General features: G+C 40.6%; 2 protein-coding genes and 1 pseudogene across 2 annotated transcripts; all 3 read right to left on the minus strand.

The window, feature by feature from the left end:
- Nucleotides 1-9,221: 9,221 nt before the first annotated feature.
- On the minus strand, nt 9,222-17,064 carry Ncr1 (natural cytotoxicity triggering receptor 1). The gene is made up of 8 exons (NM_057199.2): nt 16,997-17,064; nt 16,883-16,918; nt 16,412-16,696; nt 13,812-14,090; nt 13,558-13,608; nt 11,479-11,526; nt 11,074-11,369; nt 9,222-9,450 (listed from the first exon to the last, which is right to left on the minus strand). Exons 1-7 carry the CDS (start codon nt 17,028-17,030, stop codon nt 11,125-11,127), a joined length of 978 nt encoding a protein of 325 aa, NP_476547.1. The 5' UTR covers nt 17,031-17,064; the 3' UTR covers nt 9,222-9,450; nt 11,074-11,124.
- A 3,863-nt stretch (nt 17,065-20,927) lies between these two features.
- Fcar (Fc alpha receptor) lies at nt 20,928-55,032 on the minus strand. The gene is made up of 5 exons (NM_201992.1): nt 54,965-55,032; nt 54,262-54,297; nt 42,612-42,893; nt 24,541-24,828; nt 20,928-21,995 (listed from the first exon to the last, which is right to left on the minus strand). Exons 1-5 carry the CDS (start codon nt 54,996-54,998, stop codon nt 21,793-21,795), a joined length of 843 nt encoding a protein of 280 aa, NP_973721.1. The 5' UTR covers nt 54,999-55,032; the 3' UTR covers nt 20,928-21,792.
- LOC148007221 (thioredoxin domain-containing protein 11 pseudogene) lies at nt 38,294-42,365 on the minus strand (annotated as a pseudogene).
- Nucleotides 55,033-72,089: the final 17,057 nt, after the last annotated feature.

Here is a 72,089-nt window from a genome sequence, read left to right on the forward strand (position 1 = left end):
TAAAGCCCAACATAAGGAGGCAAGCTATACCCTAGAAGAAGCAAGAAACTAATCGTCTTGGCAACAAAACAAAGAGAATGAAAGCACACAAACATAACCTCACATCCAAATATGAATATAACGGGAAGCAATAATCACTATTCCTTAATATCTCTCAATATCAATGGCCTCAACTCCCCAATAAAAAGACATAGATTAACAAACTGGATACGCAACGAGGACCCTGCATTCTGCTGCCTACAGGAAACACACCTCAGAGACAAAGACAGACACTACCTCAGAGTGAAAGGCTGGAAAACAACTTTCCAAGCAAATGGTCAGAAGAAGCAAGCTGGAGTAGCCATTCTAATATCAAATAAAATCAATTTCCAACTAAAAGTCATCAAAAAAGATAAGGAAGGACACTTCATATTCATCAAAGGAAAAATCCACCAAGATGAACTCTCAATCCTAAATATCTATGCCCCAAATACAAGGGCACCTACATACGTAAAAGAAACCTTACTAAAGCTCAAAGCACACATTGCACCTCACACAATAATAGTGGGAGATTTCAACACACCACTCTCATCAATGGACAGATCATGGAAACAGAAATTAAACAGTGATGTCGACAGACTAAGAGAAGTCATGATCCAAATGGACTTAACGGATATTTATAGAACATTCTATCCTAAAGCAAAAGGATATACCTTCTTCTCAGCTCCTCATGGTACTTTCTCCAAAATTGACCATATAATTGGTCAAAAAACGGGCCTCAACAGGTACAGAAAGATAGAAATAATCCCATGCGTGCTATCGGACCACCACGGCCTAAAACTGGTCTTCAATAACAATAAGGGAAGAATGCCCAGATATACATGGAAATTGAACAATGCTCTACTCAATGATAACCTAGTCAAGGAAGAAATAAAGAAAGAAATTAAAAACTTTTTAGAATTTAATGAAAATGAAGATACAACATACCCAAACTTATGGGACACAATGAAAGCTGTGCTAAGAGGAAAACTCATAGCTCTGAGTGCCTGCAGAAAGAAACAGGAGAGAGCATATGTCACCAGCTTGACAGCACACCTAAAAGGTGAAAAATAAAAAGAAGAGAATACACCGAGGAGGGGTAGAAGGCAGGAAATAATCAAACTCAGAGCTGAAATCATCCAAGTAGAAACAAAAAGGACTATACAAAGAATCAACAGAACCAAAAGTTGGTTCTTTGAGAAAATCAACAAGATAGATAACCCTTAGCAAGACTAACAACAGGACAGAGAGAGTGTGTCCAAAATAACAAAATCAAAAATGAAAAGGGAGAAATAATTACAGAATCAGAGGAAATGCAAAAAATCATCAGATCTTACTACAAAAGCCTATATTGAACAAAACTTGAAAATCTGGAGGAAATGGACAATTTCCTAGACAGATACCAGGTATCGAAGTTAAATCAGGAACAGATAAACCAGTTAAACAACCCCATAACTCCTAAGGAAATAGAAGCAGTCATTAAAGGTCTCCCAACCAAAAAGAGCCCAGGTCCAGACGGGTTTAGTGCAGAATTCTATCAGACCTTCATAGAAGACCTCATACCAATATTATCCAAACTATTCCACAAAATTGAAACAGATGGAGCACTACCGAATTCCTTCTATGAAGCCACAATTACTCTTATACCTAAACCACACAAAGACACAACAAAGAAAGAGAACTTCAGACCAATTTCCCTTATGAATATCGATGCAAAACTACTCAATAAAATTCTGGCAAACAGAATTCAAGAGCACATCAAAACAATCATCCACCATGATCAAGTAGGCTTCATCCCAGGCATGCAGGGATGGTTTAATACAGGGAAAACCATCAACGTGATCCATTATATAAACAAACTGAAAGAACAGAACCACATGATCATTTCATTAGATGCTGAGAAAGCATTTGACAAAATTCAACACCCCTTCATGATAAAAGTCCTGGAAAGAATAGGAATTCAAGGCCCATACCTGAACATAGTAAAAGCCATATACAGCTTACCAGTTGCTAACATTAAACTAAATGGAGAGAAACTTGAAGCAATCCCACTAAAATCAGGGACTAGGAAAGGCTGCCCACTCTCTCCCTACTTATTCAATATAGTTCTTGAAGTTCTAGCCAGAGCAATCAGACAACAAAAGGAGATCAAGGGGATACAGTTCAGAAAAGAAGAGGTCAAAATATCACTATTTGCAGATGACATGATAGTATATTTAAGTGATCCCAAAAGTTCCACCAGAGAACTACTAAAGCTGATAAACAACTTCAGCAAAGTGGCTGGGTATAAAATTAACTCAAATAAATCAGTAGCCTTCCTCTACACAAAAGAGAAACAAGCCGAGAAAGAAATTAGGGAAACGACACCCTTCATTATAGACCCAAATAATATAAAGTACCTCGGGGTGACTTTAACCAAGCAAGTAAAAGATCTGTACAATAAGAACTTCAAGCCTCTGAAGAAAGAAATTGAAGAAGACCTCAGAAGATGGAAAGATCTCCCATGCTCATGGATTGGCAGGATTAATATAGTAAAAATGGCCATTTTACCAAAAGCAATCTACAGATTCAATGCAATCCCCATCAAAATACCAATCCAATTCTTCAAAGAGTTAGACAGAACAATTTGCAAATTCATCTGGAATAACAAAAAACCCAGGATAGCTAAAGCTATCCTCAACAATAAAAGGACTTCAGGGGGAATCACTATCCCTGAACTCAAGCAGTATTACAGAGCAATAGTGATAAAAACTGCATGGTATTGGTACAGAGACAGACAGATAGATCAATGGAATAGAATTGAAGACCCAGAAATGAACCCACACACCTATGGTCACTTGATTTTTGACAAAGGAGCCAAAACCATCCAATGGAAAAAAGATAGCATTTTCAGCAAATGGTGCTGGTTCAACTGGAGGGCAACATGTAGAAGAATGCAGATCGATCCATCCTTATCACCCTGTACAAAGCTTAAGTCCAAGTGGATCAAGGACCTCCACATCAAACCAGACACACTCAAACTAATAGAAGAAAAACTAGGGAAGCATCTGGAACACATGGGCACTGGAAAAAATTTTCTGAACAAAACACCAATGGCTTATGCTCTAAGATCAAGAATCGACAAATGGGATCTCATAAAACTGCAAAGCTTCTGTAAGGCAAAGGACACTGTGGTTAGGACAAAACGGCAACCAACAGATTGGGAAAAGATCTTTACCAATCCTACAACAGATAGAGGCCTTATATCCAAAATATACAAAGAACTCAAGAAGTTAGACCGCAGGGAAACAAATAACCCTATTAAAAATGGGGTTCAGAGCTAAACAAAGAATTCACAGCTGAGGAATGCCGAATGGCTGAGAAACACCTAAAGAAATGTTCAACATCTTTAGTCATAAGGGAAATGCAAATCAAAACAACCCTGAGATTTCACCTCACACCAGTGAGAATGGCTAAGATCAAAAACTCAGGGGACAGCAGATGCTGGCGAGGATGTGGAGAAAGAGGAACACTCCTCCATTGTTGGTGGGATTGCAGACTGGTAAAACCATTTTGGAAATCAGTCTGGAACTTCCTCAGAAAATTGGATATTGAACTGCCTGAGGATCCAGCTATACCTCTCTTGGGCATATACCCAAAAGATGCCTCAACATATAAAAGAGATACGTGCTCCACTATGTTCATCGCAGCCTTATTTATAATAGCCAGAAACTGGAAAGAACCCAGATGCCCCTCAACAGAGGAATGGATACAGAAAATGTGGTACATCTACACAATGGAATATTACTCAGCTATCAAAAACAACGAGTTTATGAAATTCGTAGGCAAATGGTTGGAACTGGAAAATATCATCCTGAGTGAGCTAACCCTATCACAGAAAGACATACATGGTATGCACTCATTGATAAGTGGCTATTAGCCCAAATGCTTGAATTACCCTAGATCCCTAGAACAAACGAAACTCAAGACGGATGATCAAAATGTGAATGCTTCACTCCTTCTTTAAATGAGGAAAAAGAATACCCTTGGCAGGGAAGGGAGAGGCAAAGATTTAAACAGAGACTGAAGGAACACCCATTCAGAGCCTGCCCCACATGTGGCCCATACATATACAGCCACCCAATTAGACAAGATGGATGAAGGAAAGAAGTGCAGACTGACAGGAGCCGGATGTAGATCGCTCCTGAGAGACACAGCCAGAATACAGCAAATACAGAGGCGAATGCCAGCAGCAAACCACTGAACTGAGAATAGGACCCCCGTTGAAGGAATCAGAGAAAGAACTAGAAGAGCTTGAAGGGGCTCGAGACCCCATATGTACAACAATGTCAAGCATCCAGAGCTTCCAGGGACTAACCACTACCTAAAGACTATACATGGACTGACCCTGGACTCTGACCTCATAGGTAGCAATGAATATCCTAGTAAGAGCACCAGTGGAAGGGGAAGCCCTGGGTCCTGCTAAGACTGAACCCCCAGTGAACTAGACTGTGGGGGGGAGGGCGGCAATGGGGGGAGGGTTGGGAGAGGAACACCCATAAGGAAGGGGAGGGGGAGGGGCATGTTTGCCCGGAAACCGGGAAAGGGAATAACACTCGAAATGTATATTAGAAATACTCAAGTTAATAAAAAAAAAAGGGGAAAAAAACAACAAAAAAAAATCTACCACTTGATAAAGGTGAGATGTGGTGCTTGCTTTTATCTAGAGTTTTATGTGGAGTTCAATAATGAAAAATGCCACTTCCCACTTTTGTAATAATACCAAGCAATAAAATTCTCCAGGTATGAATTTATGCCAAAAGTTTAACGTGAAGGCCCTAAGCTACAGCATAAGAAAGAGTCAACTTCCTAGAAGTGATATGATAATCCAAATTGCTTACCACAGGCAAAAGAAGGGAGGCATTGTCCCATGGCTTCAGACATATCAATTGTGCTTAATTTCTACAAAGTCTAGAATGAAGTATTTCATTTTCTTTGCTCCGTTGTATCAGTTGTTATACATGTCTGTGAATTGATCAACATGAAGGCTGTCATACTGTGTTCATTGGATTACCTACACCATTTTTTTAAATATAAGAATTAACCTTGAAAAAAACATGAAAGAACTATGAAAATCAAAGGGAACTTAAGAGGGGGAGAGATAAAAGATGGTGATGGTGGCAAAGAAAGACAATTATTGTGTTTCTCTCATATAGGAACCAAATATATGTATAGTGTGTGTATCAGGGTAATGGGGCTTCTGTCATGCTGCTCACAGGTGGAGGCCAGGCATCAACCTGTGGGAGCAGTTATCTCCCTTTGTCATGTGGGTCCTGGGGATGGGGGATTGAACTCAGGTTGTCAGGTTGAGGGCAAACATCTTTACCTGCTGACCCATCTCACTGGTCATGGAATGTAGATTTAAATGAATACACACACTTATACACACGTCTTTAAGACAAACTTCTGGTTGGGTATGGCACCACTCACCTGTAATTTCAAAATTTCTTAAGCTGATTTAAAGTTTAAGGTCAACTGGGCTACAATATGAGACCCTATTTAAAAAAATCAGTCTTGACTTTCCTAGTGTGTGTGTGTGTGTGTGTGTGTGTGTGTGTGTGTGTGTGTGTGTGTGTGTGTGTTAGCGAGGAGGGACTAAGAGGGTGGGAGGGAGGTAGAGGGGGGGAGAGATTAAGGAATGGAATTCAGGGTTTCACACATGCTAAGCAAGCATTCTATTATTGAGTCATTTATATATTCATTTATTTATCAAGCTACTGAATTTTGTTTGGGAATTCTGAGAAATTACTTATAGCCAGAATCTGGAGCACATGACTCAGTCCATCATTAAAGAAGAAATTTTGTAAAAAAAAAATGAACTATTACTCTTCTATGATCCAGACTTTGCTTATTCTGATCATTCTGAGATTTGTTTCTGAGACAGGCTCTCACTATGCAGCCCCATTGTCCTAGAATCTCAGTATGTAGGCCAGGCTGATCTCAAGCACACAGAGATTTGCCTGCTGATGTTTCCTGAGTGCTGGGATTAAACACGTGCACCACCATGCCCAAACCTGAGATTTCCTTTTGACAAGGCCTCACTTTGTACTCTAAGCTCATTTGAGCACACACTGTAGCTCAGGGTAGTCTCCAATTCATGCCAATCTTCTTGCCTCAGCCTCCTGAGTGCAAAGTATACTTGATTCGTCATGCCAGCTGAGTTTTGAGACTTTTGTTCAGTTGTGCAACACTTTTGAACTTAAACTTTTCAATGATTCAGTTGAAACACTGTCGGTTTTCCAGATGCATTTTTCTAAAGATCATACCCTTTGCTCTTGTGTTGGCAATCAATCCTTATACATTGCAGGCAGGTGTGCTACCTCTGAGTCACATCCCAGGCCTTAGGTGATCCCTGTCATGGAAGAATTAAGGAAGAGGGAACCTTATTACTCTATCAAACCACTTTGGGCCCTTCCAGATTTTTCTTCTCTCCTGAGTTCTGAGGTTTTACAAAGTCAGGTGAACAATTTGATTTCATCATATCATACCCTTGGTATCTTAGCATGCATGACTACTGTATTTTGCTTTTTGCCTGGCTTGTTGGAATCCATGATGAGTCTTATGATTTTTATTTAACAGTTTATTATTATTGTATAGGTCTATACACGAAGCCACATTTATGCAAGCCTACAATGTTCTTGGTGCATACCTCACATACGTGACTGCCATCCCATTTATCTCCAGGCAATTTTACTTCTCATTTCATGTCACTAGCACATACATAAGCTTATATAGTTATAAAGGGTCCACAAGTGAGAAAAATTTCCATTAATTTTCTTTATAAGGTTGACTAAATTATGTGCTATTCTTTGCTAATATTTTATTTCAAATGGAAATACAGAAAATTTTGGCAAAACAGAGAAGCTGTGTTATCTGCCTCACTTCGGTACTGATTACTTGTCTCCAGTTGCAATCTATATTTCTAACTGTCTATAATTTGGAGGGTTTTACAATACCATTCTGTGCTCAGTGTAGTTAAGTTTGCTACATTGACTCAGGTGAACACATCAGTGTGCATTTGCCCACTGATTACAGTGTTCTGACAGACACAGCTAACAACCAGAGGAAGGCCAGTATGACATTCACCAGGCTCCCAGCCAAATTCTCTGGCTATCAAGGAGTTGGGACACTATTTTCTTGGTATGTTTACAAACAGGAAAATCCCTCCAGCCCCATACTTTGGGGTGGGGTCTTGTGAAGACATCTTTAGGTCGGCATGGGTGAGTATAACACTGACCACCAGTGATCTACTTGAGTGCCAGCTTTTTTTCCTCCTCTGGAGGTCGAGTGGAAATGGGACTGAAAATTCCCAAACTCTCAAATATGGTTGGTTCCTGTGGCAATGTGCCCTTCAGTATTGTGCTTGACTCGACCTATTTCAAACTGACCTTAAGTCAAGTTGAAATGTAGTTGGATTTGCCTTATCTATGTCATATACCCCAAGAGGTTTCAGGAACCAAGGCCACGTATTTATTTATTTATTTATTTATTTATTTATTTATTTACCTATCTATCTTTTATTTATTCACTTTACATCCCAATCACTACTTCCACTCCTGTCATCCCCTCCCATGATTCCTCTCCCTCCCTGTCTCCTCTGAGAGGGTGGGATCCCCCCCTGGTTTCCCCCCACCCCAACCCTGGCATATTGAGTCTCTTCAGGGCTAGTTGTATCCTCTCCCACTGAGGCTAGCCCAAGCTTAGAAGAACATGTCTCACAGACAGAGAACAGCTTTTGGGATAGGATAGCCCCTGATCCAGTTGTTCAGGATCCACATGAAGACAGAACTGCACATCTGCTACATATAGGGGGTGCCTAGGTCTAACCTGTGTATGCTCTTTAGATGGTGGTTTAGTTTTTGAGGTTACAGCTTAGTTGACTCTGTTGGTCTGCCTGTGGAGTTCCTATCTCCTTCTGGGTACTCAATCCTTCCCCAACTCTTTCTCCTAAGAGTCCCTAAGCTTCATCCAGTGTTTGGCTGTGGGTGTCTGCATCAGTCTGAGTCAGCTGCTGGATTTGTGGGAGACGACCATGAGAATGAATAGAAATCTGCCACTGGCAGGGATTGGGAGGAAGGGGGCAACTCTAGTATGTGCCAGGGACCTGGGAAAGGGAAGGAACCCAAGAATCAATAAGGGTGACCTTAGCCGAGACTCACAACACTGGTTATATGGAACCCGAAGAGGTTCCTCTTCATAATTTCCTTATTTACCCATGGGAGTCCCATGAGCCCTCTCTCTCCACCTTGCTGTATGGAATGGCTTCATCATATACAGGCAACTACAGCTGCTCTAGGTTCATGAGTGCAGTGATCCAGTCCTGTTGTGTCCAGGGGACAGTGTTTCACTGCAGTCTTCTGGACCTCTAGTGTTTTTTTCCTTCAATTTCTCTGTTCCTTTCCGTGTTCCTAACCCTTGATATGGTGTGTGTGTGTGTGTGTGTGTGTGTGTGTGTGTGTGTGTGTGTGTGTGTGTATGTATAGTTGTACACTTATAAAAAGTTTTATTGAATTTAGTTTATATGCCACAAAACTCCCTCCTGTTAAGTACAGATTGTGGCATGATGCCAGCACCACAGTAGTTCATTCTTAGAACATTTCCACCACACAAAAAGTAAAAGGATTTATTGCTAACTGGCTTTCTAGTAGGCCAGGAGCACCTTGCTTGTCAGGCTAGTTAACTCTTTGTGAACCAAAAAGAAAGTCACACACACACACACACACACACACACACACCAGATGAAGCAGAAAATGGCTATATGACTACATTTGGATGGATGGATGGATGGATGATTGGTGTAGAGACATCCAAGTCACTCCGCCGTCTTTATTTTTCTCTAGCATTTTTATAGACAAAGGTTTTTAGAAAACTGCCTCATAAAGTTTTAGACAAAATTGGAGTTACAAAAGGATGTTGATACTAAGATCAAAGCAGTGTTTCATTTTATATGCTCATTAAAAGTTCAAAGCAACAGTTTTACATGGCCTTGTCTTATCAAAGTGCAAACTTGGGACTTCATCCTTGGGCCTGAATACTTTTCCTTGAACACAGATTTTCCCCAAGCTTATATATCCGTTTAGCCCAATATGAAAACTCATTGTATTTCTTATTATGCAGATTTTATTTACTATTATGAGGAGTGGGCACAGTCTATTCTTTTGATATATTTTTAAAATTTTTATTGGTTATTTTATTTATTTACATTTCAAATGTTATCCCCCTTCCCGGTTTCCCCTCTGAAAACTCCCTGTTCCATCCCCTCCTCCCTGCATCTATGAGGGTGCTCCCCCACCCATCCATCCCTGCCTTACTGCCTTAGCATTCCCCTATGCTGGGGCATCAAGCCTTCACAGGAACAAGGGCCTCCACTCCCATTGATCCAGACTGAGGTACCTGTATAGGAAGGAATGGTGAAGCATATAAATATATTAACAGGACAATCAAATAGTTCAAGGAGGAAAGAGCTGCTGTACCCCACATCCCATATCCAGACCCAGGAGTCTCAAGTTCTGTATTGTATTCATGCACCCATTCATTCAGTATGTTTCCTGATAGTTTATTGGAGAACTGAGAATGTAATCACTGAGCTGACAGGCTCAACTTAAATGGACCCATGGTGCAGATGGGAACACGGACATATGCACATTGACAGAGTTCTGGAGTTGTTATAAGGAAATACCAAGGGCTGTTGTAATGGCTCAAATGGAAAACCCACTTGTCACCAAGACTAATCAATTTAATCCCCAGGACCCACATGGGGAAACCAAGCTCTAGTTGGGACTCACCTATGTCTCTGTACTATTTGTTTATAGTTTGCATTTCTATTGGTTGTGGCTGCAGTGGTTCCTAAAACAATTGGTACATGTCTTAGTTAGGGCTACTAATGCTGTGATAAAATGCCATGACCAAAAGTAACCTGGGGAGAAAAGGATTTATTTTATCTTATAATTTTATAACACAACAAATCACTGAGAGACGTCAGGACAGGAACCTGGAGACAAGAGCTGATGCAGCTTGAGTGTGGTGGTGGTTACTGGCTTATTCCTGATGGCTTGCTCAGCCTTATAGCACCCAGGATCTTCTAGGAATGACACTACCCACAGTAAACTGGGCCTTCCTACTTCACTCATCCATCAAGAAAATGCACTGTAGGTCCTACAGATCAATCCCGTGGAAACCTTTTTTCAACTGAAGTTTCCTTTTCAGAATAACTCTAACATTTATCAAGTTGACATAATATTAGCCAAGGCTGTATATGTATACTTACTAGTATTGCTGTTTGGTACTTATTTTGAATGAAATTCTTGAAGACAAAGGAAAGAAGAAAGAGTGTTTGAAGGGAAAAAAGTGAAAGGCAGGGGAAAGATGTAATTATATTCTCAAAAAATAGAAGAATTGTTAGAAATTAGAAATAGAAAATTGTATTTCCATTGACCTTCATTTAATTGGCATAGCATATATCTCTATCTATCTATCTATCTATCTATCTATCTATCTATCTATCTATCTATCTATCTATCTATATGTGTGTGTGCGTGCATGCATCATACAGACATGTATACACAGTATAAAATATTGAGGGTGGAGCTGGAGACATGGGTTAGTGGTTCAGAGCACTTATTGCTCCTCCAGATAACTTGGGTTCAATTCCCAGCATCCACATGGTAGCTCACAGTTATCTTAACTCAAGTTCTTTGGGATCTGACACCAGCTATACATATAGTGCACAGACACACATGCCCGAAAAACACCATGTACATAAAATAAATAAATAAAATTAGAAAAAGAAACAATGATAAGTCCCAAGGTAGATAGAAAATGTTCCCATGGCCATCACATGGAATGTAGTTATTTCTAGGAAAGACCAGAGTAACCTAAAATATAACTTGCAGTAAATAAGCATCAAAGTACTTAAAGCTTAACAGAGACAGTGAGAATTTGTTCACAGTAGAAATTTAGAGGCTTCCTCTCACCATGTCCTTTAGGATGCTTTGCCTAACTTAGTAACACTCTTACCCCTCCATTCCTGCAAAGACCTCTTTCTTCCTCCAGGGGGTAACATGGAGCTCACATATCCCCAGGAGTTGCCTTCAGTTCCCTCATAGATATTGCATCTCTTTGCTCCTCTTCATGGTAACGATGCATTCTCCGTCTTCCCCTGCATTCCCAACTTGTTAATCTATTGAGCTTCTCATGATCCTTCCTCCTGCTGAGCCAGTCTTCAGCCAAAAGCCATACTAGAGCCATCACGATTATGCATGCCAGGCCAATCCGAATGAGATTCTGGGCTGTGTGATCCCAGAAGGCAGAGTCTGGATTCAGAAGACAGGGAGACTGCTGATAGAGGCTATACCTACCCCATATTCCCCCTTGTTTTTCTTGTACCTTCCCCAGAGACGATGGTTTTAGACTTTCACTTACCCTTCTGCAATCCTGATTCTTTGGTTGAAAGGTCAAACTCCCAATAATCTGAGGATAAAGGATGAAAAGGGGATGAAGAGATGATGGTGTTCAATCTTTCCTTTGAAACCTTTCTTTTATATTTCATGCTATGCATTTCCAGGTTGGTCCCCACCCAGAATTCCAGGCTGTAGGGGCTTAATCTGACAATAGAGTAGACTAGTAAAGAGATGGATGAACTCAAGTATGAATTCATTCACAGTGCTAATTAAAACAGGTGTTTGCATTGCCAGGCAGATCCTCTAAGGAAGCCTCATTTTCCTTATTTATTCAATAAAATTTCTTTCTCCTCACTGAAGACAAATTTGCACATTTTCTTCACTGTCTGACATGAGTTATCTCCAACCCCACTATCACCTCTATGATAGATAGTTTTAAATGAAAATTTGCCACAATATAGAATTTCCTGAAAAGAGAGGTCAAATGAGGAATTGTTTAGATCAAGTTGGCCTATGAGTATGTCTGTGCAGGAGTGCATTGATAATTAATTGGTGTGTGAAGACCCCAGCCTTTTGTGGATGTCACCATTTCCTAGGCAGGAGTGTATGAATGATACAGGTCATAACACCTGATTATAACTGAAACAGGTAACATAAATGTATTTTATTTTCTCTGTGTTCGACTGTGGATATGACTACCTGCTTGAACTGTTATCTTGATTTTCTCACCATGATGGCCTAGAAGTAGAAGCTGAATAAGTCATTTCCCCTTCAGATTTGCTTTTAGCCAGGGTGTTTTATTAGAGCAACAGAAATTATCACTAGAAAAGAAGGTAACTTGAACAAAGGCCAGAGAATAAGACTCTGTGGAATTCTCTGTCCTAAATGGGCTTTATCACATCCTTCCTCCTAAGGATCAGGGATTATTATTCAAGAACGGCTGGAAAGTTTGTAAGAGCCAGAGGTGATGGATGACCACAAGAAACTAATGTCTTGAGACTACAACAGAGCAGTTGCACATATAAACTTTCAGCTGTTATGTTAGCATTCATAAGACCTGTGCAAGCTCAAGATAGACTCACTCCCAACATGGAGAGAGGACATAGGCCCAAAGTTCCAGCCCAGTATGATGAGGAGTCATTGGCATTGTTAGCTGCTGGGGGTTGCCCCTTGCTTGGTTGGCCATGCTCTGGTGGAAGGCTACATACTCAAGAACTATGCAGAGCACAAACTGTATTTGATGAATTAAAAAAAAGACATAAAAGTTGGGTAAAAAGGGGGTAAATTTATGAGTGGAATATGATTGGAACATTATATACAATTCTCAAATAATTAATAAAAGTTTTAAAAATGAAATGAAACTAGCCCATACAAGTGTTTTCAACCTCATTGACCTCACTACTGTTCTATATCACCCAAATCATCTTCCTGCCTGAGGCTGTCTCCACATGGCTATGAATCTCTCTCTCTCTTTGTACCTCCATGTATTTTTTCCAGTTTCCTTTATCTTAGAGACTTCCCTCTGAAAAATCCTCCTTCATTTTGCTATCTTCCATCCCGATCAATTTAAGACATTTTCTTTTCTTGCATCACCACTTCCTCTGTGTGTGATAGAAAACACATTTATTGGTCCTGACTTGACTCTTGGTTTGTTTTTTTATTACTGGGCTATAAGTTTCACAAAGGCTTGAGTGAGCTGAATGAGTGCAGTAGGTGCTATGCACTAAATGGATGTTCTGAGTAAATTATCACATTTTTAGTGTTATTAGGAAGCTTTGATCTTTTCTATGAGTGTGTGTGTGTGTGTGTGTGTGTGTGTGTGTGTGTGTGTTTGTGTGCATGTGGACCAATGATCAAATCCTTTCTACCTTAGTTTGTGAGCTAGGATCCTTCAATAAACCTTGAAATTTAACTAGACTAGCTTAATGTTGAGCCTCAGGGATCCTATCTCTCTCTCTCCCTAGCACCAGGATTACAGGAATAAGACACCATGCCTGAATTGTACATGGGCACTGTGGATTCAACTTAGGTCCTCAAGCTTGTGTGGAAAGCACTTTACCAATTCCACAGCTCCTTTCTGGTAAAATTAGAAGTGACTCACCAAGAGAAGAAACAGGGTCTGTGGGTGCAAGGCTGGTGTTCTCAACCTCTCCTAGAAATGGAAAATACTTTTAAAAAGTGAGAATTTTAGCTCTCTGCTTCTATTCTCTATTCCTTCATCTTTCTCTGCCCCCCTTGTTTTCCAAGTGCCCAAGTGTTGGCTCTCTAACAAGCAGAGAAATTTTGCTATCTTTTTCATTACAATCAAGGATATCCCTAAGGACTGGGATTAAGATACAGGAAAAATGTCTTTACCTGTGATGAGTAGTGTCACAGGCTCACTGGGAAAAGACCATGCATAGTCGTTGTAAGAGCCAAAACATCTGTATGTCCCTCTGTGAGCTCTAGTCACAGGGCCCATGGGGAACTCTGCTTGGATGTTCCCATATTTATGCTGGATATGGTTGGATTCTCTCTCCTTGAGCAGAAAGAATTTGCTTGTTGCAGTCTTCAGATGGCAAGAGAAGGTAACATTCTCCCCCAAGGTTACCTCAGGCCCTGGGTGAACCCAGAGGGTGGGTGTGTCATACAGACCTGTGAGAAAAGTGGGAATGGTATATAGAAAACATTTTCACACCATGACTTCTCCATCTCCTGTCTCTCTGTCCTTATGATCAGATATCACTCGGAATCTGGGCTCCTTATGTTTTCTATACCTTTTGTTGTTTCAGATGGATCCATAATCTGTTGAGATTAAGACACATGGATCACAGCTTCTGCATCTCTGCCCATGTTTCTGAGTTTGGTTTCTAGCACCAAAAACACCAGAATTACCTGGAATCTTTCAGATCACTGCCTCTACCCAGAATCATAGCATTAGAATCCCAGGGATAGGATAGCCTTTTGCACTTTAAAATTTTTTTGTTTTAGAATTTTATAAACAAATCTATATACCCCTCCTTGTTCTCTTTCAAATCTGTGGCCTCTTTTGTTCTACACACACACACACACACACACACACACACACACACACACACACACCCCACACATGCTTAAATGTATGGGTTTATACACATATCTATCTATATCTATATCTATATCTATATCTACATCTATATCTATATCTACATCTATATCTATGAATATGCATATTCCTAAATACACAAGTACAACAACCTATTCAGACTGTTTACTGTTACTTGTTTGTATGTTTTCAGGGTTGACATTTAAGTATGGGCTAACCAATTGGTGTGTTCTGGGTAAGACTTTCTCCTTTTCTCAGCATTCCTTTTTTTTTTCTTTTTTTTTTTTTTTTGGAGCTGGGGACTGAACCCAGGGCCTTGCGCTTCCTAGGTAAGCGCTCTACCACTGAGCTAAATCCCCAGCCCCTTTTCTCAGCATTCCTTACTTGCCTTTAGTTCTGTGTGTAGGTTGAGGCCTTCTGGGCTTTCCCCTGTCCTAAAGAAATAATTTTTTGGAAGCCTGTGGAGGTAACTCAGTTGGTAAAGACATGAATTTGATCCTCAGGTATGGGTTTGATTGCCAATATCAACATAGAAACTGGGGCATGTGATGCATGGCACTGCTGGAGAAGGATAGGCATACTTTTTGGCCAGCTATCCTAGTATATGTACTTGGTGAGCCCAAGATACCAGTGAGAGACCCTCTCAAAAAATAAGGCAAGCAATTCCTGGAAAATAACATGCTCTTAGGCACACACACACACACACACACACACACACACACACACACACACACACACACCACTCTACATGCATGAACACTTGGTTAGTTATTAAACATATGCAACTGCTACAAACCATTAGTATGCTTCACCTCCAGAAATTTTTCTTCTCAAAACCAGAAACTTTTACACCATTAAATAATTCCCTTTCTTTTTCCCATGGTCTGGTAACCACCCTTCTACATTTTATTTTTGTCTTTGTGAATTTGACTATTTCATGTAACTCAGTTAAGTTGCAAACAGATAGTATTTGTTCTCTTGTGACTGGGTTGTCTTCATTAGCATAATGTCCTCAGGGTTCAGCCATGTCATAGGAAGATATAGGAAAATGCTAGCATTTTCTTTGCAAGGTAGAGTAATATTCCACTGTATAGATATAGCACATTTTGTTAATCCAGAGATACCAGTGTTATCAGTACCTTTTAGCTAATTATTTATTTATCTAGTTTCTCTATTTTTTTTCCTCTGTGTATTTGTGTGTGGTATGTGTGGTGTATGGTCCTGTCTGTTTATATGCATGTGCTAAAGGAAGACATTGGGTACCCTGGTCTATACCTCTTCATCTTATTTCTTTAAAATAGGGTCTGAAGGAACCAACAGCAAGGATGGTGTCTATCAAGCCTTAGCAATCTTATGTTGTTCCTTGTCCAGTTCTAGTGTCATAGGAACACCTGGCTTTTTATGTGAGTTCTGTAGATTCGAACTCAGGTTCTCATACTTGAACAGGCAAGGTCTGTTATTCATGAACCATCTAACCTTTTAGCTATTGCGACTAATAATCTCATGAACATGTATGCAAAATAGCTGTTTTCAAGCTTGGTTAAATTTGAGAACTGTGTGTGTGGCTACATTTTCTGACCAAACTCCATCACAGATCAACCTCCTCCCACCCAGCTTTGATTCTCTTAGTCTTACCCTTGCACACAGTGGCCTATTGCAGAATAATTTTTTCTCAGAGATCTTGACCTAAGACACACTTGTTTCTAGGACAGGTATCTTACCACAACTATTGTCCTTGTAGGAAGTAGCTATGATTGGACACATCCCCCGAGTTCCAGCCAAGATATGCAGTGTCAGAGTAGGGTTTAGATAGTTTTCAGCATTCATGTACACAGGCACTCCCTGTGATCATGCCAAGGTGATATTGCATCTAAAAAATCAAGACACTTACCAGTTACCACCAGTTTCAGGGGGTTGCTTGACTCTGACCAGAGCTCTCCACTCTGATAGAAGCAGGTGTAGATCCCTGCAGTATGTGAGGTCATTTGTGAAATGAAGAACTTGACTTTATTCATCGATCTCGATGACTTTGGTCTCTCCAAGGCAAAAAAGCTTCCTTCAAAGTACAGTTGATACTCAGAAGCACTCTGAGCCCCCTGACACCAGATGTTCACCGAGTTTCCTTTTGTGACCATGATACTAGGTTTGGCCCAGATGATGGGTTTTGGGAGAGTCTCTGAAAAGGGACCAGAGGTAGGCATCCCAGGTGAACCATTTACCTATCTATACCATTTTTTCTCAGCCACCAGCTTAAGGCCACCCTAGCAAGGCAGAATGCTTGCCTCTGTCTCTGGAGGTTCTCAGATGGACCTCTAACACATACCCATAAGAATGACCCTAAGACTCCGAGGGAAGGACTTACGTTTTTCAGTGTTGATCCTTTGGCTCAGACATAGACCTAGAAAACAGTGATAATGATATACAGTCTCTCCCCACACCTGCTCTCCATTCCTCTCCCCTTTAGCGAAGGACTCACCAAGGCAGAGTAGGGCAGTGAGTGTTGGCAGCATACCAGTAGCCAGTCCGGTGCTGAATAGTGTATGTGGACTGAATCCTGTGGGTGAGGGAGATGAACAGGATGTGGTGGGTGAGGCCTAACGCTAATCAGCATGCGACTTTCACACATTTTTTTTTAAAAACAGAAAGATTCACAGCTCTCCTTTTACCATTGATCTTGGACTTTAGACAAAGGCTTGGTTTACATAACACATTTAACCACATTTTGGATCTAGAAGGTTACTCTGACCATCAACTGCTCAGTCTGCAATCGATTTCTGGGTTAACCTACAAATCCATTCAAAGGAAGGCATGGAGGAGATTCACAGAGCAAAAGGTCTGAGGATTTCCCAATATGGGGATTTTAATCTTTGCATTCCCATGTGCAACATACATGTGTTTGGATTTGATAATTAGTTTAACAGAAAAGCAACATTAATACAATATTAATAATTTTTCTATTTGTCCCAGTAAAATGCTATTATTCTATTTTTATCTTCATGTGCATGTGTGGCATGCACTTGTATGCATTTTGCATATGTATATAGACACATCTATGTACATGTGTGCGTGTGGAGGCCTGAGGTTGATGTCTTGGATCATCCTTGGTTGCTCCTCCATCTTATTTACCGAGGCAGGGTCTCTCAATCAAACCCAGAGCTCATCAATGGGATGAATCTCCCTAGCCAACTTGTTCTGTGGATTCCTTGTCTCTGCATTCCCAGGCTGGAATTACAAGTGGGCTTCTATGTCCATCTGACATTTTATGTAAGCTCTAGGGAGACAAACTCTTGTCTTTACACTAGCATAGCAAGGATTTTAATCAGTGAACCATCTCCTCAACGCTTATTAGATGTATGTGTATTTGCATACATGTCCATTTATTTATTTTTTTTTGATAAAATGTACCTCAAGAGCCAGGAGCTTGCCAAGTATGCAAGGTTGGCTGACCTACGAGCCCTAGGTAACCACCTATCTCTCTCTTCCAGCACAATTATTATATAATAATTTGCTACCACACTTGGCTCTTATATTTAATGATTCAATTTTTTAATTATGTGTGTTTCTGTGTGGGTATATACACATGAGTGCCCAAAGAGGCCAGAAGAGAGCATAGGATTCCCTAGGGCGGGAATTACAGGTGGTTGTGAGCCTTCTGACATGGGTGCTTTGAACCACTGTGCCACCTTCCTAGCTTCTGCTAGGCTTTATTTTCTTTGAGGCTTTTGAGGACTGAACTGAGAGTCTCCTACTTGTTAGGTAAGCGTTTTACTGAGTTGTTGGTCAGGTTATTTGCTCCTTCCATTCTCCTCTATTAATTTTGTGTTTTGCTGTTTTCCTGTGTTGGACAGCAATTACTCCTTCCTGTCTTATCTTTTTCTCTCATGAAATTTATTATTTCTTGTATCCCTGCAACTGAGAGCATCTTTTTTTCCTTTCTGTGCATGGTATTAGTTTTGTCATCTTCTGGGAGGCTTGTGTGGTGGTCATGACAATCTTTAGTTGGTGTTTACATGGAAAAGTCCTTACTGTCTTGTCAGTTGCATGGCACAATTTTTTTCTGTATAGAGTTAATAATAATAATAATAATAATAATATAGTTAATATAGTTGAGTTAATCAGTTTCAGGTCTTGAAGTACATCATTCCACATTTTTCTGCCTTTTAGAGTTCCTGAGAGACCTGATATTGTACTGATATTTGTGGCTTTATAAGTGAGTTGGTGTCTGTCTCTTACAGTTTTTAATATTCTTTCTTTGTCTCATAGTTTTGATATCTTGATTGTATTATGTCTTTTACTCTGATTATATATCTAGTTGGAGTTCAAGGTAACTTGTATTTGAATATTTATGTCTAGACTTGGGAAGCTTTCTGCTGTAATTTGACTTTATAGATTTTCTAGACCTTCATTTTTTTTCAACATTTTTGTCATCTGGTGGATTTTCAGATTTTTTCTTTTAACCATTGTTCTAGTTTAATTTCTGTTGCTGTGATAAGTTACCCTGAGAAAAGTCACCTTGAGGAGAAATGGTTTATTTGGCTAACAGTTATGTGTTCGTGTCAAGGCAGGAATTCACACCCTATTTTTTTCAAACTCATGATTTCTTATATTTCTGGTTGTGAGCTTAGCATTTAATGGCTGAGCCGTCTCTCTAGCCCTCAAGATTTCTTTTATGATATGAATCTCCAAAATAATTTCCTCATGATTTCCCTAAATTTTATTAGCATGTATTAATCGTGTAAATGAGGCTTTTGGTATGACATTCCATACATGTGTGGAATACATACAGCTTTGTGGTCTTTCCACAAAAGAGCCATTACTTTTAATTACCCTTCCCATTTTGCCATTCCACATCTCTAATAATCCTCATCTTACTTTAAGTCTTCCTCCAACTTCAGATTACACTTAGTATAGAATATATATGTTATTGGTGTTGGTGAGACTGGCATATTCTAACTTTTTGAAACAATCAATTATTGATTCAATAGTTTGAAATGCATTAGTATTGTTATAAGATAGAACTCCAGCATCATTTAAAGTTGCAAGTGAAGATTTTGTGCCTGAAATGAAGTTGCCATTTAATACAGTTTCATATTCTAATATCATTGTGTCCTTTATTTATTCTCATGTTTATGAATTTAATTTACATTTAGACAATACCAATACCTTAAAGTCAAAGGGGGGGCACTTACGATTTTAGCCAGTCTACCAGTCACTTATAATTAGTAGAGACACTTTAAAAACTTCCAAATTCCAGTGTAGATGGGAGAGAGGAGTCACAACGTTGCATCCCTAGCCAAGGAACTCTTTTGGCAATTGATGGCTGCTAGGAGAGGGAGTCAGATTTTTTTCCCTGAGGATGCAGCCATTAAGAGGTTGCCCATGTTCCACTAGATGCCCCTACAGCATGCACATACTGGCAGCACTAACTAGGTTTAACAAATTTTAAAATAGAATATGCAAGGGTGGGGTGGGCATAGTGGGTATATGGATAGGAAAGGAATTGAAGGGGAGGAGATGGGAGTGGATTTCTTCAAAATACATTCATGCATAAAAATTTCAAACAGTAAAAATAAAAATATAAAGAAGAAATACAAAGAATAAAGAAAACATGAGGATTAAAAGGGAGGTTCTGGTCTGATGTTGCAGGCCTGTTATCCTAGCTACCCAACAAACTGATGCTTGAAGATTGTGGTGATTTATAAAAGAAGAAAGACTCTTGGTTTGATTACCCAAGTATGGGCCTGGTTTACTCTAGAGGTAGTAGAGTTTAATAATAATATTCTAATATAAGAAGCAATAGTGAATATAAATGCACACACACACACACTCACTTTTGCATCAGGGCACTAATGTGTCAGAAAGCTGAAATAGGAAATATGGTATAATTGAGACTGTGCATTCAGCTGAGCTTGGAAGAGTTGCTTACATTGGACGTTCAAAGTATAGTATGTTTGATTGTAAGGTTATTCTACATGTCAACTAATTCTGAACAGGCTGAGTATATAGTATGTCAGAAGAATTAGTACATAGCTATAAAGATCTTAAATCACATTATTAAATTGATTACAAGTTGAATGAAAGTTTGGTTTGTAAAGGCAAACTTTAAACATCATTTCTTAGAAAAACCGTTTGCACAGAGGATCACAAGTTTGAGGTGAGACTGTGCCACAAAGTAAGTTCAAGGCCAGCTGGGAAAATGCTATGAAAACTTGTCTTAAAATAAAAAGAGGGCTAGGGATGTAACTCATTTGTAGATAACTCATTTAGCATACATGAGACCTTTTGTTCAATCCACACTACTACAAAAAGGAGAAAAATCAAAATGGTATAAAGAGATGGAAAATTATGATCATTTTTCTTCATTTGCTTTCTATAGTTGTCATAAAATGCCATGACCAAAGCAACTTGTGGAGGAAAAGATTTATTTGGTTTACAGGTTACATTCCATCATCAGGGGAAGCCAGGGTAGAAAGTGAAAGCATACGCATGGAGGCAGGAGCTGAAGGCAGAGTCCACGAAAGAATGCTGCTTACTGGCTTGCTCTCCATGGCTTGCTCAGTTTGCTTTTCCTAAAACCCAGAAACACCTGCCCAGGGAGATGCCACCCACAGTGAGCTGGCCTCCCTGCTCCCACAGCAACCGTTAATCAAGAAAATACCCCACAGGCTTGCTTGAAGGGCAAGCTGACTGAAGTATTTTTTCAATTAAAGTACCCTCTCCCCAGATGCTCCTAGTTTGTTTCAAGTTGACAAAACCTATCCAAGGGAAGAATGAAATTGTGTAATTATATTATAAGCTCACAAATAAAAGAAAAATGTATTAAAACGCCAAAGTTGTGTGCTAACTAATAGAGAAGATATAGCACCAGATCAATCCATGACCATACCATCTGATGTCTCTGTGTATTGGTTAATTTTTTTGCCACCTGACAGGAAGAAAGACGAGACTGATTCTGGCTCATCTTTTCAGAGGGAGTATTCTATCATGGCAGAAAGGAATATCATAGAAGCAGTTCCATGGGAGTGTATGGTGGTAGACATCTAGATGGGAACCTGAAGTGACTATAACCTTCAAAGAGTAGCCTCCAGTGAACTATATATATCACAACTTGAAGGTTCTATACATCTCCCCAAACAGCATCCTCTGCTGGAGAGTAAGTATTCAAACACATGAGCCTGTGGTGGACACTTTTCGCTCAAACCTTGTAGCCTTCAGATAGATCCAAGCTTTTAATGGCTTTTCCTGTTTGCAAGAACCTGTGGTTCCCAGTATTTATCTACAGTCACTAGGTCTGACACCCTGTTTGCTCCATCTCTTTGCAGCCCGTTCCTGACAGCATTCCTTGTGTGAGATCCTGTGGCTGTACCAATCTTCAGATACTATCACCAAGAGTATGACAAGGACCAGCCCAGCCATACCTATCCGGATTGAATTCTCCATCACGTAATCATGCTTCTCGGAGTCTAGAGATGTAACTGAAAGAAAGAGGTGATTGTTGGTCATGGTCCATTCTAGCCTAATTTTATGTCTTTGAATAAGGGGCTCATTCCTATATTGATGTGCCAAAATGTGGTCCTTTTTAATAAACTCCTATATTCACAGACCTCACACTTTTAGGTTGTATGGGACAGAGGGAGGTCACAGGTGAGAAACTGTGGTTCCTGGGAATGAAGGTGATTATGGGGAGGTTGTTCCTTGTCTTTCTCATCTCACTGGGTGGTTTCATTAACCCTGTGTCTGGAGTTGTAAATTTTTTCCTTCATACTTTCCTCACCCTACATGGGAATTTATTAATTGTTGCCTGGGAGATATGTATATGACAAGATTTCAGATAAAAAAATTTCCTTTACTTAAAAACTATTCTTATTATGATGGGGATAGAGCCCATTGCTTTATGCATGCTAGGTAGGCATTCTGTTACTCAATTTCAGTCCAATTTATCATCCCCATTTTTAAAAAATATTTTTATTAGATATATTTCTTTACTTACATTTCAAACGTTATTCTCCTTCCCAGTTTCCTGTCCATAAGCCCCCATTTCCTCTCCTCCTCTTCCCCCATGCAGGTATTCCCTCTATACATCTCCCTTATTGCCCCCCCATATTCCCCTGCACTGGGGGTCCAACCTTGGCAGGACCAAGGACTTCCCCTTCCACTGGTGCCCCAACAAGGCTATTCTCTGCTACATATGCAGTTGGAGCCCTGGGTCAGTCCATGTATATTCTTTTGGTAGTTCATCTCCATTTTTAAAAAGATTTATTCATTTATTATATATAAGTACACTGTAGCTGTCTTCAGATACACCAGAAGAGGTCATCGGATCTCTTTACAGATGGTTGTGAGCCACCATGTTGTTGCTGGGAATTGAACTCAGGACCTCTGGAAGAATAGTCGGGTGCTTTTAACCACTGAGCCATCTCTCCAGCCCTCCCCCCCTTTTAAGGGAGAACTCTTTTAAAATTTTTTTTGACATTTATTTATTTATTATGTATACATCATACAGCTTTCTGTCTGCATGTATGCAACTACAGGCCAGAAGAGGGCACCAGACCTGATTATAGGTGGTTGTGAGCCACCATGTGGTTGCTGGCATTTTTTTTTTAATTTATAAAAGTTTTCTTTTTAAAAATTTATTAATCATTTCATTTGTTTACATTTTAAATGTCTTCCCCCTTCCTGGTCTCCCCTCCATGAACCTCCCACCCCATCCCCCTCTCCTTTGCCTCTAACAAGGTACTCTCTCACCTACCCACCCACTCCTGCCTTACTCTTCTAGCATTCCCTGATCCCTGTTCTCTGGGGCATCAAACCTCCATAGGACCAGACAATGATGCCCAGTAAGTTACTCATTTTTATTTCTTCATGTTAGATGCTCTTTATTTTACCAACCTATGTTTTTAAAGGGTATAATATAATAATATGCTTACAATAGTCAGAAAATTTAAACATTTAATAGCATCCTCTTTTTAAAAGACGGTTTTCCGGGGTTGGGGATTTAGCTCAGTGGTAGAGCGCTTGCATAGGAAGCGAAAGGCCCTGGGTTCGGTCCCCAGCTCCGAAAAAAAAGAACACCCAAAAAAAGAGGGTTTTCCTAGCATGCACATGTGAGTGATATTCTATCTTATGAAAAAGACTTAGTTCTATTTCTTAGTTATATGAAATGTGATTTTTTTCTTTTATCATTATCATGAACAAGCATTTTAAAATCTAGTTTGGTTGAGTTTATTAGTTCTTTTCCTTAGAGAAAGCAAGTCATATATCTTGTTTTAAAAACTATTTTCTGTGTCAAGGTCAAGATGATTTTTTTTCCTGTGGTCTTTCACTAGGTATATTTTGCAGTTAGTTCTCTAAGTCATCAGGGATTGGTTCTTTAATTGTACTTTGATTCTTTTGTATGAAAATTGAGTTTTGTCTATTCTGCTAATTGAAAAGACCTGTCTAGCTCTACAACATTGTTATCCACAGCTATCACAATGCATAAGCTCATAGCATGACTAGAGTGATAACGCTCTTTTCAAAAGATAGATATAAGAGGCTGAATGTGGTCAGCCCACTCAGTTACCAGCAATTGTTTTTTTCTCACAAGTCTCACCTTTTCTCCTTCCTTTAAGTACTGTGTTATATGTAAAGAACATAATAAATGAGTTTCATGATTCAGTCTTTATATTTTTTCCTGGCCAATCACTCTCAGTAAATTCTGAAACTGAGTTTAAGGATTGCTAGTTACTAAGATTTCAAAATTCCAATGATACGCTACAGTAGACTGTGTTCTATTTCAACATGGATCCCTGATAATCTATTTTGAATTTGGGACTTTTAGTTTGATACACACACATAGACACACAGACACAGACACACAGAGAGGTGTAGTGTGGAGTAAGTGAGATGCCTCTTTCTATTCATGTTACTCAGGGGAGTGAGTTTCTACTGCCATACTCACTTATCTCAGGACACCTATTTATACCCTCACTTAGAGACAGCCTTGGTAAAGAACAAAGAGCTGGGCCATGTTGTATCTACCTGAGACAATGAGCTCCAGGGCATCACTGGGGGCTGACCACACATAGGGGCTGTTGTTGTGCCAGCCGTAGCATCTGTATTTTCCAATGAAGTCAGCGTTCACAGGACCCAGGTGGAAGTTGCCTTGAGACTCCTTATGTTGGTGCAATGGCAAGGAAGCTTCTCCCTCTTTGGCCAGTGAAAATCTGTTGAACAGGTTGTGGGCTGAACTACACTTGAAGGAAACGTTCTCTCCTGGTAACAACACAAGGCTTTGATCTGTGGAGAGGACAGGTTTGTCATACAAGCCTGGAAGAGTAGATAAGGAGGTGTTAGCAAAATTTTGTTATTTAAAACAAAGATTTTCAGGGACTGGAGCAATGGGTCAACAGGTAAAAGCACTGACTGAATTCCCAGAGTCACAATTGTTTGTAACCCCAGTTCTGGATGATTGGGATTGCAGACTGGTACAACCATTCTGGAAATCAATCTGGAGGTTCCTCAGAAAATTGGACATTGAACTACCTGAGGACCCAGCTATACTATACCTCTCTTGGGCATATATCCAAAAGATGCCCAAACATATAACAAAGACACATGCTCCACTATGTTCATAGCAGCCTTATTTATAATAGCCAGAAGCTGGAAAGAACCCAGATGCCCTTCCACAGAGGAATGGATACAGAAAATGTGGTACATCTACACAATGGAATATTACTCAGCTATCAAAAACAATGCCTTTATGAAATTCGTAGGCAAATGGTTGGAACTGGAAAATATCATCCTGAGTGAGCTAACCCAATCACAGAAAAACACACATGGTATGCACTCATTGATAAGTGGCTATTTGCTCAAATGCTTGAATTACCCTAGATGCACAGAATACATGAAACTCAAGAAGGATGACCAAAATGTGAATGCTTCACTCCTTCTTTAAAAGGGGAACAAGAATACCCTTGGGAGGGAATAGGGAGGCAAAGTTTAGAACAGAGGCAGAAGAAACACCCATTCAGAGCCTGCCCCACATGTGGCCCATACATATAAAGCCACCAAACTAGATAAGATGGATGAAGCAAATAAGTGCAGGCCAACAGGAACCGGATGTAGATCTCTCCTGAGAGACACAGCCAGAATACAGCAAATACATAGGCGAATGCCAGCAGCAAACCACTGAACTGAGAACAGGACCCCTGTTGAAGGAATCAGAGTAAGGAGTGAAAGAGGTTGAAGGGGCTTGAGACCCCATATGAGCAACAATGCCAACCAATCAGGGCTTCCAGGGACTAAGCCACTACCCAAAGACTATACATGGACTGACCCTGGGCTCCAACCTCATAGGTAGCAATGAATATCCTAGTAAGAGCACCAGTGGAAGGGGAAGCCCTTGGTCCTGCCAAGACTGGACCCCAGTGAACGTGATTGTTGCGGGGAGGGCGGTAATGGGGGAAGGATGGGGAGGGGAACACACATATAGAAGGGGAGGTGAGGGTCTAGTGGGATGTTGGCCTGGAAACCGGGAAAGGGAATAACAATCAAAATATAAATAAGAAATACCCAATTAATTAAGATGGAAAAAAATCAATTGATGGTGTTGGAGAGATGGCTCAGTAGTTAAGAACACTGCTCCTATAGGGATGCCGAGTTCAATTCTCAGAACCTACATGGTGGCTCACAACTATCTTTAACTGTAGTCTAATGGGATTTTATGCCCTCTTCTAGTATACAGACATACATTCATAGAAACACCCTCATACATACATATTTTTTAACAGAAAATTCAGTCGAATAAATCAACTAAAAGATTTCCTCTAAAAAAAGATGTCATCTTTTTCCTGTTTAATTTTTTTTTGCAGCCAGGTAGGTGTTATGTTTTGTGAACAAAATCTCAGCACTTGAGAGGAGAATTTGAAAGTCATGAGTTAAGGTTAGCATGGGATACATAGTGGGACTGAGACTGACATCTAGAAAAGCCTGTGTGCTGCAATGCAATGCACAGCAGGGTTGGTTCCAACCAAAAAGACAAAGTTATGTCATTGGTAGGAAAGTGGATGTGACTGAGGATTTTTATATTAAGTTAATTAAGTCAGACTCACAAAAAGTATTATGTTTTCTCCTTTGTGGACCCTAGGCTTTTACATAGATACATAAATTAATGTACGACTAGTGACATGAAAGTATAAGCAATACTAAACACAAACAAAAAACCCCAAAAAGAACAAAAGCAAATTTATTATTTGTGATGCGTATTGGATCCAGGGTCTTATGTACAATACACAAACACTGTACAACTTTTTATACACTGATTTAAAAAATTATTTAGGTTTTGAGATGGGGTCTTGAAACGTAATTCAGGTTAGCTTTGAACTCATGAACCTTCTGTCTCAGCTTCTTGAGTGGTGAGATTACTGACTTATACCAACATACTAAGCTTCTCCTTTCCTCTTCTCCTCTCTACTTCCCTCCATTCCCATTCTATCCCCTCTTCTTCCTTTGTTCTATCCCTCCTTTCCTTCCTTTGCACGCCACTTTGGTGATGTCAAGAATCCTGAAGGTGCTGTTTGACAAAGTTACAGTGTTCGGGCAATCTGGACTGATCATTCACTGCCCTTGCTGGATACTTGCTGCACACCTTTTGCTATACTTATGCTTCTTGCTGTTAAAGGTCTCTCTCCAAAAGCTTGAGCTGGGATAAGAAAAAACTAGTGTAAATAAGAATGAAATTAATGAAAGTTCCCTGGAAAAATAGTTATGCAGAAAATTGAGTCTTTGTTAAGAACTTACTACTTAAATAAACATTTATGTCTTAGAGAGTATTGTTAGTAAGCATGAGACAGAGGATTTGAGAAGAATTATTAAAGAAAAAAATCTTAAGGAAATAGTGGAAGCTGACAAACTGTAATTTTATGCCCAACTTTAGAAATAAGGAACTTGTATGAATAGGAAGAGATTTTGATCATACAGTTAATGACAGGCCGTGGTACCTTTCTGAAGGCAAAAGTCAGCAGTTTTGGGAATTCTGATATTCTTCTGTTCTTTACAGAATTGTCATAAAGATAGGGATTGTACTAAAACAAGGGTTCATGACAGACACAGAGGAAGGCATCCTGGTTCAGTGAACTGCCTGTCTCTCTGAATAGACTTGTCAGTCCAGAGCTTTACTGTTAGACTCCCTTTGATTAATTAAGGGGTTGCACAATATTTTAAGAATCAATCAACAAACAAACAAACAAGTACTATTGTCCTATGCCAAATATAAAAGAAATAATAGAGGAAGAAAAGGAAGAAGTAAATAGGGGGTCAGAGATTGAACTTTTGTAGAAGGCCAAGTTAGATGTAACAGGTAATAGGAAATAAGTTTTGATCTATTAATCTTATGCCAAACTGAGACAGAATGAAATCTAACGAAGTCATCCTGTCTAGCACTTCTGTAACTGTAAGGCTTTACAACGTAAGTCTTAAGGAGGAAGACATTGAGTTTAAAGAAAATTGTTTTTATCATAATGTTACTTTTTAGTTCTTATAAAATTGCTGTTTACTCACTTTGTTCCTCTTTAAATATTCTTGTGTAATCAAGGAAGACTTTATAAGAAAATGTGTTTTGAAAAGCTGTGTAATAAATGCATAAAATTTCTGAGGAAATGATTTTATGTATAAATAAAGCTTGAAAGAGACAAAAGTTGTCAGAATAGAAAAAGCCATACCAAGATGTGCTTCCTCTCTGTCTGGTCTCTCATGAAGTGAATGATGCCTCATGTATGATCCTTTTTTCCCTTCACTGCTGTTGCATGCACCCTGCCCTCAGCTGAGGCTGTCCCCTGGCACACCTCTTTCAACAGGCTTTTATGTAGCCTGGGCTAACTTCAAACTCATTATATAGCCACAGATGGCCTAGAATTTCTGTTCCTCCTGCTTCTGCCTCTGGGATTATTACTGTGCATGATCACATCTGTCTTATTTTTAAACTAAATGGTGTTGTGTATTTATCATGCATACTGTAATGCTTGATACATGTATATATGTATATATGTATATATATATATATATATATATATATATATATAATGGCTAGTTAGGGTGAATTAGCTTATGTTTCACACATGCTTTTTTTGGTGGCAAGAACAGTTGGAGTACAACATGAATTGCTTCTGGTCTTTTTGTAGTGACCCATGACTCAGAGTAGTCATAAGAAAAGTATCAGACAACTACTAAAAATAGTAAGTCCCAGAAAATACTTACCTCTACTCTTTGAAACTGCTAAGAATATAAAAGACATTAGAAACTGTGATATCTGAGAGAGGACTAAATGCAATGTAAGATCTTTGAAGGGGTAAAGATAAGATAAAGGTCATTTAGATAGCAACTAAGGAAATTTGAATATACTGTGCAATCAGCTATGAAGGGTGTATTGATATTTATTCATTCATTCTTGGTGAGAAACTTTTTTTTACTGATGATGGATGTTAGCAATAGAGAATCTGTACCCTGGAGAGATGGAAATGACTTTCAACCTCTTCTCAGTTTTTTATGAACCTAAAGCTATCCTAAAATTATGGGAGGTGAGGAGGATCTGGGATGAATGGGGTGGGAGGGGGAGTATGAAAAATTACATTATATGAAATGTAAATAAATGAAATTTAAATAAAGATTAAAATATGAATGCTGGGGAGCCAGCCTCGTCATGGGTCTTCTTTCTTTCTCTCTTTCTTTCTCTCTTTCTTTCTTTCCTTCTTTCTTTCTTTCTTTCTTTCTTTCTTTCTTTCTTTCTTTCTTTCTTTCTTTCTTTCTTTCTTTTTTTTATTAACTTGAGTATTTCTTATATACATTTCGAGTGTTATTCCCTTTCCCGGTTTCCGGGCAAACATCCCCCTAATCCCTCCCCCTCACCTTCTTTATGGGTGTTCCCCTCCCCATCCTCCCCCCATTGCCGCCCTCCCCCCAACAATCACGTTCACTGGGGGTTCAGTCTTAGCAGGACCCAGGGCTTCCCCTTCCACTGGTGCTCTTACTAGGATATTCATTGCTACCTATGAGGTCAGAGTCCAGGGTCAGTCCATGTATAGTCTTTAGGTAGTGGCTTAGTCCCTGCAAGCTCTGGTTGCTTGGCTTTGTTGTACATATGGGGTCTCTAGCCCCTTCAAGCTCTTCCAGTTCTTTCTCTGATTCCTTCAACGGGGGTCCTATTCTCAGTTCAGTGGTTTGATGCTGGCAATCGCCTCTGTATTTGCTGTATTCTGGCTGTGTCTCTCAGCAGCGATCTACATCCGGCTCCTGTCAGCCTGCACTTCTTTGCTTCATCTATCTTGTCTAATTGGATGGCTGTATATGTGTGGGCCACATGTGGGGCAGGCTCTGAATGGGTGTTCCTTCTGTCTCTGTTTTAATCTTTGCCTCTCTATTCCCTGCCACAGTTATTCTTATTCCCCTTTTAAAGAAGGAGTGAAGCATTCACATTTTGATCATCCGTCTTGAGTTTCATTTGTTCTAGGCATCTAGGGTAATTCAAGCATTTGGGCTAATAGCCACTTATCAATGAGTGCATACCATGTGTGTTTTTCTGTGATTGGGTTACCTCACTTAGGATGATATTTTCCAGTTCCAACCATTTGCCTACGAATTTCATAAAGGCATTGTTTTTGATAGCTGAGTAATATTCCATTGTGTAGATGTACCACATTTTCTGTATCCATTCCTCTGTTGAAGGGCATCTGGGTTCTTTCCAGCTTCTGGCTATTATAAATAAGGCTGCGATGAACATAGTGGAGCACGTGTCTTTTTTATATGTTGGGGAATCTTTTGGGTATATGCCCAAGAGAGGTATAGCTGGATCCTCAGGCAGTTCAATGTCCAATTTTCTGAGGAAACTCCAGACTGATTTCCAGAATGGTTGTACCAGTCTGCAATCCCACCAACAATGGAGGAGTGTTCCTCTTTCTCCGCATCCTCGCCAGCATCTGCTGTCATCTGAGTTTTTGATCTTAGCCATTCTACTGGTGTGAGGTGAAATCTCAGGGTTGTTTTGATTTGCATTTCTCTTATGACTAAAGATTTTCAACATTTCTTTAGGTGTTTCTCAGCCATTCGGCATTCCTCAGCTGCGAATTCTTTGTTTAGCTCTGAACCCCATTTTTTAATAGGGTTATTTGTCTCCCTGCTGTCTAACTTCTTGAGTTCTTTGTATATTTTGGATATAAGGCCTCTATCTGTTGTAGGATTGGTAAAGATCTTTTCCCAATCTGTTGGTTGCCGTTTTGTCCTAACCACAGTGTCCTTTGCCTTACAGAAGCTTTGCAGTTTTATGAGATCCCATTTGTCGATTCTTGATCTTAGAGCATAAGCCATTGGTGTTTTGTTCAGGAAATTTTTTCCAGTGCCCATGTGTTCCAGATGCTTCCCTAGTTTTTCTTCTATTAGTTTGAGTGTATCTGGTTTGATGTGGAGGTCCTTGATCCACTTGGACCTAAGCTTTGTACAGGATGATAAGCATGGATCGATCTGCATTCTTCTACATGTTGACCTCCAGTTGAACCAGCACCATTTGCTGAAAATGCTATCTTTTTTCCATTGGATGGTTTTGGGTCCTTTGTCAAAAATCAAGTGCCCATAAGTGTGTGGGTTCATTTCTGGGTCGTCAATTCTGTTCCATTTGTCTATCTGTCTGTCTCTGTACCAATACCACACAGTTTTTATCACTATTGCTCTGGAGTACTGCTTGAGTTCAGGGATAGTGATTCCTCCTGAAGTCCTTTTATTGTTGAGGATAGTTTTAGCTATCCTGGGTATTTTCTTATTCCAGATGAATTTGCACATTGTTCTGTCTGGCTCTTTGAAGAATTGGATTGGTATTTTGATGGGGATTGCATTGAATTTGTAGATCGCTTTTGGTAAAATGGCCATTTTTACTATATTAATCCTGCCAATCCATGAGCATGGGAGATCTTTCCATCTTCTGAAGTTTTCTTCAATTTCTTTCTTCAGAATCTTGAAGTTCTTATTGTATAAATCTTTTACTTGCTTGGATAAAGTCACACCGAGGTACTTTATATTATTTGGGTCTATCATGAAGGGTGTCATTTCCCTAATTTCTTTCTCGGTTTGTTTCTCTTTTGTGTAGAGGAAGGCTACTGATTTATTTGAGTTAATTTTATACCCAGCCACTTTGCTGAAGTTGTTTATCAGCTTTAGTAGTTCTCTGGTGGAACTTTTGGGATCACTTAAATATACTATCGTATCATCTGCAAAAGTGATATTTTGACTTCTTCTCTTCCAATCTGTATCCCCTTGACCTCCTTTTGTTGTCTGATTGCTCTGGCTAGAACTTCAAGAACTATATTGAATAAGTAGGGAGAGAGTGGGCAGCCTTGTCTAGTCCCTGATTTTAGTGGGAATGCTTCTCCATTTAGTTTAATATTAGCAACTGGTTTGCTGTATATGTCTTTTACTATGTTTAGGTATGGGCCTTGAATTCCAATTCTTTCCAGGACTTTTATCATGAAGGGGTGTTGAATTTTGTCAAATGCTTTCTCAGCATCTAATGAAATGATCATGTGGTTTTGTTCTTTCAGTTTGTTTATATAATGGATCACGTTGATGGTTTTCCGTATATTAAACCGTCCCTGCATGCCTGGGATGAAGCCTACTTGATCATGGTGGATGATTGTTTTGATGTGCTCTTGGATTCGGTTTGCCAGAATTTTATTGAGTATTTTTGCATCAATATTCATAAGGGAAATTGGTCTGAAGTTCTCCTTCTTTGTAGGGTCTTTGTGTGGTTTAGGTATAAGAGTAATTGTGGCTTCATAGAAGGAATTCGGTAGTGCTCCATCTGTTTCAATTTTGTGGAATAGTTTGGATAGTATTGGTATGAGGTCTTCTATGAAGGTCTGATAGAATTCTGCACTAAACCCATCTGGACCTGGGCTCTTTTTGGTTGGGAGACCTTTAATGACTGCTTCTATTTCCTTAGGAGTTATGGGGTTGTTTAACTGGTTTATCTGTTCTGGATTTAACTTTGGTACCTGGTATCTGTCTAGGAAATTGTCCATTTCCTGCAGATTTTCAAATTTTGTTGAATATAGGTTTTTATAGTAAGATCTGATGATTTTTTTAATTTCCTCTGAATCTGTAGTTATGTCTCCCTTTTCATTTCTGATTTTGTTAATTTGGACACACTCTCTGTGTCCTCTCGTTAGTCTGGCTAAGGGTTTATCTATCTTGTTGATTTTCTCAAAAAACCAACTATTGGTTCTGTTGATTCTTTCTATGGTCCTTTTTGTTTCTACTTGGTTTATTTCAGCTCTGAGTTTGATTATTTCCTGCCTTCTACTCCTCCTGGGTGTATTTGCTTCTTTTTGTTCTAGAGCTTTTAGGTGTGCTGTCAAGCTCCTGACATATCCTCTTTCCTGTTTCTTTCTGCAGGCACTCAGCGCTATGAGTTTTCCTCTTAGCACAGCTTTAATTGTGTCCCATAAGTTTGGGTATGTTGTACCTTCATTTTCATTAAATTCTAAGAAGTCTTTAATTTCTTTCTTTATTTCTTTCTTGACCAGGTTATCATTGAGTAGAGTATTGTTCAATTTCCATGTATATGTGGGCATTCTTCCCTTATTATTATTGAAGACCAGTTTTAGGCCGTGGTGGTCTGATAACATGCATGGGATTATTTCTATCTTTCTGTGCCTGTTGAGGCTCGTTTTTTGACCAATTATATGGTCAGCTTTGGAGAAAGTACCATGAGGAGCTGAGAAGGAGGTATATCCTTTTGCTTTAGGATAGAAAGTTCTATAAATATCTGTTAAGTCCATTTGGCTCATGACTTCTCTTAGTCTGTCTACGTCTTTGTTTAATTTCTGTTTCCATGATCTGTCCATTGATGAGAGTGGGGTGTTGAAATCTCCTACTATTATTGTGTGAGGTGCAATGTGTGTTTTGAGCTTTAGTAAGGTTTCTTTTACGTATGCAGGTGCCCTTGTATTTGGGGCATAGATATTTAGGATTGAGAGTTCATCTTGGTGGATTTTTCCTTTGATGAATATGAAGTGTCCTTCCTTATCTTTTTTGATGGATTTTAGTTGAAAATTGATTTTATTTGATATTAGAATGGCTACTCCAGCTTGCTTCTTCTGACCATTTGCTTGGAAAGTTGTTTTCCAGCCTTTCACTCTGAGGTAGTGTCTGTCTTTGTCTCTGAGGTGTGTTTCCTGTAGGCAGCAGAATGCAGGGTCCTCGTTGTGTATCCAGTTTGTTGATCTATGTCTTTTTATTGGGGAGTTGAGGCCATTGATGTTGAGAGATATTAAGGAATAGTGATTATTGCTTCCTGTTATATTCATATTTGGATATGAGGTTATGTTTGTTTGCTTTTCTTTTCTTCATTTTGTTCCCAAGACGATTTGTTTCTTGCTTCTTCTAGGGTATAGCTTGCCTCCTTATGTTGGGCTTTATCATTTATTATCCTTCGTAGTGCTGGATTTGTAGAAAGATATTGTGTAAATTTGGTTTTGTCATGGAATATCTTGGTTTCTCCATCTATGTTAATTGAGAGTTTTGCAGGATACAGTAACCTGGGCTGGCATTTGTGTTCTCTTAGGGTCTGTATGACATCTGTCCAGGATCTTCTGGCTTTCATAGTTTCTGGCGAAAAGTCTGGTGTGATTCTGATAGGTCTGCCTTTATATGTTACTTGACCTTTTTCCCTTACTGCTTTTAATATTCTTTCTTTATTTTGTGCGTTTGGTGTTTTAACTATTATGTGACAGGAGGTGTTTCTTTTCTGGTCCAATCTATTTGGAGTTCTGTAGGCTCCTTGTATGCCTATGGGTATCTGTTTTTTTAGGTTAGGGAAGTTTTCTTCTATGATTTTGTTGAAGACATTTACTGGTCCTTTGAGCTGGGAGTCTTCACTCTCTTCTATACCTATTATCCTTAGGTTTGATCTTCTCATTGAGTCCTGGATTTCCTGTATATTTTGGACCAGTAGCTTTTTCAGCTTTACATTATCTTTGACAGTTGAGTCAATGATTTCTATGGAATCTTCTGCTCCTGAGATTCTCTCTTCCATCTCTTGTATTCTGTTGGGAAGCTCATATCTACAGCTCCTTGTCTCTTCTTTTGTTTTTCTATATCCAGGGTTGTTTCCATGTCTTCTTTCTTGATTGCTTCTATTTCCATTTTAAATTCCTTCAACTGTTTGTGTTTTCCTGGAATTCTTTCAGGGATTTTTGTGACTCCTCTGTATGGGCTTCTGCTCGTTTATTTATGATTTCCTGGAATTCTTTCAGGGATTTTTGCGATTCCTCTCTGTAGGCTTCTACTTGTTCTCTAAGGGAGTTCTTCACATCTTTCTTGATGTCCTCTAGCATCATGATCAAATATGATTTTGAAACTAGATCTTGCTTTTCTGGTGTGTTTCGGTATTCTGTGTTTGGTTTGTTGGGAGAATTGGGCTCCGATGATGCCATGTAGTCTTGGTTTCTGTTGCTTGGGTTCCTGTGCTTGCCTCTCGCCATCAGATTATCTCTAGTGTTACTTTGTTCTGCTATTTCTGGCAGTGGCTAGACTGTCCTATAAGCCTGTGTGTCAGGAGTGCTGTAGACCTGTTTTCCTGTTTTCTTTCAGCCAGTTATGGGGACAGAGTGTTCTGCTTTCGGGTGTGTAGTTTTTCCTATCTACAGGTCTTCAGCTGTTCCTGTGAGCCTGTGTCTTGAGTTCACCAGGCAGGTCACTTGAAGCAGAAAAGTTGGTCTTACCTGTGGTTCCAAGGCTCAAGTTTGCTCCTGGGGTGCTGCCTACGAGTTCTCCACGGTGGCAGCAACCAGGAAGATCTGCCCCGCCCTTTCCGGGAACTTCCATGCACCAGGGTTCCAGATGGTGTTTGGTGTTTTCCTCTGGCGTCAGAGATGTGTGCAGAGTGCAGTCTCTTCTGGTTTCCCAGGCGTGGCTGCCTCTCTGAAAGTTTAGCTCTCCCTCCCATGGGATTTGGGTGCAGAGAACTGTTTATCCAGTCGGTCCCTTTCAGTTCTATGGGTCTTCTTTCTTGTTGGTTCTTCTTGAGGCAGCAGAGGAGGAAGAGCATCAGTGGAGGGTAAGACTTCGTCTTACAAGATACAGGGCTAAGGCTTTGTCTTACGAGATATTTAGGGTTGATGTAAAATAATAAGTGTACTTATCTAAGTCTAAGTTACTATGCTACTGTAGCTGATTTACTTATCTATGACTAAGTTACTATGTTATGCTACTGTAGCCTACCTGCCTTCTGTGTTCCTCTGAGGCCAGAAACTGCAATCTCTGGCACTTAGCACCTTATTCTTAAACAGCAGGAGATAAAGTAAAGGTTTAATTACTAGAGCCACTTCCCTTTATGCCTCTTGCTTGTCAGGCTAGGGGGAAATTTGGAGCAATAAACTTCTATTGAATCAAGAGAAGTGAATAGGGCTTGCAGAAGGAAAAACTTTTTTTTTGTTTTCTTTATTAAAGTTCTTCAAGTTTCCTTTTTAAAAAAGCTAACAAAAGCAAACAATTATACATGGCGGGAAATAGATAAATAAACCTGTAAGTAATAAAAGTCCTAACTTACGCCAACAGTCTCACCCTTGCCACCAATGCCACATCTCAGAGCCCTCTGCCTCAGGGAGGCAGCACTAGTCTATAAACTTCCTTCTCTCTTCCAACTCCCTCCAATGGAGGTCTTGACAGACAATGACTCGCTCTGTAGAAGCAGGAGGTAGGGAGAGTGCCATGAACACTAAAGACACGTCTTTGTCATAGCTCAGTAAAACTTTGTGGGCTATAATTTTGGACTTTGAGTCCATGACTTCCCAATATGAATGAAGCCTAAATTCTGAACCACTCCCAAATCTGCTACAAAATACAGAACAGAGAAAATAGCTGAGCCAGAGTTGATACAAAAGATGAAATGAAACCTGAAGAGGGTTTCTTTCAGAAAACCTGGAAATTCAAAGTAGTGTTATGAGCTTCTCTGAGCTGAGTATTACTCACAGAATCCAGAGAACCCAATCACTGCTTGCTTTAGAACTTACATGTTTATTTGGGTGTGGTGGCACACACGCGCACACATTTAATTCTAGTGCTTGGGAGGCAGAGGCAGGAGGATCTCTGAGTCTGAGGCCAGCTTGGTCTACACTGTGAGTTCTAGGAAAGCCAAAGCTATGTAGACAAACCCTGTTTCAAAGGAGGGCAAAAACTAGATAACAACAACAACAACAACAACAAAAAAACATAGCTGGGAGCTGTGGTGAGATAGCTGCTCTTTCAGAGGACCTGGGTTCAGTTTTCAGCATCTACAAGGTAGCTCACAATTGCTTGTTCCAGGAGATTCAATACCTCTTCTGGCTTCTCTGGGTACCATACATACATACAGGCAAAATATCATATACGTAGAAAAATAACATAAAAACTTAAACCACATGCTTGGGGAGATGGAGAAATGGCTTAAGAGCACTGACTGCTTTTCCAGAGGACCCAGGTTTGATTCCCAGCATCCACATAGTGGCTCAGAGCCTCCTGTAGCTTCAGACTCAGGGGATCTGACATCCTCTTACGGCTTCTGCAGATACAGCACACATGTGGTATACAGACATACATGCAGCAAAACATTCATGCACATAAAAAATAAACATCAAAATAAAATACACATTTGTTTCACTTTAAGAAAGCCAAATATCCCAACATATCATAAATTGGGAGTGACTGACTGTACTCCATAAGGTACCTGGCAGGTTTGTGTTGAGCATCAAAGAGCTCTTGTGATTATAATATGTAATGTGACACAGAATAACCAACATTTTGTGAGTCCTTTATAAAGGTGGCTAATGGGAATGCTCCACAAGAACAGACGAAAGGACTAGTACTTAAGGAGCTGTGTTCGCACTGCCTTCAGTCTCTAAACTTAGAACTCAAGGTCCTCTCACTATTGCACTCCTCCCTCCTCCACTTGGCAAGCATTGGCTCTTCCTGCTTCTCCAGTGATGCTGAACTAATGAGGCTTTTGAATTTAGTTTCTTGTGCTGCATGTCAGGAACTTCAGCAAAGTCCGGGAACAGCATAAGTCCGTTTGCTGCTGCCAAGCCCTGGGAGTCAGCTCTGGGCTGCTTTCCCACAGTGCAAAGGCTTAGGTCACCTCACGTGCTTGCTACTGCAACCTGCTCTCAAAACTCGTGCATGGCCATGTAGCACTGGGGGTTGAGACAGGCTTCTTCAACATGCTATAAAAGTCCAGCACAACAAGTGGGGCCTGGTGGCCCTGAGACTCATACATTCAACCCTGTGGAACAAGAGTGAGCAAGACAATGCAGGTTCAACTGTGTGCTATTACTGGCCCTGTTTGTCAGCCCCTACACATCCCACTAGAAATGCTCTCACCACTTGTCTGGAATGGGAGCCAGGTTCCTTGTGATTAATATTTGCTCAGCTTTAGAAATGTGACAGAAGTTGCCAGTCTTAGACTCTTAGCCCCTACAGGTTAGCTGACAAACTGAACCAAAATCTGACAGACAGAAGCTTCTGCTTTATTTCCTGGACAAACTAGTTTCTTTTCATGTGTATCAGCACACGGTAGGTGTCTTCGGACGCACCAGAAGAGGGCATCAGATCTCTCATTACAGATGGTTGTGAGCCTCCATGGGGTTGCTGGGATTTGAACTCAGAACCCCTGGAAGAGCAGTCAGTGCTCTTAACCACTGAGCCATCTCTACAGCCCACTAGTTTCTTTTCAAATTGGCCAACCAACAGATAAAGACAATTTTTGATCAGTTGTCTAAAGACTGAAAATGAGCTATGAAGCTGGTGTCATCCCCATGATCAGGAATAAGACCATCAATGCAAATTACAGCTCTTAAGCTAACAAACGCTTTCTATGTGGAGGGAGCAAACCACCTACAGTACCCAGAGTGAACTTCATGAGGGCTTGTTTGGGATCCAGGATATAGTGAGATTCTTCTTTCACATCGACAATTGTGGCAAACTCCTTCACGGGAGCAGAGCTTGGGGGCATCCAGTCTCTCTGCATATAACCAAAATAAATTGGAATCCAAAAGGTAGATGTTCAGAGTCTTGTTGGTTCTGCAGCTCAGGCCTGTGAAGGCTGTGCTAGAGAGGCCCACTTCAGGAAAGTGGTACCTATTCTCCTCAATGTGAGGAATGGAGCTCGGGCAGCAGCTCTTTCTCTAAGGCAGAGAATTCGATGGCTGGGGCTGTGAAGACGTCCTGTGCAGAGCCAGAGAAACTTGTCGTGCCCCGGGATATAGTCCTGCAACATGCAGTGTAGAAGCTGAAAGGACTATAGGAGGTTAAATAATTGCTGCATTCTATGCTGCCTGACACCACACGATAAAAAGTCTGCTCCTTGAGGTAGAAAGAATCCAGAGCGGCTGCCATCTCGAAGAAGCTGCACTGTGGCACACTCACTGAGCTAGGCCTGGTACCCACTGACTGGTTGACACACAGCTCACAGACATTGTGGGTCCTGGAGAGGGCTGGCCCCTGTGGCAGCACCACTGTGTTACAGCAGGGGGACGCTGCCATCAGCTCAGTATCAGGCAGAGGGGCTTGCAGCTCTGGTGCCAGGGACTGGAACACGGGTGCTTCTCCCCGCTGCAGGTGCTGAAGGAGGCGCTCCACCACCTGGTCCCCACGACAGTTACTGTACTCCAAGGCCACTTCGGTGATCTCATCTAGGAGAGGATGCCTCTCGGCTAAGGGATCAAAAGGTGTGAGCAGGAAGAGTGCTGGTCCTTTCTTCAGCTCATTGTTCAACAGCAGACTCTTGCCTCCATGGGGTTGTAGCCATCGGAAGAGGGTCTCCTGGTTTTCTGAGGCCCACTTATAGATGTTCTCAGCTGTGAAGTTCATGACTTCCCTGGGGAAGACAAATGATGTGTTGAAATGTCTATGTAAATACACACTTCCAGAGTGTGCTAAGGATACCAGTTTCGCAAGATGTTTATTTGTTCTGTTCCAAATCGTACTGTTCCTAGGTAATCTTTCTTTAAAGAGTGCAGTGCTGAGGTGAAGAAGGTCAAGTATCCAGGAGACTGGGGAGAACCACTGAATTCGAAGTAGCCGAGTACTTCAGGCTCATAGTTGGAGAGAAAATCTAGCAATTCTGATTGAGATGGGATATAGAGAAGAGGTTTCATCACCTGGCGAACAAACTTCTCAATGTTAAACAGCACTCATGGGGCCTTTGTATTCAATTGGTCCAAGACTCCGATGATACAGATGTATCACAGGGAAGTAGAAGAAATGCTTCTGTTTTCTGCATTCCCCCTGGTTCCACCAACAGTTTACTGCCACGAACAATACCTGATCTGAAAGCCGGCTGGCTGCCTGCTCAATTTCTGCCCTGGCAGCAATGGACTGGCCGCACCATGGGGCATAGAAGAACAGCACCACCACCTCAGAATCCTGGCGGACATGGTCAGCGTAGTCCATCTGCCCCTGGAAGAGGTCAAGGACTGGAGACCTCGAGGAGAAAAGGTTGACAGGCGGCTTTGCTGGTATTACCACGTCTTTGGCTCGACTGCAGGTGAACTTGAGGGCGAAGAGCAGGGCACAGCCGAGAGCCAGGGAACTGCACAGTAGCTCCGGCCGCTGGCACGCCATAAGCAAGGCGCCGTGCAATTCGCGGCGGATCCTGCCCTCTGAGGACGCCGCCGCCCGGGCAGGGCTGAGGGAGCTGGGGGCCGCCACCCTTGTCCTCAGCGTCCTCGCTGTTGTTTCTGCCGCCGCCGCCAAAGCCTCCGCATTCTGATATTACATGCTCCTGGTGGCCCGCTTTATACCGCCGCTGCCACCACCTTGGGCCCGGGAACCCCGGAAAAACTTTTACATAGGCGAATATGCATAAACTTATATAAGTTCATACACAGATTTGTGAATGTGCATTTATACATTTCCATTAAAGAAGCTGGGTTCAGCTTGCATGCATTTTCACAATTACATTCTTACACATACACATGCATACATTCTCACAATTACATACTTACACACACATCCATACTTACATATGCATATGGAGCAAAATACCAAGCACCCGTGCAGAAAGAACTCACTCATTGTAGATGAAAAATGAGCTCCAATCTTTATTGCATAGAAAAAGAAAAAGCTTCTACCCTTTTAATGCTAAATGAATTAAACCCAAGTTTGTAAGAAAAAAAAAGCTTGTTCCTTTTAATAAGATTAAGCCTCTGCCTTGTTATTAAGAAAGGGCCTGTTCTATCCCATGGTAAGGAAGAGCCTGTCTGCTCCTTCCGTTCTCTGCAGCTTCTTTTTTTCTCTTTCCTTCTGCATTCTGCACATTGTTCTCGTAGTGTTTTATGTTACCTTTAGTCTTTAAGTTATTCTACTCTGAATTCTCCATCTAATATTGCTCTCTCTTCCTGCTAGGATGTCCCAATAATGCCCTTACTCTCAATGCCTTTTCTCCCAGTGCTATGCCTATTCTAAGTCCTTCTTGAGTTCAGTTCTGTCTAAAAAATGTTCTGTCTAGCAATGTTCTCTCTGTAAACTTCTCCTCAGCTTAGTTCCTCTCTCAGCTCGGTTTTTCTCAGCTCAAATCTTCTTAGCTCAGTTCTGCTCAGCTCTCGTCAGCTCGGTTCTCACTTTTCTCTTTTGTCCTCAGTATTTAAACATCATTCAGAATACACTATCACATGTTACAAAGTTCATCGCAAGTTCATACCAAAAAAATCAAGTCATAAATTGAGATAGAAGTTTACAGCAGAGAATGTTTACATGCATATCCATTAGGGGTAATTATCTGGCTAAATATCCATCACCTGTCTCAGCTCTACAGGTTCACTGAAGGTTTAAAACCATAACTAAGTTATTAGTGAAGTTTTGTATAGATAAACACAGTCAATATTTTATCCTCTGCTCTAGCACCTGTAATAAATCGTTAGTTCCCTTTTTATGAACTTTGGTTAATTGTTTTACAACCTCTTGGAATGTGCTCTGAGTAGGAGAAAGTTTGGTTACAATTTAAGAGCAATTAACTGGTGACACTTGGGAGACTGGCAGAGTTTTCGCTGCAGTTTTGGCTATCAGAAAAAGACTTGATAGCAGTCCCACTATAGAAGAGCTTGATAATCACTTTTAATTTTAGGAATTCTTATAGAATCATATTAAGACAAGAATTCATCTATTTGTCTATATAGCATCACTACGAGACAGTGCATCTTTGTAGATCTGCTCCAAAGGGGTGTGCTATTACTTAATGATTGTTATATGTGTTTAATAATAACAGGAAAAGCATTTTAATAGCAGGACTCTTTCCTAAAACGAATCCCTTATAGTCTTGCTTAATAAGGGCGAACTGGTTGCAGATTATATAATAGTCTGAGTCAGGCATCTCAGGATGATCACCTGCTAGTTATTAGCTTGTCCTGTTATGGCTCCTGACATGTGAACATCATTGAATACAGACTCATCGCTGCCCAGGATGCAGAGAATAATGATGGTTGTGGGCCAAGACATGAAGACATTTATACCACTCCTGTCTAAGACTTAAGGAACACTGCCAAAAGGTGGATGGAATTATATGAGTCAGAAGAAAGGGTGAGGGCTACTAAATATTATTCTCTAGAACCATCACCATGATTAACATACAACAACTATAATTGTCCACACTGGGCCCACATGAGAGCCTCCCTGTCAACAATATGTCAAGGACGTAGGGGAGTTGGGGAGTTGGGGGATGAGGAAGTAATCTAGTGTTTCACACGTTATAGTGAAACCATTGGCTAATTTTAGGCTGTAGGAAGTAGGGAATCATTGTCTTGAGTTGTGTACCTACTGCTGATCCCATCAGGCTCCAGAAGATACCACCACATGCTTACTAATAGGTATGGCTGTAGTCAATCTCAGCAGTTTATGAAACAAAATGAATAGAAGTGGGGATGAGAGTGATCAGTATGAATTGTGTACACTATGAAATTATCTACTAACAAATGCAATTAACATACAACAACAACAACAACAACAACAACAACAACAACAACAACAACCACAAAACCAAGGCCTGCTACAATTAAGGCAAAATAACTAGGAGAAGGTAGGCTCACAAGATAACTTCTTACCTGTCACCACTAGCTTCAGGGGTTTACTCTGCTCTGACCAGTGGTTCTTCTTCCTATACTGACACTGATAACATCCTGCCAGTGTTGAATTCATGTGGTTGATAATGAATTCAGCCTCTTTTTGAAATCCTAGTTTCTTCTCTATAACTGTTTGTGTGGAGTTTTTCATCAGGGACAACTGATACAGGAAGGCTTCCGGTGTTCCCCTGCACAGGATCCTCACAGACTCATTCCAGGAAACCATAGGATTTGTTGCAGTGGATATGATGGGAATGGGAAAATCTGTAATGAAACAAAGCATGGACTCAGATGGCTTGAAGAAGCTATTTTCTTTCTATGTAGGGGGACATGAGTTAAATTGCAAAGGATCTATAAACACTTAATTTTAATATAGTATTTTGGATGTCTGGAGTGATATTTCAGTTGATAAAATGCTTGACTTGCAAGGATGAGCACCAGGCTTTGTCTTCCCAGAACCCATATAAATAATCAGGAGTGGTGGTGTATACTTGTAACCCCACAAAAAAAAGCAGAGGCAAGTAGATATCTGGGCTTGATGGCCACTCAAGGATGACATAATTAATGCAAACATATTTCACAGCAGCAAAAGTCACTGCCAGCAATGAGCCTGCATAAGACTGGGCTTTTCGACCAAACCCCATGGGAGAGAGAGCTTACCGCCCAGACAGGTAGGCATTCCTGAGACTGCAGAGTGGGAGAGACTGCCAATACTGCGCATCGTTGCCCACATCCCTGGCCTAAGAGGAAACTGTATAGGGCCTCTGGGAACAGGAAGATAGGGGCACTCAAGCGGCAGGTACCCTGCGGTCAAGAAACTGCCTGGACGTGAATGAACCCGGTCAACAGCTCCCTGCGCCCAAATCCCGTGGGAGGGAGAACTAAACTTTCAGAGGGCCAGACATGCCTGAAAAGCCAGAAGAGACTACACACTGCCCACATTTCTGACTCTAGAGGAAAACACCTAATGCCGTCTGGGACCCCTGTGAACAGGGGCCAGAGAAAAGGCAGGGCAGGCCCTTCTGGTTGCTGCACTCATGGAGAGCTGAAACAAAGCTCCCAGAGCAACTTCAGGCCCAGGACTGGAGGTAAGACCAACTTTTCTGCTCCAAGCGACCTGCCTGGTGGACTCAGGACACATGCCCACAGGAACAGCTGAAGAAGTGTAGACAGGAAAGACTACACATTGAAAGCAGAACACTCTGTTCACATAACTGGTTGAGAGAAAAGAGGAAAACAGGTCTACAGCACTCCTGAAACACAGGCCTATAAGACAGTCTAGCCGCTGTCAGAAATAGCAGAACAAGGTAACACCAGAGACAACCTGATGGCTAGAGGCAAGCGAAGGAAACCAAGCAACAGAAACCAAGACTACATGGCATCATCAGCGCCCAATTCTCTCACCAAAGCAAACACTGAATATCCAAACACAACAGAAAAGCAAGATCTAGATTTTAAATCACATTTGATCATGATGATGGAGGACTTCAAGAAAGACATAAAGAATTCCCTTAGAGAAACACAGGTAAACATAAATAAACAAGGTGAAGCCTATAAAGAGGAATCACAAAAATCCCTGAAAGAATTCCAGGAGAACACAATCAAACAGGTGAAGGAATTAAAAATGGAAATAGAAGCAATAAAGAAAGCACAAAGGGAGACAACCTTGGATATAGAAAACCAAAGGAAGAGACAAGGAGCCGTAGATACAAGCATCACCAACAGAATACAAGAGTTAGAAGAGAGAATCTTGGGAGCAGAAGATTCCATAGAAATCATTGACTCAACTGTCAAAGATAATGTAAAGCGGAAAAAGCTACTAGTCCAAAACATACAGGAAATCCAGGACTCAATGAGAAGATCAAACCTAAGGATAATAGGTATAGAAGAGAGTGAAGACTCCCAGCTCAAAGGACCGGTAAATATCTTCAACAAAATCATAGAAGAAAACTTCCCTAATCCAAAGAAAGTGATGCCCATAAACATACAAAAACACTACAGAACTCCAAATAGATTGGACCAGAAAAGAAACACCTCCCATCACATAATAGTCAAAACACCAAATGAACAAAACAAAGAAAGAATAGTAAAAGCAGTAAGGGAAAAAGTCAAGTAACATATAAAGGCAGAACTATCAGAATCACACCAGACTTCTCACCAGAGACTATGACGGATGTCATACAGACCCTAAGAGAACACAAATGCCAGCCCAGGTTACTGTATCCAGGAAAACTCTCAATTAACATAGATGGAGAAACCAAGATATTCCATGAAAAAAAATTTACACAATATCTTTCTAGAAATTCAGCCCTACAAAGGATAATAAATGGTAAAGCCCAACATAAGGAGGCAAGCTACACCCTAGAAAAAGCAAAAAACTAATCATCTTGGCAACAAAACAAAGAGAAGACAAGCAAACAAACATAATCTCACATCCAAAAACAAATATAATAGGAAGCAACAATCACTAATCCTTAATATCTCTCAACATCAATCGACTCAATTCCCCAATAAAAAGACACAGATTAACAAACTGGACACACAATGAGGACCCTGCATTCTGTTGCCTACAGGAAACATACCTCAGAGACAAAGACAGACACTACCTCAGAGAGAAAGGCTGGAAAACAACTTTCCAAGCAAATGGTCTGAAGAAGCAAGCTGGAGTAGCCATTCTAATATCGAATAAAATAGATTTTCAACCAAAAGTCATCAAAAAAAATAAGGAAGGACAGTTCACATTCATCAAAGGAAAAATCCACCAAGACGAACTCTCAATCCTAAATATCTATGCTCAAAATACAAGGGCACCTACATACATAAAAGAAACCTTACTAAAGCTCAAAGCACACATTGCACCTCACACAATAATAGTAGGAGATTTCAACACCCCACTCTCATCTATGGACAGGTCATGGAAACAGAAATTAAACAGAGACATATACAAACTAAGAGAAGTCATGAACCAAATGGACTTAACAGATATTTATAGAACATTCTATCCTAAAACAAAAGGATATACCTTCTTCTCACAACCTCATGGTACGTTCTCCCAAATTGACCATATAATAGGACATAAAACAGGCCTCAACAGATACAGAAAGATAGAAATAACCCCATGCGTGCTATCAGACCACCACGGGCTAAAGCTGGTCTTCAATAACAATAAGGGTAGAATGCCCACATGTACATGGAAGTTGAACAATGCTCTACTCAATGATAACCTGGTCATGGAAGAAATAAAGAAAGAAACTATAGACTTCTTAGAATTTAATGAAAATGAAGGTACAACATACCCAAACTTATGGGACACAATGAAAGCTGTGCTAAGAGGAAAACTCATAGCTCTGAGTGCCTGCAGAAAGAACCAAGAGAAAGCATATGTCAGGAGCTTGACAGCACACCTAAAAGAAAGCAAATACACCCAGGAGAAGTAGAAGGCAGGAAATAATCAAAATCAGAGCTGAAATCAACCAAGTAGAAACAAAAAGGACCATACAAAGAATTAACAGAACCAAAAGTTGGTTCTTTGAGAAAATCAACAAGATAGATAAACCCTTAGCCAGACTAATGAGAGAACACAGAGAGTGTGTCCAAATTAACAAAATCAGAAATGAAAAGGGAGACATAACTACAGAATCAAAGGAAATTCAAAAATCATCAGATCCTACTACAAAAGCCTATATTCAACAAATCTAGAAAATTTGCAGGAAATGGACAATTTCCTAGACAGATACCAGGTACCGAAGTTAAATGAGGAATACATAAACAATTTAAACCACCCCATAAATCCTCAAGAAATAGAAGCAGTCATTAAAGGTCTCCCAACCAAAAAGAGCCCAGGTCCAGACGGGTTTAGTGCAGAATTCTATCAGACCTTCATAGAAGACCTCATACCAATACTATCCAAACTATTCCACAAAATTGAAACAGGTGGAGCACTACCGAATTCCTTCTATGAAGCCACAATTACTCTTAAACCCAAACCACACAAAAACCCAACACAGAAAGAGAACTACAGACCAATTACCCTTATGAATAACGACGCAAAAATACTCTATAAAATTCTGGCAAACCGAATTCAAGAGAACATCAAAACAATCATCCACTATGTTCAAGTAGTCTTCATCCCCGGCATGCAGGGATGGATTAATATACGGAAAACCATCAACGTAATCCATTATATAAACAAACTGAAAGAACAAAACCACATGATCATTTCAATAGATGCTGAGAAAGCATTTGACAAAATTCAACACCCCTTCATGATAAAAGTCCTGGAAAGAATAGGAATTCAAAGCCTATACCTATACATAGTAAAAGCCATATACAGGAAACCAGTAGCTAACATTAAACTAAATGGAGAGAAACTTGAAGCAATCCCACTAAAATCAGGGACTAGACAAGGGTGCCCATTCTCTCCCTTCTTATTCAATGTAGTTCCTGAAATTCTAGCCAGAGCAATCATAGAACAAAAGGAAATCAAGGGGCTACAGATCGGAAAAGAAGTCAAGGTATCACTATTTGCAGATGATATGACAGTATATTTAAGTGATCCCAAAAGTTCCACCAGAGAACTACTAAACCAGATAAACACCTTCAGCAAAGTGTCTGGGTACAAAATTAACACAAATAAATCTGTAGGCTTCCTCTACACAAAAGAGAAACAAGCCCAGAAAGAATTTAGAGAAACGACACCCTTCATAATAGTCCCAAATAATATAAAATACCTCGGTGTGACTTTAACCAAGCAAGTAAAAGATCGGTATCATAAGAACTTCAAGTCTCTGATGAAAGAAATTGAAGAAGACCTCAGATGATGGAAAGATCTCCCATGCTCATGGATTGGCAGGATAAACATAATAAAAATGGCCATTTGACCAAAAGCGATCTACAGATTCAATGCAGTCCCCATCAAAATACCAATCCAATTCGTCAGAGAGTTAGACAAAACAATTTGAAAATTCATCTAGAATAAGAAAAAACCCAGGATAGCTAAAACTATCATCAAAATTAGAAGGACTTCTTGGGGAATCACTATCCGTGATCTCAAGCAGTATTACAGAGCAATAGAGATAAAAATTGCATGGTAATTGTAAAGAGACAGACAGATAGACCAGTGGAGTAGAATTGAAGACCCACAAATGAACCGACACACCTATGGTCACTTGATTTTGACAAAGGAGCCAAAACCATCCAATGGACAAAAGATGGCATTTTCAGCAAATGGTTCTGATTTAACTGGAGGTCAGCATGTAGAAGAATGCAGATCGATCCATGCTTATCACCCTGTACAAAGCTTAAGTTCAAGTGGATCAAGGACCTCCACATCAAACCAGATACACTCAAACTAATAGAAGAAAAAGTGGGGAAGCATCTGGAACACATGGGCACTGGAGAAAATTTCCTGAACCAAACTTCAGTGGTTTAAGCTGTAAGATCAAGAATCGACAAATGGGACCTCCGAATCAAACCAGATACACTCAAACTAATAGAAGAAAAAGTGGGGAAGCATCTCGAACACATGGGCACTGGAGAAAATTTCTTGAACAAAACACCAATGGTTTATGCTCTACGATCAAGAATAGACAAATGGGATCTCATAAAACTGCAAAGCTTCTCTAAGGCAAAGGACACTGTTGTTAGGACAGAAGGACAACCAACAGATTCGGAAAAGATCTTTACCAATCTTACAACAGATAGAGGGCTTATATGCAAAATATACAAAGAACTCAAGGTGTTAGACCACAGGGAGACAAATAATCCTATTAAAAATGGGGTTCAGAGATAAACAAAGAATTCGCAGCTGAGGAATGTCGAATGGCTGAGAAGCACCTAAAGAAATGTTCAACATCTTTAGTCATAAGGGAGATATATGTGTGTAAATACTCCATCCATGTCTTCTAAATGACTTATAAATTGGAAGTGTTACAGAGATGGGCTGGGAGTGATGGAAGGAGCCACAGCCTAAAAGAAGAGATAAGAAAACCCTCAAGGCCCAAATCTGTGATCACGGTGTTTATTACAGAAACAGAAATAAAACTAGGAACCAAGGACTTCAAGTCTAATCTGATGTGACTACCTTTCTTGAAGTTAAGATTGAACACCTTTGTGGCGGTTTGAATGAAAATAGCCTCAGAGATCACAATATGTATAAGTTTAGAAGTTCTAAAAGCTAGTCATGACCTTGGTGTGTAGGTTTAGATAGTGTCCAGATTGGAATCCTGATGCTAAAGACTTAGTAAGACACAAAAAAAGGAGTTGAGAATTACTTAGGGCTAAGGCTATCTAGGTGCTGCAAGGGCAGCACAAGGACATCTGCTGTTGCAATGCAAGGCTTATAGAGAATTCAGAACTGCCATTCAGGGGTAATTAAAGACTCCATGAATAAACTTAGAGAAAGGTTAGACAAAAGGTAGACAGAGAAGCGCATCAGGGATGGTTTGAGAGCTGGTTTAGTAGATCTCCTTGGATGACTACTCTGGTATTTTCCCTTATGGGACCCTTCTTAGTTTTGCTTCTGCTTCTGATTATAGGTCCATGTGTGTTAGAGAAACTAGTTAATAGGTTTGACTCCTACAAAAAGATAGAGATGCTCAACAAGGTTGGTTTGAGTCTTGGTTCACTCGGTCTCCCTGGATGACTACCCTACTCTCTGCTATATGGCTGGGCCATTACTAATAATTTTCTTGGTTTTAGTTTTTGGACCCTGCGTGACAAACAGGTTAATTGCTTTTGTTACAAATCGAGTGAGTGCTGTGCGGTTGATGGTTCTGAGACAACAGTACCAGTCAGTTAGGACAACTGGTGAGACCAAATACGAGACTTGATATCAAAATTCTAAGAAGGGAGAGGCAAAGATTAAAACAGAGACTGAAGGAACACCCATTCAGAGCCTGCCCCACATGTGGCCCATACATATACAGCCACCCAATTAGACAAGATGGATGAAGCAAAGAAGTGCAGACCAACAGGTGCCGGATGTAGTTCGCTCCTGAGAGACACAGCCAGAATACAGCAAATACAGAGGCGAATGCCAGCAGCAAACCACTGAACTGAGAATAGGACCCCCGTTGAAGGAATCAGAGAAAGAACTGGAAGAGCTTGAAGGTGCTCGAGACCCCAAAAGTACAACAATGTCAAGCAACCAGAGCTTCCAGGGACTAAGCCACTACCTAAAGACTATACATGGACTGACCCTGGACTCTGACCTCATAGGTAGCAATGAATATCCTAGTAAGAGCACCAGTGGAAGGGGAAGCCCTGGGTCCTGCTAAGACTGAACCCCAAGTGAACTAGACTGTGGGGGGGAGGGCGGCAATGGGGGGAGGGTTGGGAGGGGAACACCCATAAGGAAGGGGAGGGGGGAGGGGGATGTTTGTCCGGAAACCGGGAAAGGGAATAACAATTGAAATGTATATAAGAAATACTCAAGTTAAAAAAAATTCTAAGATTAGAATTACTTAGTAGAAGAAGAGGGGAATGAAAGGAAAATTATACAGATTTAAGGTTTAAAAATATGAAGTTAAAAGAGTATGTTTCAACTCAGGACTAAACACTGTGAAAAGCAAGTCCAGGCAGCCCCGCCCTGCCGCTAGAACTAACAGACCATAAAAGGAAAGGAATGCAGAACAGACCAGGAGTACTGGATCTGACTCACAGGCCACCTGGCAGGAAGAGATAAACCCCCAGCCCCCGACATCCAGGACGCGCCAAACCTGCCAATGTGTGTAGCTATACCTTATTACCTCATCATGTGAAATAGCCAATCATATGTGAACATGTCCATGTGCCTCGTTTGAATCCACCAATCCCCGTAACTATGCATCTGCTTCTGTACGCCCGCTTCTGCTTCCCCAATCCCTATAAAAGCCCCATGCTGGAGCTGCTGGGCGCGCAAGTCCTCCGAAGAGACTGTGTGCCCGCAGGTACCTGTGTTTTCCAATAAACCCTCTTGCTGATTGCAAAAAAAAAAAAAAGGAAAATAGCCTCAGAGATTCATATGTTTGAATATTTAGTCTCTAGTTGGTGGAACTATGTATAGAGAATTAGGAGGTGTGGCCGTGTTGGAGAAGGTGGGTCACTGGGAGTGTGCTTTGGGGTTTCAAGAGACTCATGCTATTTACAGTTAGTGCTTTCTGTCTCCTGTTTGTGTGGTGTGAGCTCTCAGCTATAGGTTCTAGCTAACTGTCCTCATGTTTCCATACGCGGAAACCATAATCCTCTAAAGCCCTAATCCCAATTAAACACTTTCTAAATTTCCTTGGTCATGGTGTTTTGTCACAGCAGCAGTAATGTAACTAATACAACAGTTTTCTGAACTTCTTCTCTACTATTGTCTTTTTCTACCTAGCTTTATGAATCTAGCAACAAGAGATCATACTCCTATGAATCAAAACTACTTTAATTTTAATTTTCCTTAACCTGAAGTCCTACTAAGATTCTCTAATGCAAAAAGTTAATCTGTAAACACCCTGTATCTCTAACCCCACAGAGCAGCTCCAGTCCCCAGGACAGTAACAGAGTGTTTAAGATGACAGAGTTCTCACAGGCTGCGAGATTAAGCCGTGGCAGAGGTGTGTGGCTTGCAGCTAATTGTGTTTGGTGGCTTTTGCCTTCCACCTGTTTGGGATCGAGCCTCAAGAGACTTCTCCTTAAGTGCAGGTGTCTACACACTTTCTGGAGATCACTGTTGGTCAATTCGATTTGGTTCTTAAAATTTGTTATCCTCACATGAATCTAAAGTTTAAAAAAATAGTTTGCATTAGTAGCTAGAAGGACTGAGTCGAAGCCTTGGATTTTTAAATGAGTCATATAGGCACAATGTCTATCTAAGAGTAATAATATTAGCTTTAAATATTTATCATTATATAAAAATTTATGTCAATTAAAACCTTAAATCTGTAACAATATATAAATCTTGTGCCAATGCAAGAAATTATAACTTTAATTTTGTATCAATTATAAAGATTTCTATCAATTCATAGGCAAATGGTTGGAACTGGAAAATATCCTGAGTGAGGTAACCCAATCACAGAAAAACACACATGGTATGCACTCATTGATAAGTGGCTATTAGCCCAAATGCTTGAATTACCCTAGATGCATAGAACACATGAAACTCAAGATGGATGATCAAAATGTGAATGCTTCACTCCTTCTCTAAAAGGGGAACAAGAATACCCTTGGCAGGGAATAGAGAGGCAAAGATTAAAACAAACAGAGAAGGAACACCCATTCAGAGCCTGCCCCACATGTGGCCCATACATATACAGCCACCCAATTAGACAAGATGGATTAGGCAAAGAAGTGCAGGCTGACAGGAGCCGGATGTAGATCTCTCCTGAGAGACACAGCCAGAATACAGCAAATACAGAGGCGAATACCAGCAGCAAACCACTGAACTGAGAACGGGACCCCCGTTGAAGGAATCAGAGAAAGAACTGGAAGAGCTTGAAGGAGCTCGAGACCCCTTATGAACAACCATGCCAAGCAACCAGAGCTTCCAGGGACTAAGCCACTACCTAAAGACTATACATGGACTGACCCTGGACTCTGACCTCATAGGTAGCAATGAATATCCTAGTAAGATCACCAGTGGAAGGGGAAGCCCTTGGTCCTGCTAAGACTGAACCCCCAGTGAACGTGATTGCTGGGGGAGGGCGGCAATGGGGGGAGGATGGGGAGGGGAACACCCATAAAGAAGGGGAGGGGGAGGGGTTAGGGGGATGTTGGCCCGGAAACCGGGAAAGGGAATAACACTCGAAATGTAAATAAGAAATACTTAATTTAATAAAAAAAGTAATAAAAAAATAAAGATTTCTATCAATGTAGTTATATGACTATTTGTTTAAGAATAAATTTAGTAACGTATCTCACCTATTTCTTCCCTGTTCAAAATTATGAACATTTCCAAATTATCTCTTAAAACGACAACCTATCTATAATTTATAAAATAACTAAAACCAGACACCCAAACCCAAGGGAACAGGATGACAAGTGTGTACAGCTTCTTTCTGTTGAAGAGGGATGAGGAAAAATTTTTCATGGGGTGGAGAGGAGAAGGAAATGTAGAAAATGTGGTCAAACTTAAGAAAGCTAGCTTCATTATCTGTTATCTAGTCTAGGTATATTTAGAAGGCTCAGGACTTCACTGAAGTTTAGACTGAATCTCTCTGAAACAATGAATGAACCAAGTCTATGGAGAATTAGTTGTGATTTTCGAAATTGTTTTGGGAGGCAGGTAGCTAGAACACCAGGTCTTTGTAGTGTCCCTGTGGATCAGTCTTGTCAGGGTTGTGCATTTTGTAATATATGAATCTTACAACCCAAATTCTAGTACTCTTAAGCTTATTGTATGGATTCTGTAAGGAACATAGATCAGTTAAGGGTGAATTTTTTGTTTCTTGTGCGAGCAGATGAAAGACAATTATATTTTTATGTGTTGATTTGATCAATAACCAATTGTAATAAATAACCAAATTGTAATAAATCTTCATTTATATCATAAAATGTAAAAAAAAATTTGCCCTGTAGATTCAAGGTTAATTCCAAAGAATAATTGATGATGACAGTAAAAGTTGACTTGAATGTACAATAGTAGTTTCTAGAGGTCGGCAAGTATGAGGGAGTGGGGGGCAGGTGAAAAATGGACACATTTAGATAAATACTAGTTCTCTTCTTCACAGCTATATGGCTACAGTTTCCAACAATCTGTTATATATTTGATGAATGAAAAGTAAGAGGAATTAGAAGGCGTTAAACATAATGTAACACTACAGTAAAAGATATATATATATCTGAGGTTGTCCTCTGATCTTTGTATGCATTATGTGGTCTTTTCGTGTACAAAGATAGAAATTGCCAAGGAGGTGTGTCAAGGAGGTCATGGAGCACAGCAGAGAGAAGGGGCCATAAGAGGAGGCTGAGAGTTGAAAAATGGAAAAACGGAATGGTAAGCTCAATAAGAGCAAGAGTGAGTGAAGAAGAAGGTAGAAGTGAGCTTGGGACATTGCAGGACTCACCTAAGACAGATCTGAGGAGCTATAAGAGGGAGATACAGAGAACTGTATCTTAAGCATACAAATGACTCATCTTTAAAAGGCGTCTGGAGAGATAAGACATGGTTAGATGAGGGGGTCATATGTACTAGGAGACCAAAACAGGAGTTAAGAATATCAGGATATTCAGAACTTAACACTGTTAGTACTCCCTTTAGTTTAAGTTGGTGCTTTCCTCAGTATTACTTCAGGCTCAACATTGTGTACATGGGTGTACAAAAGTGCTAGGTTAGGTGACTTCCTCTAAATAAGTAAAGTAAATAAACTTGGTTATGGAGAAAAAAGGAATCAACACTCAGAAGGTTGTTAGGCAAAGACAAATCATGACTTCCTGTTATGAATATTCAGTAAAACATATGCCTTTTTGAGATATGCAGCTAGCAGAGGACAAGGCTGTATCTCCAGAGGGTTTGTGTGTCTCCAGAGTGAGGTAACATACTGAAGGAAACAAAATACGCAAGAGTGGGTACTGGAAGGAGAATTTACTTGGGCTTTCAGACAATATTTCCATTATTTTACTCCAGAGCTGTTGTGAACAGTACCTAAGGTGGGGCAAAGGATGGGATACTTACCTTCTTGTGCCCAAATTGTCTGACCCAGGCAGATCACTGGAAGAGAACCCATTGGTGAAAATTTAGCCCACTTGTACACAACTTCTAGTACAGATACTCCTGCATAATGAGTTCAGAACAAACGTATGTATGTATGTATGTATGTATGTATGTATGTATGTATGTATGTATGTGTGTGTGTTTGTGTATCTACTTTCTATATCTATCTACCACATATCTATTATCTATGATAATTTTTAGTCATTTCTCTATTATCTATTATTTGTCGTGTGTGTGTGTGTAATGTATGTATCTGCCAGTCAGTTTCAATAATTTGTGTATTACCTACCTTTCTTACATATATCATCTACATTTGTCTGAATATCATTTGTCTAGCTTTAGCTTCCCATGTATTTATGTATATTCAAAATAGTGCTTTTTACAAGATAACCACAGCCTTAGGAGTCACTCTTTTCAATCCTTTAGTCTCCCCTCAGCAGTCATCATGAAGCCCTAATAGTACATCATGGCTTGAATAGGGGCCATCAAGCCCCACAGCTCAGATTTGAACAGAGACACAGTTATAGCCACTTCAGCAGAATGCTAAGGAAATTAAACTATCCTTGGCTGCCACTAAAATCACCTAGTCTTCATGTTAAGAGAGAGTCTACCTTTTGTGGGAGACATTTCTTCCTTTCTAACTCACTTCCATTTCAGCACTTACCAAGACATAGGAAGGTGTTGTCCTGAGGGGCCATGATGCTGATATGGCCTCAGACCAGTTAGCTTCTTGTTTGTGTACATTCACAGACAACAGATACTTGTGAGTCAGTAAGACCAACAGGATGTGTGTTGTCTCAGTTCCTGACCACTAGATTTCTACACCTGTTGCTCCATAGCAAAAGGAAGTTTCTCCTTGAAACACTTATTTCTCCGTTGCTCTTGGTTGGACTATTTGAAGAGAGCAAAAAATCCTTCAGTTTATATTTCACACAAGAAAACAATGTCCAGTGGTGTTCACATTCCTGAATCTCTTTTTAATTTTTAAAATTAATTTATTGTCTTATATATTACATCTGGATGTTTCCCCTCCCCAATTTGGCACCTTTATAACCCTTTCCTCCGTTCCCTCCTTATACACTCCTCTGTTTCCTTTCAGAAAAGGGCCAGCCTCCCATAAATATCAGTCAAACATGACATATCAAGTTGCAATAAGATTAGGCACCTCATTCATATTAGGGCTGGACAAGGCAACCCAATAGGGGGACAAGGGTCCCCAAGCAGGGAGAAGCAACAGAAACAGCCTCTGCTCCCTATGTTTGGAATACCACAAAACAAAAAGCTACACATATATGCAGAGGGCCCAGGTCAGTTCTTCTAGGCTTCTTGGTTGTCTTCAGTCTCTGTGAGCCCCTGTGCATTCAGGCTCGTTGTCTCTATGAGTTTTCTTGTGGTGTTTTTGGACCCTATGATTCCTATAATTCTTCCTTCCCTCTTCCACTAGATCCCAAGAACTCTGCCTAATGTTTGGCTGTGGCTCTCTGCATTTTTTTCCTTCACGTGCTGGATGAAATCTCTCAGATAACAGTTGGGTTAGGTACCAATCTATGAATATAGCAGAATATTATTTGGCATAATGTCACTGACCTTTTCCCCCAGTTCTGTTTGGTTGTATGCCTTCTGGGCTATCAACCCTCTGGTGTCTGGTCCTCAAGGCAGTGTCAGAGATGATACACTTTTTTTTCACCTTTATTAACTTGGGTATTTCTTATATATATGTCGATTGGTATTCTGTTTCCCGGTTTCTAGGCCAACATCCCCCCTAGCCCCTATCCCCTCCCCTTCTCTATCCGTGTTCCCATCCTAATCCTCCCACATTACTGCCCTCCCCCCAAAACTCACATTCACTGGGGGTTCAGTCTTGGCAGGACCAAGGGCTTCCCCTTCCACTGGTGATCTTACTAGGATATTCATTGCTACCTATGAGGTTGGAGCCCAGGGTAACTCCATGCATAGACTTTGGGTAGTGGCTTAGTCCCTGGAAGCTCTGGTTGGTTGACACTGTTGTTCATATGGGGTCTCCAGCCCCTTCAAGTTCTTTCAGTCCTTTCTCTGATTCCTTCGACTGGAGTCCCGTTCTCAGTTCAGTGGTTTAATGATGGCATTCGCCTATGCATTTGCTGTATTCTGGCTGTGACCCTCAGGAGAGATCTACATCCCTCTCCTGTCAGCCTGCACTTCTTTGCTTCATCCATCTTGTCTAATTGGGTGGCTGTATATGTATGGGACACATGTGGGGCAGGCTCTGAATGGGTGTTCCTTCTCTGTTTGTTTTAATCTTTGCCTCTCTATTCCCTGCCAAGGGTATTCTTGTTCCCCTTTTAAAGAAGGAGTGAAGCATTCACATTTTAAATATCCATCTTGAGTTTCATGTATTATGCATCTAGGGTAATTCAAGCATTTGGGCTAATAGCCACTTATCAATGAGTGCATACCATGTGTGTTTTTCTGTGATTGGGTTACCTCACTCACGATGATATTTTCCAGTTCCAACCATTTGTCTACGAATTTCATAAAGTCATTGTTTTTGATAGCTGAGTAATATTCCATTGTGTAGATGTACCACATTTTCTGTATCCATTCTTCTGTTGAAGGGCATCTGGGTTCTTTCCAACTTCTGGTTATTATAAATGAGGCTGCTATGAACATAGTGGAGCAAGTGTCTTTTTTATATGTTGGGGAATCTTTTGGGTATATGCCCAAGAGAGGTATAACTGGATCCTCAGGCAGTTCAATGTCCAATTTTCGGAGGAACCTCCAGACTGATTTCCAGAATGGTTGTACCAGTCTGCAATCCCACCAGCAATGGAGGAGTGTTCCTCTTTCTCCACATCCTCAGAGCGTCTAAAGTCACCTGAGGGTTTTTTTTTTATCAACTTGAGTATTTCTTATTACATTTTGAGTGTTATTCCCTTTCCCGGTTCCCGGGCCAACATCCCCCTAACCCCTCCCCCTCCTCTTCTGTATGTGTGTTCCCCTCCCCATCCTCCCCCCATTGCCGCCCTCCCCCCAGCAATCACGTTCACTGGGGGTTCAGTCTTAGCAGGACCAAGGGCTTCCCCTTCCACTGGTGATCTTACTAGAATATTCATTGCTACCTATGAGGTCAGAATCCAGGGTCAGTCCATGTATAGTCTTTAGGTAGTGGCTTAGTCCCTGGAAGCTCTGGTTGCTTAGCATTGTTGTACATATGGGGTCTCGAGCTCCTTCAAGCTCTTCCAGTTCTTTCTCTGATACTTTTAACGGGGGTCCCGTTCTCAGTTCAGTGGTTTGCTGCTGGCATTCGCCTCTGTATTTGCTGTATTCTGGCTGTGTCTCTCAGGAGAGATCTACATCCGGCTCCTGTCGGCCTGCACTTCTTTGCTTCATCCATCTTGTCTACTTGGGTGGCTGTATATGTATGGGCCACATGTGGGGCAGGCTCTGAATGGGTGTTCCTTCTGTCTCTGTTTTAATCTTTGCCTCTCTATTCCCTGCCCAGGGTATTCTTGTTCCCCTTTTAGAGAAGGAGTGAAGCATTCAAATTTTGATCATCCGTCTTGAGTTTCATGTGTTCTATGCATCTAGGGTAATTCAAGCATTTGGGCTAATAGCCACTTATCAATGAGTGCATACCATGTGTGTTTTTCTGTGATTGGGTTACCTCACTCACGATGATATTTTCCAGTTCCCTTCATTTGCCTACGAATTTCATAAAGTCATTGTTTTTGATAGCTGAGTAATATTCCATTGTGAAGATGTACCACATTTTCTGTATCCATTCTTCTGTTGAAGGGCATCTGGGTTCTTTCCAGCTTCTGGCTATTATAAATAAGGCTGTGATGAACATAGTGGAGCAAGTGTCTTTTTTATATGTTGGGGAATCTTTTGGGTATATGCTCAAGAGAGGTATAACTGGATCCTCAGGCAGTTCAATGGCCAATTTTCTGAGGAACCTCCAGACTGATTTCCAGAATGGTTGTACCAGTCTGCAATCCCACCAACAATGGAGGAGTGTTCCTCTTTCTCCGCATCCTCGCTAGCATTTGCTGTCACCAAGTTTTTGATCTTAGCCATTCTCACTGGTGTGAGGTGAAATCTCAGGGTTGTTTTGATTTGCATTTCCCTTATGACTAAAGATGTTGAACATTTCTTTAGGTGTTTCTCAGCCATTCAGCATTCCTCAGCTGTGAATTCTTTGTTTAGCTCTGAATCCCATTTTTAATAGGGTTATTTGTTTCCCTGTGGTCTAACTTCTTGAGTTCTTTGTATATTTTGGATATAAGGCCTCTATCTGTTGTAGGATTGGTAAAGATCTTTTCCCAATCTGTTGGTTGCCGTTTTGTCCTAACCACAGTGTCCTTTGCCTTACAGAAGCTTTGCAGTTTTATGAGATCCCATTTGTTGATTCTTGAACTTAGAGCATAAGCCATTGGTGTTTTGTTCAGGAAATTTTTTCCAGTGCCCATGTGTTCAAGATGCTTCCCTAGTTTTTCTTCTATTAGTTTGAGTGTATCTGGTTTGATGTGGAGGTCCTTGATCCACTTGGACTTAAGCTTTGTTCAGGGTGATAAGCATGGATCGATCTGCATTCTTCCATATGTTGAACTCCAGTTGAACCAGCACCATTTGCTGAAAATGCTATCTTTTTTCCATTGGATGGTTTTCGCTCCTTTGTCAAAAATCAAGTGCCCATAGGTGTGTGGGTTCATTTCTGGGTCTTCAATTCTATTCCATTGGTCTATCTGTCTGTCTCTGTACCAATACCATGCAGTTTTTATCACTATTGCTCTGTAATACTGCTTGAGTTCAGGGATAGTGATTCCCCCTGAAGTCCTTTTATTGTTGAGGATAGTTTTAGCTATCCTGAGTTTCATGTTATTCCAGATGAATTTGCAAATTGTTCTGTCAAAATCTCTGAAGAATTGGATTGGTATTTTGATGGGGATTGCATTGAATCTGTAGATCGCTTTTGGTAGAATGGCCTTTTTTACTATATTAATCCTGCCAATCCATGAGCATGGGAGATCTTTCCATCTTCTGAGGTCTTCTTCAATTTCTTTCTTCAGAGGCTTGGCGTTCTTATTGTACAGATCTTTTACTTGCTTGGTTAAAGTCACACCGAGGTACTTTATATTATTTGGATCTATAATGAATGGTGTTGTTTCCCTAATTTCTTTCTCGGCTTGTTTCTCTTTTGTGTAGAGGAAGGCTACTGATTTATTTGAGTTAATTTTATACCCAGCCACTTTGCTGAAGTTGTTTATCAGCTTTAGTAGTTCTCTGGTGGAAATTTTGGGATCACTTAAATATACTATCATATCATCTGCAAATAGTGATATTTTGACTTCTTCTTTTCCAAACTGTATCCCCTTGATCTCCTTTTGTTGTCTGATTGCTCTGGCTGGAACTTCAAGAATTATATTGAATAAGTAGGGAGAGAGTGGGCAGCCTTGTCTAGTCCCTGATTTTAGTGGGATTGCTTCAAGTTTCTCTCCATTTTGTTTAATGTTAGCAACTGGTTTGCTGTATATGGCTTTTACTATGTTTAGGTACGGGCTTTGAATTCCTATTCTTTCCAGGACTTTTATCATGAAGGGGTGTTGAATTTTGTCAAATGCTTTCTCAGCATCTAATGAAATGATCATGTGGTTTTGTTCTTTCAGTTTGTTTATATAATGGATCACGTTGATGGTTTTCCGTATATTAAACCATCCCTGCATGCCTGGGATGAAGCCTACTTGATCATGGTGGATGATTGTTTTGATGTGCTCTTGGATTCGGTTTGCCAGAATTTTTTTTTTTATTAACTTGAGTATTTCTTATATACATTTCGAGTGTTATTCCTTTTCCCGTTTTCCGGGCAAACATCCCCCTCCCCCCTCCCCTTCCTTATCGGTGTTCCCCTCCTAACCCTTCCCCCATTGCCGCCCTCCCCCCCACAGTCTAGTTCACTGGGGGTTCAGTCTTAGCAGGACCCAGGGCTTCCCCTTCCACTGGTGATCTTACTAGGATATTCATTGCTACCTATGAGGTTGGAGCCCAGGGTAACTCCATGCATAGACTTTGGGTAGTGGCTTAGTCCCTGGAAGCTCTGGTTGGTTGACACTGTTGTTCATATGGGGTCTCCAGCCCCTTCAAGTTCTTTCAGTCCTTTCTCTGATTCCTTCGACTGGAGTCCCGTTCTCAGTTCAGTGGTTTAATGATGGCATTCGCCTATGCATTTGCTGTATTCTGGCTGTGACCCTCAGGAGAGATCTACATCCCTCTCCTGTCAGCCTGCACTTCTTTGCTTCATCCATCTTGTCTAATTGGGTGGCTGTATATGTATGGGACACATGTGGGGCAGGCTCTGAATGGGTGTTCCTTCTCTGTTTGTTTTAATCTTTGCCTCTCTATTCCCTGCCAAGGGTATTCTTGTTCCCCTTTTAAAGAAGGAGTGAAGCATTCACATTTTAAATATCCATCTTGAGTTTCATGTATTATGCATCTAGGGTAATTCAAGCATTTGGGCTAATAGCCACTTATCAATGAGTGCATACCATGTGTGTTTTTCTGTGATTGGGTTACCTCACTCACGATGATATTTTCCAGTTCCAACCATTTGTCTACGAATTTCATAAAGTCATTGTTTTTGATAGCTGAGTAATATTCCATTGTGTAGATGTACCACATTTTCTGTATCCATTCTTCTGTTGAAGGGCATCTGGGTTCTTTCCAACTTCTGGTTATTATAAATGAGGCTGCTATGAACATAGTGGAGCAAGTGTCTTTTTTATATGTTGGGGAATCTTTTGGGTATATGCCCAAGAGAGGTATAACTGGATCCTCAGGCAGTTCAATGTCCAATTTTCGGAGGAACCTCCAGACTGATTTCCAGAATGGTTGTACCAGTCTGCAATCCCACCAGCAATGGAGGAGTGTTCCTCTTTCTCCACATCCTCAGAGCGTCTAAAGTCACCTGAGGGTTTTTTTTTTTTATCAACTTGAGTATTTCTTATTACATTTTGAGTGTTATTCCCTTTCCCGGTTCCCGGGCCAACATCCCCCTAACCCCTCCCCCTCCTCTTCTGTATGTGTGTTCCCCTCCCCATCCTCCCCCCATTGCCGCCCTCCCCCCAGCAATCACGTTCACTGGGGGTTCAGTCTTAGCAGGACCAAGGGCTTCCCCTTCCACTGGTGATCTTACTAGAATATTCATTGCTACCTATGAGGTCAGAATCCAGGGTCAGTCCATGTATAGTCTTTAGGTAGTGGCTTAGTCCCTGGAAGCTCTGGTTGCTTAGCATTGTTGTACATATGGGGTCTCGAGCTCCTTCAAGCTCTTCCAGTTCTTTCTCTGATACTTTTAACGGGGGTCCCGTTCTCAGTTCAGTGGTTTGCTGCTGGCATTCGCCTCTGTATTTGCTGTATTCTGGCTGTGTCTCTCAGGAGAGATCTACATCCGGCTCCTGTCGGCCTGCACTTCTTTGCTTCATCCATCTTGTCTACTTGGGTGGCTGTATATGTATGGGCCACATGTGGGGCAGGCTCTGAATGGGTGTTCCTTCTGTCTCTGTTTTAATCTTTGCCTCTCTATTCCCTGCCCAGGGTATTCTTGTTCCCCTTTTAGAGAAGGAGTGAAGCATTCAAATTTTGATCATCCGTCTTGAGTTTCATGTGTTCTATGCATCTAGGGTAATTCAAGCATTTGGGCTAATAGCCACTTATCAATGAGTGCATACCATGTGTGTTTTTCTGTGATTGGGTTACCTCACTCACGATGATATTTTCCAGTTCCCTTCATTTGCCTACGAATTTCATAAAGTCATTGTTTTTGATAGCTGAGTAATATTCCATTGTGAAGATGTACCACATTTTCTGTATCCATTCTTCTGTTGAAGGGCATCTGGGTTCTTTCCAGCTTCTGGCTATTATAAATAAGGCTGTGATGAACATAGTGGAGCAAGTGTCTTTTTTATATGTTGGGGAATCTTTTGGGTATATGCTCAAGAGAGGTATAACTGGATCCTCAGGCAGTTCAATGGCCAATTTTCTGAGGAACCTCCAGACTGATTTCCAGAATGGTTGTACCAGTCTGCAATCCCACCAACAATGGAGGAGTGTTCCTCTTTCTCCGCATCCTCGCTAGCATTTGCTGTCACCAAGTTTTTGATCTTAGCCATTCTCACTGGTGTGAGGTGAAATCTCAGGGTTGTTTTGATTTGCATTTCCCTTATGACTAAAGATGTTGAACATTTCTTTAGGTGTTTCTCAGCCATTCAGCATTCCTCAGCTGTGAATTCTTTGTTTAGCTCTGAATCCCATTTTTAATAGGGTTATTTGTTTCCCTGTGGTCTAACTTCTTGAGTTCTTTGTATATTTTGGATATAAGGCCTCTATCTGTTGTAGGATTGGTAAAGATCTTTTCCCAATCTGTTGGTTGCCGTTTTGTCCTAACCACAGTGTCCTTTGCCTTACAGAAGCTTTGCAGTTTTATGAGATCCCATTTGTTGATTCTTGAACTTAGAGCATAAGCCATTGGTGTTTTGTTCAGGAAATTTTTTCCAGTGCCCATGTGTTCAAGATGCTTCCCTAGTTTTTCTTCTATTAGTTTGAGTGTATCTGGTTTGATGTGGAGGTCCTTGATCCACTTGGACTTAAGCTTTGTTCAGGGTGATAAGCATGGATCGATCTGCATTCTTCCATATGTTGAACTCCAGTTGAACCAGCACCATTTGCTGAAAATGCTATCTTTTTTCCATTGGATGGTTTTCGCTCCTTTGTCAAAAATCAAGTGCCCATAGGTGTGTGGGTTCATTTCTGGGTCTTCAATTCTATTCCATTGGTCTATCTGTCTGTCTCTGTACCAATACCATGCAGTTTTTATCACTATTGCTCTGTAATACTGCTTGAGTTCAGGGATAGTGATTCCCCCTGAAGTCCTTTTATTGTTGAGGATAGTTTTAGCTATCCTGAGTTTCATGTTATTCCAGATGAATTTGCAAATTGTTCTGTCAAAATCTCTGAAGAATTGGATTGGTATTTTGATGGGGATTGCATTGAATCTGTAGATCGCTTTTGGTAGAATGGCCTTTTTTACTATATTAATCCTGCCAATCCATGAGCATGGGAGATCTTTCCATCTTCTGAGGTCTTCTTCAATTTCTTTCTTCAGAGGCTTGGCGTTCTTATTGTACAGATCTTTTACTTGCTTGGTTAAAGTCACACCGAGGTACTTTATATTATTTGGATCTATAATGAATGGTGTTGTTTCCCTAATTTCTTTCTCGGCTTGTTTCTCTTTTGTGTAGAGGAAGGCTACTGATTTATTTGAGTTAATTTTATACCCAGCCACTTTGCTGAAGTTGTTTATCAGCTTTAGTAGTTCTCTGGTGGAAATTTTGGGATCACTTAAATATACTATCATATCATCTGCAAATAGTGATATTTTGACTTCTTCTTTTCCAAACTGTATCCCCTTGATCTCCTTTTGTTGTCTGATTGCTCTGGCTGGAACTTCAAGAATTATATTGAATAAGTAGGGAGAGAGTGGGCAGCCTTGTCTAGTCCCTGATTTTAGTGGGATTGCTTCAAGTTTCTCTCCATTTTGTTTAATGTTAGCAACTGGTTTGCTGTATATGGCTTTTACTATGTTTAGGTACGGGCTTTGAATTCCTATTCTTTCCAGGACTTTTATCATGAAGGGGTGTTGAATTTTGTCAAATGCTTTCTCAGCATCTAATGAAATGATCATGTGGTTTTGTTCTTTCAGTTTGTTTATATAATGGATCACGTTGATGGTTTTCCGTATATTAAACCATCCCTGCATGCCTGGGATGAAGCCTACTTGATCATGGTGGATGATTGTTTTGATGTGCTCTTGGATTCGGTTTGCCAGAATTTTTTTTTTTATTAACTTGAGTATTTCTTATATACATTTCGAGTGTTATTCCTTTTCCCGTTTTCCGGGCAAACATCCCCCTCCCCCCTCCCCTTCCTTATCGGTGTTCCCCTCCTAACCCTTCCCCCATTGCCGCCCTCCCCCCCACAGTCTAGTTCACTGGGGGTTCAGTCTTAGCAGGACCCAGGGCTTCCCCTTCCACTGGTGATCTTACTAGGATATTCATTGCTACCTATGAGGTTGGAGCCCAGGGTAACTCCATGCATAGACTTTGGGTAGTGGCTTAGTCCCTGGAAGCTCTGGTTGGTTGACACTGTTGTTCATATGGGGTCTCCAGCCCCTTCAAGTTCTTTCAGTCCTTTCTCTGATTCCTTCGACTGGAGTCCCGTTCTCAGTTCAGTGGTTTAATGATGGCATTCGCCTATGCATTTGCTGTATTCTGGCTGTGACCCTCAGGAGAGATCTACATCCCTCTCCTGTCAGCCTGCACTTCTTTGCTTCATCCATCTTGTCTAATTGGGTGGCTGTATATGTATGGGACACATGTGGGGCAGGCTCTGAATGGGTGTTCCTTCTCTGTTTGTTTTAATCTTTGCCTCTCTATTCCCTGCCAAGGGTATTCTTGTTCCCCTTTTAAAGAAGGAGTGAAGCATTCACATTTTAAATATCCATCTTGAGTTTCATGTATTATGCATCTAGGGTAATTCAAGCATTTGGGCTAATAGCCACTTATCAATGAGTGCATACCATGTGTGTTTTTCTGTGATTGGGTTACCTCACTCACGATGATATTTTCCAGTTCCAACCATTTGTCTACGAATTTCATAAAGTCATTGTTTTTGATAGCTGAGTAATATTCCATTGTGTAGATGTACCACATTTTCTGTATCCATTCTTCTGTTGAAGGGCATCTGGGTTCTTTCCAACTTCTGGTTATTATAAATGAGGCTGCTATGAACATAGTGGAGCAAGTGTCTTTTTTATATGTTGGGGAATCTTTTGGGTATATGCCCAAGAGAGGTATAACTGGATCCTCAGGCAGTTCAATGTCCAATTTTCGGAGGAACCTCCAGACTGATTTCCAGAATGGTTGTACCAGTCTGCAATCCCACCAGCAATGGAGGAGTGTTCCTCTTTCTCCACATCCTCAGAGCGTCTAAAGTCACCTGAGGGTTTTTTTTTTTATCAACTTGAGTATTTCTTATTACATTTTGAGTGTTATTCCCTTTCCCGGTTCCCGGGCCAACATCCCCCTAACCCCTCCCCCTCCTCTTCTGTATGTGTGTTCCCCTCCCCATCCTCCCCCCATTGCCGCCCTCCCCCCAGCAATCACGTTCACTGGGGGTTCAGTCTTAGCAGGACCAAGGGCTTCCCCTTCCACTGGTGATCTTACTAGAATATTCATTGCTACCTATGAGGTCAGAATCCAGGGTCAGTCCATGTATAGTCTTTAGGTAGTGGCTTAGTCCCTGGAAGCTCTGGTTGCTTAGCATTGTTGTACATATGGGGTCTCGAGCTCCTTCAAGCTCTTCCAGTTCTTTCTCTGATACTTTTAACGGGGGTCCCGTTCTCAGTTCAGTGGTTTGCTGCTGGCATTCGCCTCTGTATTTGCTGTATTCTGGCTGTGTCTCTCAGGAGAGATCTACATCCGGCTCCTGTCGGCCTGCACTTCTTTGCTTCATCCATCTTGTCTACTTGGGTGGCTGTATATGTATGGGCCACATGTGGGGCAGGCTCTGAATGGGTGTTCCTTCTGTCTCTGTTTTAATCTTTGCCTCTCTATTCCCTGCCCAGGGTATTCTTGTTCCCCTTTTAGAGAAGGAGTGAAGCATTCAAATTTTGATCATCCGTCTTGAGTTTCATGTGTTCTATGCATCTAGGGTAATTCAAGCATTTGGGCTAATAGCCACTTATCAATGAGTGCATACCATGTGTGTTTTTCTGTGATTGGGTTACCTCACTCACGATGATATTTTCCAGTTCCCTTCATTTGCCTACGAATTTCATAAAGTCATTGTTTTTGATAGCTGAGTAATATTCCATTGTGAAGATGTACCACATTTTCTGTATCCATTCTTCTGTTGAAGGGCATCTGGGTTCTTTCCAGCTTCTGGCTATTATAAATAAGGCTGTGATGAACATAGTGGAGCAAGTGTCTTTTTTATATGTTGGGGAATCTTTTGGGTATATGCTCAAGAGAGGTATAACTGGATCCTCAGGCAGTTCAATGGCCAATTTTCTGAGGAACCTCCAGACTGATTTCCAGAATGGTTGTACCAGTCTGCAATCCCACCAACAATGGAGGAGTGTTCCTCTTTCTCCGCATCCTCGCTAGCATTTGCTGTCACCAAGTTTTTGATCTTAGCCATTCTCACTGGTGTGAGGTGAAATCTCAGGGTTGTTTTGATTTGCATTTCCCTTATGACTAAAGATGTTGAACATTTCTTTAGGTGTTTCTCAGCCATTCAGCATTCCTCAGCTGTGAATTCTTTGTTTAGCTCTGAATCCCATTTTTAATAGGGTTATTTGTTTCCCTGTGGTCTAACTTCTTGAGTTCTTTGTATATTTTGGATATAAGGCCTCTATCTGTTGTAGGATTGGTAAAGATCTTTTCCCAATCTGTTGGTTGCCGTTTTGTCCTAACCACAGTGTCCTTTGCCTTACAGAAGCTTTGCAGTTTTATGAGATCCCATTTGTTGATTCTTGAACTTAGAGCATAAGCCATTGGTGTTTTGTTCAGGAAATTTTTTCCAGTGCCCATGTGTTCAAGATGCTTCCCTAGTTTTTCTTCTATTAGTTTGAGTGTATCTGGTTTGATGTGGAGGTCCTTGATCCACTTGGACTTAAGCTTTGTTCAGGGTGATAAGCATGGATCGATCTGCATTCTTCCATATGTTGAACTCCAGTTGAACCAGCACCATTTGCTGAAAATGCTATCTTTTTTCCATTGGATGGTTTTCGCTCCTTTGTCAAAAATCAAGTGCCCATAGGTGTGTGGGTTCATTTCTGGGTCTTCAATTCTATTCCATTGGTCTATCTGTCTGTCTCTGTACCAATACCATGCAGTTTTTATCACTATTGCTCTGTAATACTGCTTGAGTTCAGGGATAGTGATTCCCCCTGAAGTCCTTTTATTGTTGAGGATAGTTTTAGCTATCCTGAGTTTCATGTTATTCCAGATGAATTTGCAAATTGTTCTGTCAAAATCTCTGAAGAATTGGATTGGTATTTTGATGGGGATTGCATTGAATCTGTAGATCGCTTTTGGTAGAATGGCCTTTTTTACTATATTAATCCTGCCAATCCATGAGCATGGGAGATCTTTCCATCTTCTGAGGTCTTCTTCAATTTCTTTCTTCAGAGGCTTGGCGTTCTTATTGTACAGATCTTTTACTTGCTTGGTTAAAGTCACACCGAGGTACTTTATATTATTTGGATCTATAATGAATGGTGTTGTTTCCCTAATTTCTTTCTCGGCTTGTTTCTCTTTTGTGTAGAGGAAGGCTACTGATTTATTTGAGTTAATTTTATACCCAGCCACTTTGCTGAAGTTGTTTATCAGCTTTAGTAGTTCTCTGGTGGAAATTTTGGGATCACTTAAATATACTATCATATCATCTGCAAATAGTGATATTTTGACTTCTTCTTTTCCAAACTGTATCCCCTTGATCTCCTTTTGTTGTCTGATTGCTCTGGCTGGAACTTCAAGAATTATATTGAATAAGTAGGGAGAGAGTGGGCAGCCTTGTCTAGTCCCTGATTTTAGTGGGATTGCTTCAAGTTTCTCTCCATTTTGTTTAATGTTAGCAACTGGTTTGCTGTATATGGCTTTTACTATGTTTAGGTACGGGCTTTGAATTCCTATTCTTTCCAGGACTTTTATCATGAAGGGGTGTTGAATTTTGTCAAATGCTTTCTCAGCATCTAATGAAATGATCATGTGGTTTTGTTCTTTCAGTTTGTTTATATAATGGATCACGTTGATGGTTTTCCGTATATTAAACCATCCCTGCATGCCTGGGATGAAGCCTACTTGATCATGGTGGATGATTGTTTTGATGTGCTCTTGGATTCGGTTTGCCAGAATTTTTTTTTTTATTAACTTGAGTATTTCTTATATACATTTCGAGTGTTATTCCTTTTCCCGTTTTCCGGGCAAACATCCCCCTCCCCCCTCCCCTTCCTTATCGGTGTTCCCCTCCTAACCCTTCCCCCATTGCCGCCCTCCCCCCCACAGTCTAGTTCACTGGGGGTTCAGTCTTAGCAGGACCCAGGGCTTCCCCTTCCACTGGTGCTCTTACTAGGATATTCCTTGCTACCTATGAGGTCAGAGTCCATGGTCAGTCCATGTATAGTCTTTAGGTAGTGGCTTAGTCCCTGGAAGCTCTGGTTGCTTGGCATTGTTGTACATATGGGGTCTCGAGCCCCTTCAAGGTCTTCCAGTTCTTTCTCTGATTCCTTCAACGGGGGTCCTATTCTCAGTTCAGTGGTTTGCTGCTGGCAATCGCCTCTGTATTTGCTGTATTCTGGCTGTGTCTCTCAGGAGCGATCTACATCCAGCTCCTGTCAGTCTGCACTTCTTTGCTTCATCCATCTTGTCTAATTGGGTGGCTGTATATGTATGGGCCAACTGTGGGGCAGGCTCTGAATGGGTGTTCCTTCAGTCTCTGTTTTAATCTTTGCCTCTCCCTTCCCTGCCAAGGGTATTCTTTTTCCGCATTTAAAGAAGGAGTGAAGCATTCACATTTTGATCATCCGTCTTGAGTTTGTTCTAGGGATCTAGGGTAATTCAAGCATTTGGGCTAATAGCCACTTATCAATGAGTGCATACCATGTATGTCTTTCTGTGATTGGGTTAGCTCACTCAGGATGATATTTACCAGTTCCAACCATTTGCCTACGAATTTCATAAACTCGTTGTTTTTGATAGCTGAGTAATATTCCATTGTGTAGATGTACCACATTTTCTGTATCCATGCCTCTGTTGAAGGGCATCTGGGTTCTTTCCAGTTTCTGGCTATTATAAATAAGGCTACGATGAACATAGTGGAGCACGTGTCTCGTTTATATGTTGAGGCATCTTTTGGGTATATGCCTAAGAGAGGTATAGTTGGATCCTCAGGCAGTTCAATGTCCAATTTTCTGAGGAACCTCCAGACTGATTTCCAGAATGGTTGTACCAGTCTGCAATCCCACCAACAATGGAGGAGTGTTCCTCTTTCTCCACATCCTCGCCAGCATCTGCTGTCACCTGAATTTTTGATCCTAGCCATTCTCACTGGTGTGAGGTGAAATCTCAGGGTTGTTTTGATTTGCATTTCCCTTATGACTAAGGATGTTGAACATTTCTTTAGGTGTTTCTCAGACATTAGGCATTCCTCAGCTGTGAATTCTTTGTTTAGCTCTGAACCCCATTTTTTAACAGGGTTATTTGTTTCCCTGCGGTCTAACTTCTTGAGTTCTTTGTATATTTTGGATATAAGGCCTCTATCTGTTGTAGGATTGGTAAAGATCTTTTCCCAATCTGTTGGTTGCCGTTTTGTCCTAACCACTGTGTCCTTTGCCTTACAGAAGCTTTGCAGTTTTATGAGATCCCATTTGTTGATTCTTGATCTTAGAGCATAAGCCATTGGTGTTTTGTTCAGGATATTTTTTCCAGTGCCCATGTGTTCCAGATGCTTCCCTAGTTTTTCTTCTATTAGTTTGAGTGTGTCTGGTTTGGTGTGGAGGTCCTTGATCCAATTGGACTTAAGCTTTGTTCAGGGTGATAAGCATGGATCGATCTGCATTCTTCTACATGTTGACCTCCAGTTGAACCAGTACCATTTGCTGAAAATGCTATCTTTTTTCCATTGGATGGTTTTGGCTCCTTTGTCAAAAATCAAGTGCCCATAGGTGTGTGGGTTCATTTCTGGGTCTTCAATTCTATTCCATTCGTCTGTCTGTCTCTGTACCAATACCATGCAGTTTTTATCACTATTGCTCTGTAATACTGCTTGAGTTCAGGGATAGAGATTCCCCCTGAAGTCCTTTTATTGTTGAGGATAGTTTTAGCTATCCTGGGTTTTTTGTTATTCCAGATGAATTTGTAAATTGCTCTGTCTAACTCTTTGAAGAATTGGATTGGTATTTTGATGGGGACTGCATTGAATCCGTAGATTGCTTTTGGTAAAATGGCCATTTTTACTATATTAATCCTGCCAATCCATGAGCATGGGAGATCTTTCCATCTTCTGAGGTCTTCTTCAATTTCTTTCCTCAGTGTCTTGAAGTTCTTATTGTACAGGTCTTTTACTTGCTTGGTTAAAGTCACACAGAGGTACTTTATATTATTTGGGTCTATTATGAAGGGTGTCGTTTCCCTAATTTCTTTCTCGGCTTGTTTCTCTTTTGTATAGAGGAACGCAACTGATTTATTTGAGTTAATTTTATACCCAGCCACTTTGCTGAAGTTGTTTATCAGCTTTAGTATTTCTCTGGTGGAACTTTTGGGATCACTTAAATAAACTGTCATATCATCTGCAAATAGTGATATTTTGACCTCTTCTTTTCCGATCTGTATCCCCTTGATCTCCTTTTGTTGTCTGATTGCTCTGGCTGGAACTTCAAGAATTATATTGAATAAGTAGGGAGAGAGTGGGCAGCCTTGTCTAGTCCCTGATTTTAGTGGGATTGCTTCAAGTTTCTCTCCATTTTGTTTAATGTTAGCAACTGGTTTGCTGTATATGGCTTTTACTATGTTTAGGTACGGGCTTTGAATTCCTATTCTCTCCATGACTTTTATCATGAAGGGGTGTTGAATTTTGTCAAATGCTTTCTCAGCATCTATTGAAATGATCATGTGGTTTTGTTCTTTCAGTTTGTTTATATAATGGATCACGTTGATGGTTTTCCCTGTATTAAACCATCCCTGCATGCCTGGGATGAAGCCTACTTGATCATGGTGGATGATTGTTTTGATGTGCTCTTGAATTCAGTTTGCCAGAAATTTATTGGGTATTTTTGCATCGATATACATAAGGGAAATTGGTCTGAAGTTCTCTTTATTTGTTGTGTCTTTGTGTGGTTTAGGTATAAGAGTAATTGTGGCTTCGTAGAAGGTATTCGGTCGTGCTCCATCTGTTTCAATAATGTGGAATTGTTTGGATAATATTGGTATGAGGTCTTCTATGAAGGTTTGATAGAATTGTGCACTAAACCCGTCTGGACCTGGGCTCTTTTTGGTTGGGAGACCTTTAATGACTGCTTCTATTTCCTTAGGAGTTATGGGGTTGTTTAACTGGTTTATCTGTTCCTGATTTAACTTTGATACCTGGTATCTGTCTAGGAAATTGTCCATTTCCTGAAGATTTTCAAGTTTTGTTGAATATAGGTTTTTATAGTAAGATCTGATGATTTTTTGAATTTCCTCTGAATCTGTAGTTATGTCTCCCTTTTCATTTCTGATTTTGTTAATTTGGACGCACTCTCTGTGTCCTCTCGTTAGTCTGGCTAAGGGTTTATCTATCTTGTTGATTTTCTCAAAGAACCAACTTTTGGTTCTGTTGATTCTTTCTATGGTCCTTTTTGTTTCTACTTGGTTTATTTCAGCTCTGAGTTTGATTATTTCCTGCCTTCTACCCCTCCTGGGTGTATTTGCTTCTTTTTGTTTTAGAGCTTTTAGGTGTGCTGTCCAGCTGCTGACATATGCTATTTCCTGTTTCTTTCTGCAGGCACTCAGCGCTATGAGTTTTCCTCTTAGCACAGCTTTCATTGTGTCCCATAAGTTTGGGTATGTGGTACCTTCATTTCCATTAAATTCTAAAACGTTTTTAATTTCTTTCTTTATTTCTTCCTTGACCAAGTTATCATTGAGTAGAGCATTGTTCAATTTCCACGTATATGTGGGCATTCTTCCCTTATTGTTATTGAAGACCAGTTTTAGGCC

This window comes from Rattus norvegicus, chromosome 1 (assembly GCF_021556685.1).
Source record: "Rattus norvegicus strain SHRSP/BbbUtx chromosome 1, alternate assembly SHRSP_T2T, whole genome shotgun sequence".
In the NCBI taxonomy this organism is placed as follows: Eukaryota; Metazoa; Chordata; class Mammalia; order Rodentia; family Muridae; genus Rattus; species Rattus norvegicus.

Excerpts from the sequence above, each read along its gene's own strand:
- Ncr1 (NM_057199.2), bottom strand. The coding sequence starts at position 17,030 with ATGCTGCCAACACTCACTGCCCTACTCTGCCTTG. Across the intron at positions 16,697-16,882 it reads AAGGATCAACACTGAAAAAC|AGACTCTCCCAAAACCCATC; the intron begins GTAAGTCCTTCC and ends GTCCCTTTTCAG. Across the intron at positions 11,370-11,478 it reads AGAATCAGGATTGCAGAAGG|ACTCTGCCTTCTGGGATCAC; the intron begins GTAAGTGAAAGT and ends TTCTGAATCCAG.
- Fcar (NM_201992.1), bottom strand. The coding sequence starts at position 54,998 with ATGGCCCCTCAGGACAACACCTTCCTATGTCTTG. Across the intron at positions 42,894-54,261 it reads GACAATTTGGGCACAAGAAG|ATTTTCCCATTCCCATCATA; the intron begins GTAAGTATCCCA and ends GTTTCATTACAG. Across the intron at positions 21,996-24,540 it reads CCTGGAGCTCATTGTCTCAG|TTACATCTCTAGACTCCGAG; the intron begins GTAGATACAACA and ends TCTTTCTTTCAG.